Consider the following 72,089-nt stretch of genomic DNA (forward strand, 5'->3'; position numbering starts at 1 on the left):
CAGAGGTCATCATCATCCTTCTGCGAATAGTGTCAATTGGATAGGATATGCGAGACTCGCACCATTGGTAATGAGCCAACCAAGTGCAAAACTAGCAAAAGAAACTATCCTGTAATCATCAAAAACATGGAAATATGTCATGAATCTAAAACTAACAAAAATATTACACCAAGTATGAACCTGATACTTATCATCTGCATAGTCTCCAGGGGTAGAAAGAAATGATAAAAGAAAGTGATTAGCATATTCAAATTTAAATGAGGGCAAATCTACTTGGCTCAATGACCTGAAATAAATGGGTGTATGTTTGATTATCACTTAAAGAACATCTCTAGCTCAATAAAACCAATGCCTTATGTGAAATAATAAGGAGAACAAATTTCACAAAAGTAGTTTTGAACATGAAGTGGTTAATTTAAAATGATTTTATATAGCAAGTAGATCATTGACTTTTGGAAAAAAGGGCATGATTAGAAAGCAATCACTTAAATTGTTATGATACCATCGAAATTAAGTAATGGTTAAAACATTTATATATCATTTAAAAAATGGAAAAGAATAACCATTGATCTACCAACCTGCAAGCTTCCAACCAAAACCATTGGCTTCAGAGAATCGTTCATTCCAAAGTAGAGAAATGTTGAATCCACGGTAAAGACCAACAATATCATCGTTCTTCAATGTCTTCCTGTAAACATCGACCAAACCATTGAATTGTCTTTCTCCTCCTTTCTTTGTAGCCTTAGCATCATTAGCTACATGGGTACGAGCATAGTCCAATGAATAGACAAAGAGAAGGGAAGAAGCAGCAGTAACACCTCCTAATGCCAAGTTACCAACAAACCATTTCTAATAATTATCCCTGTCCGTGGGAAGAAGGAAGAAAGGGGCAGGGATTTAGGATTGTGGTAGGGATTTGGGTTTGTGATGTGGACTTCTCGAATGAAAAAAAAAAGAGACACTCAAATCATTTTTAATTTTTATCATTGATAAAATAGAAATAAAAGGATAGATAAAAAAAGGGGAATTTGGCTGAATACCCTTCTTTGAAAGTCTCTAATGAAATATACCCATCCTTTTTGCATCTTTTTTATTTTACCCTTTTATTTTTCAATATTCCCATATTACCCTTCAAATATAAAAAATAAAAAATCAACATAAATTGCTATTCCGGATCACAAAGGAAAGAGCTACTTTTCTCTTGAATGGAGCACAAAGAAAAGAGAAAGAAAAAGTGAGAGAGAATGGCAAAGCAGCTACCGGAGAGTTCTTCAGGAGGAGGGACTAATGGAGGAAGCATCCTAGGCTTAGCGATAAGCTCCACCATGCCCTTCCCGATCTTGGCCCTCGGAGTCGCCACCTTCGATGTCTACCTGGTCGGCAAGCAAGTCTACAACAAACTCCTTGCTCCTTCCTGCTTCTCTGCTTCTTCTTCTTCTCACCACTTTTCCCATTCCTCTACTTCTCATTCAGACAAATAAATCGACAACCTCATCCAATTTTCATTTTGTTTTCTCGAATTTATTTATTTATTTTGGTTTCTTTCCCATTTGGATCCTAAATGGAATTAGAAGCGGTTATTAAAATTTTCCTTTTCCCACATTTTCTCAGCAAACAAGTGTACCATTTAAAAGATCAAATTCATCGGCACTGTCGCCGATTTATGGTGCACGCTTTGAATTCGAATCTACGAGATTGAAAATGATGCTGAATCTGGTAAAATCTCTCACTGAGCAATGAGTTACAGAAGGTAATCTTTATGTTTGGCAAGATTTGCATTTCAAGCAGTTTTTTTAGTTTATATATTTTCTGTGATCACAGTTGAATAGTCAATTAGTCATCGTCTTTCCATGTTTAATGCTGTATGATGAAAAGAATATCATTCTGTAGTTTACAACTCATTATAGTTCATCTTTTCTAATGTTATGTTTGAAGAAAGAATGTAACAGCTTTTTATATCACTTTTTGATTCTTTTCCTTCTAAAAATATATGTCAATTCTCAATACAATATAATGCATCCATGGTCTTTTTATAGCCAAATGCATTTAACTAAATGATTATGAGTCGATAACCCTTAGCAAGACATTTTAAGCCTATTGGAATCTCATGACATCTATTCCAGTGTTGACTTATTTCATGAATATCGATCCTATAATACTGTGCTTTTAGGCATTCACTTAAATCTGACTCCAAAGAGACATCCAAGCGTATACATTGATATTCAAATAATAGCTGCGTTATAATGTTTCAATAGCATGTTCTTTACATAATGGTCTGAAATGGGTTGTTGATAAATGAATATTTAGGTTGCAAAGTATTTTGATGCTACCATTGTAAAGGGAGCAGATGTGAAATTGGCTGCCAACTAGATTATGGGTGATATTGCTGCCTATATGAAAAATGAAAAGTTGACTATTGATGAGATTAAGGTGACGCCTCAGGTTGGCTGAGTTGATAGCTTCAATGCAAGCTGGTATTATTAGTGGGAAAATTGGAAAAGAGGTAGACATTTGCTTGTTAAATGCTTACAATATATACAATATGCTATCTTCATATTCTCAATTGTTTCACTGAATTGAATATTGTATTTGTAGTGTTTGGAAGTGGTTGGTTCACTAGTCTATACTTTCCCCAAATCTTTTCTATCTTTTTGTTTCTTATTGGACTTAAAAAGCTAGCTCTTGATACGAACCTAAGATGACCTGCTCCTAAACCCGTATTATATTAGTCCGGATCTCAATTAAGTTCAAGTTCTAATGGAATGGACCTCAACCCCTAACCAACTCGTGGTTAGAAACCTTGGTATAATGTAGACGCCACAATAGAGGATGGAAAACCTATTGATAAGTCAAGCTAAAACAACCAATTCTTTAATGGTGTTTTAGGTGTTCTCAAAGAACAAAGAGATAATTAATCTCACAAGTATTTTCTTAATCAAATCAAAGTTGTATTCTTATTGAAAAATAAGCCTTTAAATAGGCTTTGGAAGAAACAAAATAAACCCTAAAAACCCTAGGTACAACTGGCCACACACATAAAGAAACCTAGTTGGTCGAAACTATACTTCCTTTCCTAATCTAAGTTTGATTAATTAATTCTTTTATATTAAATTAGGAATTAATTAATTTAAAATCGAAAGAATAAAATAAAAACCTTCCTAAAGTTATTTGTCCAGAAAATAAATAAATAAAAACCCCAAAAAGAAAGAAAGTCAATCGCAAATTAGGTAACGAGTTGACTTTGACATCTAGGCTGAATTATTTCTTCAACCAAGCTAACTTATGTCTGCCTGATATCCGAGCTAACTTATGTCTATCCGAGCTAACTGATGTCTGTCCGAGCTAACTGATGTCTATCCAAGCTAAGTTACATCCGATGTCCGAAATCCGAGGCAAGGCTCCGATGTCCGAAGTCCGAAGTTTGAGATCAGATGTCCGAGACATGGGTGTCCGATATAAAGTGTCCGATGTATGGGTGTCCGATGTATCAGCCTCCACCGCTTGGATACTTAAAACAGGTCTGTTATCTTCAGGTATGAACAAGCCCTTTTGAGAATGAATTACTTTCTGGATAAAGGCAGCAAGATTGTCCTTAAACCTCTTAGCTTAAGCCCTAGTGATCGGTCCAGTCTTCATCCGTATAGGATCAGTACCCCAGTGAGTTATCGGTGGTGCGAGCTTGGGCGGGTTCGTATCATTCCCCTCCTTTTGAAAAGGATTTGTCCTCAAATCGAAGTCATCACCTGCAGCAAAAGGAGATAAATTAGCAACATTAAAGGTGGCACTAACACTATACTCACCCGGTAAATCAAGTTTGTAGGCATTGTCGTTTATCCTCTCCAAAACTTGAAAAGGTCCATCGGCCCTCGGCATGAGTTTGGATTTCCTTTGTTTAGGAAACCTTTCTTTCCTTAAATGCAGCCACACCCCATCTCCAGGTTCAAACACCATTGATTTTCGACCTTGATTAGCCACCTTTTCATATTGCTCGGTCCTCCTCTCAATATTTGCCCGTGTCTTCTCATGAATCTGCTTTACAAATTCAGCTTTTTATTTTCCATCTAGGTTAGCACGCTCACTTAAAGGTAAAGGTGTTAAATTTAATGGAGTCAAAGGATTTAAACCATAAACAATTTCAAATGGAGTAAATTTAGTTGCTGAATGTAAAAACCTATTATATGCAAATTCAACATGTGGCGAACATTCTTCCCAAGTTCTTAAATTTCTACTAATTAATGCTCTTAACAATGCAGACAAGGTTCTATTTACTACTTCGGTTTGTCCATCAGTTTGTGGATGACAAGTAGTTGAAAATAAAAGCTTAGTACCTAATTTAGCCCACAAAGTTTTCCAAAAATAGCTTAGCCCGGATCTTAATTAAGTTCAAGTTCTAATGGAATGGACCTCAACCCCTAACCAACCTGTGGTTAGAAACCTTGGTATAATGTAGATGCCACAATAGGGGATGGAAAACCTATTGATAAGTCAAGCTAAAAAACAAATTCTCTAATGGTGTTTTAGGTGTTCTCAAAGAACAAAGAGATAATTAATCTCACAATTTCCTTGAAAAATAAATTAGCAATATTGGATGCATCATCAGTTTTGTTACATGCAGTAAAATGTGCCATCTTAGAAAACCTATCTACTACAACAAATATTGAATCCTTACCTGTACTTGACCTAGGAAAACCAAGAATAAAATCCATAGACAAATCTACCCAAGGATAGGTAGGAATCGACAAAGGCTTGTACAATCCATGCGGCTTCAATGTTGATTTTGTTTTTCGGCACTCCAAACATCTTTCACAAACTCTCTCAACATCTCTCCTCATGTTAGGCCAATAAAAATGTTCTTGCAGCAAGGATAAAGTTTTTAAAACACCAAAATGACCCATTAAACCACCCCCATGTCCTTCCCGAGCCAATAATTCCCTAATACTACAATTAGGCACAAAAAGTTTGTTTTCCTTAAACAAATATCCCTCAAATATGTAAAATTTATTAAATCCATATTTCAAACAGGTTCTAAAAATTTCTCCAAAGTCACTATCATGCTCATAAAGTTCCTTCAATTGTTCAAATCCAAGCAATCTAGCATTTAAGGTAGAAAAGAGTACATACCTTCGGGATAATGCATCGGCAACCACATTTTCCTTATCCTTTTTGTAGCGGATCACATATGGAAAGGTTTCAATAAATTCAATCCACTTGTCATGCCTTCGGTTGAGCTTTCCTTGATCCTTGATATGCTTCAAAGACTCATGATCCGTATGAATCACAAACTCTTTTGGCATGAGATAATGCTGCCACGTCTCCAAAGCCCTCACCAAAGCATACATCTCCTTGTCATAAGTCGGGTAGTTTAGGGCAGCTCCATTTAATTTTTCACTAAAGTAAGCTATGTGTCTTCCTTCTTGCATTAGGAAAGCTCCAATACCTACACCTGAAGCATCACACTCAATTTCAAAAGTCTTAGAAAAATTTGGCAAAACTAACAAAGGTGCATTACACAAATTTTCTTTCAACAAATTAAAAGATTTTTCTTGTACTTCCCCCCATTTAAAGCCGACATTCTTCTTGACAACTTCATTCAATGGTGCTGCTATGGTACTAAAATCCTTGACAAATCTTCTATAAAAGCTTACCAAGCCATGAAAGCTCCTCACCTGAGTGATAGAAGTAGGAACCGGCCACTCTTGAATTGCTTTCACCTTAGCTTGGTCAACTTTGATTCCTGCAGTACTTATTACAAATCCTAGAAACACAAGCTCATCTTTGCAAAATTCACACTTTTTAATGTTAGCAAACAATCTTTCTTTTCTAAGAACTTGCAAAACTTGCCTAAGTTGATCCACATGGTCATCCAAATTTCGGCTATATATTAGAATGTCATCAAAATAAACAACCACAAATTTACCAATAAATGGATGCATTACATGATTCATAAGCCTCATGAAAGTACTAGGTGCATTGGATAATCCAAAAGGCATAACTAACCATTCATACAGCCCATATTTAGTTTTGAATGCGGTTTTCCATTCATCACCTTCTTTCATCTTAATTTGATGATAACCACCCCTAAGATCAATTTTTGTAAACATGCAAGCACCATGCAACTCATCAAGCATATCATCTAATCTAGGAATAGGGTGTCTATATTTGATGGTAATGTTATTTATAGCCCTACAATCAACACACATTCTCCATGTACCATCTTTTTTTGGCACTAACAAAATAGGTACAGCACATGGACTTAAACTCTCATGAATATAACCTTTGTCAAGTAAATCACTTACCTATTTTTGCAGCTCCTTTGTTTCTTCGGGATTGCTCCTATAAGCTGGTCTATTTGGTATGGCAGCCCCCGGAACAAAATCAATTTGATGTTCTATCCCTCGAATAGGTGGTAGTCCACTTGGAATTTCATTTGGGAAGACATCTCCTAATTCCTTCAAAAGAGAAATCATTGAACTTGACAATTCAAGTTCTTCAAAGTTAGTTTGATCATTAAAATAATTTTCTTTATACATCATGACCAGCAAAGGTTTCTTACATTTAATAACCTTATTAATATCCCCTAAACTCAAATAAAAGTTGCTACTTAACCATTCTTTTCTTTCTTATTCTTTTTTTCCCTTGGATTGGCACAAACCTTCAGATTTCTCTTCCTTCTCCAAGCTCTCGGGTTTGCCACTTTCTTTCCCCTCTCTTTCAGCTTTTCCTTGATCTTTTCACTCAATATGAGCCTTAGAAACCTTACCTTGATCAGCAACCTCATTCTTACCTTCTTGAAAGGATGGTGAAGCCGTTGGTGCCATATTTGCTTTTTCCTTGAGCCTTTTCGCTTCTCTCCTTTGTTGCATTTGTAATTGGTCTTTGTAAACCTCTTTAGGAGATAACGGTTCCAGCTTGACCTTCTTCCCTTTAAACCTGAAAACAAGACTATTTTCTCGACCAAAATGAGTAGCATCTTCATCAAATTGCCATGGCCTACCTAATAGTATATGTCCAGCAATCATGGGTACAATATCACATAAAACTACATCCTCATATCTACCTATACTAAATTTTACTTTGGCTTGTTTTGTTACTTTCATCTCACCACTATCATTAAGCCATTGTAATCTATATGGTTCAGGATGTTTTATTGTTTTTAAGCCCAATTTATCAACTACAAGGTTACTTATTACATTAGTACAACTCCCGCTATCTATAATCATGCTACAAATTTTACCTTGTATTTCACAACGAGTGTGGAAGATGTTCTCTCGTTGAATTTGTTCTTCATCCTTGTAAACAGCAAGTACCCTCCTTGAGACCAAATTTAGCTCAACAGTTGATGTGTTTAATGGTTCGGCCTCATCATCAAGTCCTTTATCTTCTTGTTCGATTTTAGCCTCACTAGTCTCACTTTCAGACTCCACCTCTCCATTACCCCTAATTACCATTATCCTTCTATTCGGGCATTGGCTGGCTATGTGTCCTCTTCCTTGGCACTTAAAACAAGTTATTTCTCTGGATTTTTGAGGTTTAGGATCAGATTTTATGTCACCTCTAAGTGCTTTGATAGATTCAGTCTTGGTCTCCCTTTTTGACTGGTTGGTACTTTCTTCTCCAGCTTTTGATTTTGGTTTGATTTCATTAGCTGAATTGTTTCTCCAACCACTTGAATTGAATCTCCCACTGCTGGAAACACCTCCAAGCCGTGATCCTACTCGCCTCCTCTTGAATTGGTGTTCGAGCTTAATGGCTACATGCAACATCTCCTCCAACTCCAAGTATTGTTGCAATTCAAGCTGGTTGGCAATATCACCGTTCAAACCACCAAGAAATCTCGCCATTGTTGCCTCCCTATCCTTATTCATATTCAGCCTCATCATGAGCATCTCCATCTCTTTTTAATAATCCTCCACGGTCCTACTTCCTTGAGACAAAAATTGAAGCCTTTGATGCAGAACCTATGGTAATGTGATGGCACAAACTGCTTTCTCATGGCTCCTTTCATTTGTCGCCATGTTGTGATCAAGTCATCACCAACTCTCCTCCAGGTGCCTTGCTCATTTGTCCACTATTGGAGTGCATAATGGCCAAACTCCATTGCTGCCAACTTCACCTTCTTACCCTCCGAATAATTATGGCAGTTGAATATCATCTCCATCTTTTCTTCCCACTCCAAATATGCCTTGGGATCACTTTTTCCCATGAATGGTGGGATGTTGATCTTGATATTGCTAAGATTGTCATCTATTTCTTCCCTCCTATACCTTCCTCGGCCAGCTCTCTCTCGGACAGAAAAGGTTTCGTCCATGCCTTCCTCAAAGTCTCCACCAAAATTCTCCTCCTCAAATTCCTCCCTCGGTCTCTCACGGCCTCCTCGTCCTCGACCTCGACCTTCATGGAATTCTTGCCTATTTCTTGTGTTTGGAATTCCTTGTGAAAATTCTAGCCTTCCCTTCCTTTGATTCATGTGCTCAACTTAAGCACTCACCCGCTGTAGTTGTTCCAAAACAGCTTTCAATTCCGTTTTCTCACCATTCCCAATAGCTCGTGGATCACCATGAAATCCTACGGACTCCTCTTCATTAATTCTCAGTGCTGGGTCTCCTCTTCTTATTCTAGAATCTGCCATGTTAGTAAAATACAGTAAAAATAAAATAAATCCTCACAATATTCACTCCCTCACGTGTTTTACTCAAACTAGGTCTCGACACTCGTGTTTACACACTAGTTTCAGCTTTTACCCTCTTTTAAGCTCACAATCTCTTGCCTTTTTTTCCACTAAAAGAATTAACTCAAAGTTCTAATTAAAACACCCAAAAAACAGCAATTAGATTACAAGTATGTTTTAATTAAACTTATCAATAAAACAGTAGCTAAAGGTAGGCAATACCGAAAGAATTCAACAAAACCTAGTTTCGGCTTTTCTAGGCAAAATAAAGCAAATTAATGGGAAAACTTTGGAATTTTGAAGAACTGGACCAGATGGTAATAGATTATGAGTTCAAGAATAAAATTCTAGAAAAAGAAATTCAAATACGAGCAAGAATCAAAGACAACAAAAATATAGAAAAGTGTTGGTTGTTGTTCTTGTAATTCAAGTTTTGTATCAAATCCTTTAACTAATTTTAATCCAAATAATTTAAGCACCCAAAATTCCAAATACCCAGCAGCATAAATAATTCTCCAGCAACTTAAATATTGAATAAATAATCAGCAAAGCAGCAGTTACAAGAAATATCCAGCAACAAACTTCAACACCAATTTTCAACAAACCGATATATATATATATATTTATTTTATATTCGGCTTTCTTCTTCTTTTTTTTTTTTTCACTCACTGAATATCAAACACAACTGCAGTATCAAGAATAAACAACAAATTTACAATTCCAAATCCAAAAATTCACCAAACCCGTGACCACCGAATAAACACAAATGTGCAATTTTTATTTATTTTTTTTCAAATGTTGCCGCAAACTCTTTTTTTTTTTTTTTAATAGATGAATGCAAATATTTAAGACTAAAAAAGCAAAGAAAAATCAACAAAAACCAAAATTAACAAGAACAATGATGAAAAAAAGCAACCAACAAACTAGGAAACAAAAATACGATAAAACTAGGAAATCCTAATTCAACTAGGAATGAATTTTTTTTTTTTTAAATGCAGAATGTGTATGATGATAGAAGCAACCTTAACCTGATGCTAAAGTTGCAGAATAACACAAAAACAAATAAAGTAAATAAAGAAAGATCAAGCCTGAACAAAATTTGGCTCTGATACCAAATGATACGAACTTAGGACGACCTGCTCCTAAACCCATATTATATTAGCCCGGATCTTAATTAAGTTCAAGTTCTAATGGAATGGACCTCAACCCCTAACCAACCTGTGGTTAGAAACTTTGGTATAGTGTAGACGTCACAATAGGGGATGGAAAACCTATTGATAAGTAAAGCTAAAACAACCAATTCTCTAATGGTGTTTTAGGTGTTCTCAAAGAACAAAGAGATAATTAATCTCACAAGTATTTTCTTAATCAAATCAAAGTTGTATTCTTATTGAAAAATAAGCCTTTAAATAGGCTTTGGAAGAAACAAAATAAACCCTAAAAGCCCTAGGTAAAACCGACCACACATATAAAGAAACCTAGTTGACCGAAACTATACTTCCTTTCCTAATCTAGGTTTGATTAATTAATTCCTTTATATTAAATTAGGAATTAATTAATTTACAATGGAAAGAATAAAATAAAAACCTTCCTAAAGTTATTTGTCCAGAAAATAAATAAATAAAAACCCCAAAAAGAAAGAAAGTCAATCACAAATTAGGTAACGAGTTGACTTTGACATCTAGGCTGAATTATGTCTTCAACCGAGCTAACTTATGTCTGCCTGATATCCGAGCTAACTTATGTCTGTCCGAGCTAACTGATGTCTGGCTGAGCTAACTGATGTCTGTCCGAGCTAAGTTACATCCGATGTCCGAAGTCCGAGATCAGATGTCCGAGGCAAGGCTCCAATGTCCAAAGTCTGAGATCAGATGTCCGAGACATGGGTGTCCGATATAAAGTGTCCGATGTGTGGGTGTCCGATGTATCAGCCTCCACCACTTGGATACTTAAAATAGGTCTGTTATCTCCAGGTATGGACAAGCCCTTTTGAGAATGAATTACTTTCTAGATAAAGGCAGCAATATTGTCCTTAAACCTCTTAGCTTGAGTTCTAGTGATCGGTCCAGTCTTCATCCGTATCGAATCAGTACCCCAGTGAGTTGTCAGTGGTGCGAGCTCGGGCGGGTTTGCATCAGCTCTAGTCTTTAATAATTTATCATTATAAAAAAGTTCTATCTATCCGTTCGTGCAGTATAAGCACTGGGGATTTATCAAAATAATAACACTACCCAAGTCATCTGATGCTAATGCTACGTAAATGGGCCACTCAAACATTTGTTAATGGGTGTTGTGTTTGAAAAATGTCTTTCTGGGGTGTACTACTGTTTTAGTTCATTTACTTATAGGAAGAAATAAAGCCCTTAATTTTTTTATTTTTTTATTTTTTATTTTTTTGCTGTGGTAGATAATTTTGTTCTTTTTGACAGCTTATGATACTGTTTATTTCTAAATTTATCCCTGAATGATTTGTAGATATTGTTTAAGCTATTGGTCAAAGGTGGAACTGTCAAGGGACTCATAGAAGAATAGGATTTGGTTCAGGCAAGTTATTCAAATAAGCTTTTGACATAAATTTAGGTTGTGCAATTGCTCATGTACGTTCAACATTCATATATTCTATTTGTAATATTGCTCCACATTAGTGCAATTGTTAGATCTATGTAAGGTTTAGGTAAAATTGTAGTTTGCTCTTTATCATTGACCATTAACATCTAAAGCATGTGGTGTTTGAGGTTCTTTATTTGCTGCCAGTTGTCTTTTATTTATGGTTTTGTAATTGTAATCTTTAGACTTATTTGTATACTTCTTAAATTATGGTTGCTGGCAATGAGTATATTTTTTAATGTGTTAATTGAAAAGCTAAGTGATTAAGAGTAAGTAACTTATGACCGTATAATGCAGCAGCTAGAGTTTAGATTACAAGCTTGAGAAATGGTAAAAATGATGTCTTCATCTGTAACCTAAGTAATTTATCCAACCATATGATATTCATGTACATGAAGACTGCCTAAATATTTTAAACTTAAAAGAATGTTTTAAGTTAACTTTATGATTATCACCTAGTGGTTCGAATATTTTGATAAGTCTCAAACTATGATCTAAAAGCCAGAAGATAGGATGGGGTTTATGTTTGTTAAATTTGAATTAAAGAAGAAAACATGATTCAACTTTGAAATCAAAATCTTGAGAAAGTGGCACATACTTCCTAATATGGTTCTTTTTTGTCATACACAAATATATAAAGATTGGAAAGACTTGACGTCCTGTGGTGAAAACTGCTAAACATGGTTATTAGGCCATAAAAGTAAATGAAATGCTGCATCAAATAAACAACTGGACTTAATGATGGTTGTCATACTTCTTTACTTTGTTTTCTTTTATGTGATTTACTTTTGTCATCGGCATTATCTTGTTGCTCGCAGAGTTCGTAGTATTCATGAGAATGTTTTGCTTGTTTTTCCCCTAAGAAAATTGAATAAGCTCCCATATACCAAGAAAAGGAAAGAAAACTTCAATAAGCACCCTGTATTTGAGAACTACCCTAGTCAAATAATTTCACCAATTCTTGCTAATATATTAATTTAACTTTAACTCGAACACACCATATATAGTTAATTTAATATTTATGCTTCCTGAAGGAAAAAGGTTTATAATATGAATAGATGCTATGGTAATCTTTATTAACGTCTTTTTAAGTGGCATTTTCATTTAAATTTTATCAAGTTGCCTATAATATATTGGGTTATGACTTGTCCATTGAATTTAGTTTAGAAGACAATTTTATTCTTCATTTCTAAGTTTGCCAGCTGAAAAATGTTCTCATCCTTTGTTGTATTATCATGCTAATATGCTGTGCTTGGGCCATGTGGAGCTTGATCTTGCAAAAAATATTGTAGTAAAATATCGTACTTCATTTAAGCGTTTCAAATATATTCGTGATTCAAGTAAACTTTGTATTTGATTTTGCAGATGGATGCTTAGGAGAAGGAAAGGAGCATGGACTTGTAATTCCATAGTCACCTTGTTGGTTTGTTCTTTTAGCAATAAGCTTTTAATTGCCAAGAGACTCGAAGAACTTAAAGCTTGTGAATTTATAATGTATTTAAATATGCTATTGCTATTTACTATATGTCTTGCAATTTGTGGCTCAATATATTGCATCAATGCAAGTATCTTTTTCTTTTAAGACTTTCATTGTTTTATCTTTCTTGGTTGGTTTGGCTCTGCTACAATTTGATGATTTTTTGGGTTAAATTCTTTTAAAGATATTATGGTAATTGATCTTGGTATCAATGTGAAAATAGGAATGGCAACAAAATGTGTCCGATCGGGGTTGGGATGGCCTCTCTAGCACCCTAGCCCGACCCTAAAAATACCCCCATACCCACTCCATAACTCAACTTTATTTGCACACTTTTTTGCTATCTAATCTTAATAATTATATTAAACTTTTACATAAAGTTGTATTAAGCATTTTTTTCATCCACATTTACATTATCATTGTATTTGTATTAAAGTGTGGCGATTTAAACTGAAAAATTTGAGAATTGACAATTATCAATAGGTCATTGGTATTACCGATGCAAATCATCGGTAACACAATATAGCTCTCCATGTAGTTGCTAGAATAACTACCGATGGAAACCATCAGTAATACCGATGGCATGTTGGTGATTTTTATTTGTCCTACTTTTTCAAAGCAAATCATCACAATTCAAATTGCCGATGTCGATAATATGTGTTTCCACAAAGAACATGCTAAATATAATTTTATTAATGATTGTGAATAAAAGAATCCACAAAAGGTTTGGAAAACTTGTTCATGGTGGATTCTTTAGTTGAGGATCATTAATAAAGTTAAATTTATCTTGTTCATGGTGGAAACACATATTATTGAAGTTGTCGGATTGAATTGTGGTGATTTGCTTTGACAAAATGATCAAATTGGAATTACTGATGAGATATCGGTAATTATAGATGAAACTGTCAGTAATTTTTTCAGCAAACACATGGATTCCTAATATGGATTACCGACGGTTTATGGGTATAGGGGCGTGGTGGAGTAGTAGACGGCATGAGATTTGAAGGTGAGAATATCACAATTGAAAAAGTGAAACACCATGATTTGTGGGTAACCATTTTAAAGCATTAAAATGGCTAGTGTATTGAAGCATTTTGGATCAAGATGGGCTTCCATAAGTTGATATAAGAGAGAAGGGGAAAAGGATGATGATGTTTGAATTATTATTTTGCAGAAACATCTGTCATATGTTTATAAGGAGAGATAAGGAATGCTTTTTCATGGAGGAAAATAAAGCAAAAGTTTTTTTTTTTTTAATGAGATTATGGGCTTTCTTCATAGAAAAAGGAACAAAGAAAGTAAAGGTGTGGAAAGGTTTTTCTCAATGAAATTGTGAGATTTCTCAGAAGAAGAGGAGAGGAAAAACAAAATAATTTTTTTTTTTTTTGGGGCAAAATTTGTACTAGAAGGTAATTTAAAACAAAATAAGGAGGAGTGGGCAGATATCTGTACCCACCTATTTTGGTGGGTATTGGGCCAAAAATGACATTAATAAATAAAAACATTCAATTTTTAATTGCTAGAAAAATTACTGTAGGTTTCATCGGTAATTGTCGAAACCCTTGTGGTAATCACATTTTACCAATTTTTTGGCCCCCATAAGTCCCCTAATATGTGTTAAATGCAACAACATGCAAAATATACATTCTTCAATGATCCTAAGGAGAAAAAACCCCAAAAGTTCTGAAAAGGTTCTCAAATTGGCACAAAAATTTGATTACCATAGGGCCTTCGGTAACTACCGATGAAACCAACGGTAATCAATTTGTAGTTGCTGGAAAAATTATCATAGATTTCATCGGTAATTACCAAAACCCCTATGGTAATCATATTTTACCAATTTTTTGGCCCCCACAAGTCCCCTAATGTGTGTTAAAATGCAACAACATGCAAAATATACATTCTTCAATGATCCTAAAAAGAAAAAACCCCAAAATTTCTGAAAAAATTCTCAAATTGGCATAAAAATTTGATTACCGTAGGACCTTCGATAATTACCGATGAAACCAATGGTAATCAATTTGTAGTTGCTGGAAAAATTACCGTAGATTTCATCGGTAATTACCAAAACCCATATGGTAATCACATTTTACCAATTTTTTGGCGCCCGTAGGTCCCCTAATGTGTGTTAAATGCAACAACATGCAAAATATACATTCTTCAATGATCCTAAAAAGAAAAAATCCCAAAATTTCTGAAAAAGTTCTCAAATCGGCACAAAACTTTCATTACCGTAGGGCCTTCGATGATTACCGATGAAACCTACGATAATCAATTTGTAGTTGCTGGAAAAATTACCGTAGATTTCATAAGTAATTACTGAAACCCCTATGGTTATCACATTTTACTAATTTTTTGGTCCCCACAAGTCCCCTAATGTGTGTTAAATGCAACAACATGGAAAATATACATTCTTCAATGATCCTAAGGAGAAAAAAACCCCAAAAGTTCTGAAAAAATTCTCAAATTGGCATAAAAATTTGATTACCGTAGGGCCTTCGGTAATTATCGATGAAACATACGGTAATCAATTTGTTCTTGCTTGAAAAATTACTATAGGTTTCATCGGTAATTACTAAAACCCCTATGGTAATCACATTTTACCAATTTTTTGGCCCCCACAAGTCCCCTAATGTGTGTTAAATGCAACAATATGCAAAATATATATTCTTCAATGATCCTAAGGAGAAAAAACCCCAAAAATTCTGCCAAAGTTCTCAAATTGGCACAAAAATTTTATTACCGATGAAACCTACGATAATCAATTAAAAAAATTGATAACTAACAATTACCATTGATCCATCGGTAAATTTTCCATCAAGTAGTAAAAGAATTAATTGGATTACCGACTTTTTCCATTAGTAATTCCGATTGCCCATCGGTAATGAAGTTAATTTGTCATTTTTTCACTTCTTCCAATGCCCTTTTTTTTTCTTTTTTTTTTTTTTACACTTTGTTATTTGAATTAATGTATATTAATCCAATCCATGTACAAAAACAATTAATTTCGTTGCTACTACATGTAATTCTGTATAATATCAAATGTTTAGTAAATCTAAAGCCTATAAACAGACACCTGCTGAAGATGTTTTAAAAGTTTTAGTAACTCTATTTTGTCATCTTTAAAGGGCAAACAATGAAATATAATCTAGAGATTCAAGGTACATATAGAGTTGTTAAACATAATTTAAAAATAACATGAAAAGCTATGACACCTGCTGCGACATTACAAAGCCACTAATTTTTTATAGCGAATATAAAAATACAAGTGACAGATATCTCAAAATAGGTAATAGCAATATATCAAATGTTCAAGTTTTAAAACAATACGTTTTTGGTTCATCAACCCAAGGCTAATATTAGTAGTACTTCTCAAAATTAAGAAAAGCTACAACCATGCAAAAAGAAAAATAGATGCGAGGAATTATAGACACATCTATCTAATGACTTCGCCCCAAAACTTACTATGCTAGTTCCTATAATCTTACAGTTAGAAGCATAAATTAAGAAGGACACCATCGGATATGGTGAGCTCAGTAACATGTTAAAAGTGTTCGGTGGTGTTGCAGAGATGGAAATTGAATGCCAAAAGACCAAAGCCAAAGGTCTAACTCCACACTAAGCACTTGAATACAAAAGTCACATGATTTAAACAATTAGATAAATAAATAAATAAATAAATAAAAATAACGAGAAAACACTGTGAAAACAGAGAGAAAGATTATATATACTATTGGGGAAAAAAAAAAGGAAAAGAAAAAAAATAGGACATAGATTGATCTAAAACAAAAAGAGTGAAAATCATTGAAATACCAAAAGGAAATATACAAGTACTAAATTGCTAGAAATGTCAAAGGAATTCAGCAACACCTGCTTCTCTAATTTTTTACTGATCAACTCCTTCATCCTCTCCACAGCATATATGGAGCAAGTCCATAGCTTAACTTCCTCCTTAGTGCCTGAATCTATTTCATTATTAGCCACAATCAATTTGGCAAGCTTTGAACTGTATTTCAGCATGCCAAGTTGCTGAAGAACTGCTGGAACAATATAATCGACCATAATAGTAATGGATCTAATGTCATTAAATTCTCCATATCCCTGGCCCTGGAATGCACCCCACAAATCTGTAGCAAATATTTGTTCTCTTTTGTACAAGAATATTTGGTGTCCTTTGTACACTAACTGATCCTAGAAGCCCAGAACATTTAAAGGAAGTCAATATACAGAACTAGTTTCATTTACATATAGCCCATAGAAACTTTTTACGCAGCCTTCTAAATGTATTTTTCTATGTAACAACTTGGTACATAAGGCATAAAACCTTAAAACAATGAGTTTTCAGAAAAAACCTTACATGAATGCATTACAAAGCAAGTATTGTGTGCTAACTGACAATAGATATATCTTTCTACACTCATGTAACCTTTTATAAAGGGGGCAACCCAATCAAGCCTAAGAATGTGAAATTTTAGACAACATTCTTATAGTATCAGACTTACAAACCTATATTAATCATAATGAGAAACAAGATCATATGCAATTGAATAAGAAATTAACTTATTTCTTAGATAAAATAAATGTTGTTTACCTTAACTTTGTAGTCAGGATAGTTATTGAGAGCCTTAAGCAAGAATGGAGTGTTGAGCTGAGCAATCCAACGAGCAGCAACAACCATCCCACAATATGCAAAAACTAGAACCAAATTGCTTATCCTATCATCATGCAAAATAAAAGAAAGGAAAGGTATCACTACACCACTAGCTGCTGTTAGTGTATCTTTGATGCTATGGGTTCCACGAATCAATAAAAGGAAGTACTTTCAATCTTTATCAAAGGAAGCATTTTGAATCTTTATCACATATAATTGTGAAAGTAGGCTTCAGGAGCTGCAAGCATTATACTACTCAGTAAATGATATTAACCCACATCCGAATCTAGATCAAAAAGCCTGATTCAAGGTGATTTAAGCATTCTGGTTAAGAACGATTTGAAGCTATACATACCCCAGCTTTGGGCTTCTGAAGGAGCAGATCTTCTTGAGAGTAGCCAGAGGATTCTAAAAACACCAGGAACGGCTTCTTTAAGAAAAGAATATACACTTGCAACTTGCAGATACAATGCCTTAAGAAATAATTCAATTCAGCAATTATTTCAGGCTTTTGAGCTCTACACTGTCGATACCAGCATATAAATTTGCAACTTGCAAATTACCCTACAAAGCACCAATTACATATCAAGGCCACCGATACAGCAATATTAGCTAAGAATTCACACAGGAAAAATCAAAAAGACGTAAATTTGATTTTTTACGGAGGGATGCTTTTTCACAGCGGAAAAGAAAAAAGAGGTCGAGTAGAATTTTTAATGGGATTATTTGTGGATTTTCTCAGGCAAGAAGAAAGAAAGGAAAGCAGAGGTGCAGGGACTCGGAATTATTGGCTTTGAGAATGAGAAAAGGAAAGTAAAGTAAATTTTTGTTTTTATTAAGCGGAAAATAGGAAGCAAAGGGTAGATAAAAAAAACTTGACAAAGAAAGGGTAAATATCGTCAGCCCTTTATTTTTGTGGGTATTGGGCCAAATTCCCCATAAAAAAATTTGGGGAATTTGGCCCTTTACCCTCCTTGGCAAGGCGTTAACGAAATATACCCCCCTCTTTCATATTTTTTTTTTTACCCTTTAATATCAATTATAACCTTAAAATAATTTTAAAAGACATCCATATCCTTTTATATTAATTTCCAATCTATTTCCACGAAAAATTTTTACTTCACCCCATCCCACATCATATCCCACACCATGAAAAATCCTTTTAACTTTTCAACTAAAAAACAAAAATCTATTTTTTTTTTCTATTTTTTAATCCACTTATAAGCATTGTTAGTTAAGTTTTTTTTTTGTTTATTGCCGTGTGTGATATATATATATATTGTGGATTTCATATTTACATCAAATACTTGGAATTTTAAGAATATATAACATTTTTTGAGTACAATGTGATATGTTTAGGAATGTGAATTGCTTTATTGATGTTTAAAACCGGTTAAAAATTTGAAATTTATGTTAGATTAAGATTTTTATATGAAAGTTATTAAAATCTAAGTTTTAGGATAGATTGACACTGGGTATCAATAGGAAATGAAGAGACGAAAAAAATGGGACCGGTTTGGCCTGAAACGGTGGTCGGAGGTGGGAGAAAATTCCGGGTCGGAATTTGGGTATGAGACCCGGTTCAGGCGGGTTTGGGTTAACCGGCTGGAGATTGAAGGAGAAGAGAACGACGTGTCGTCTGTTACTAACGACATGTTGTTAGGTCGGCCAGCCCATACGACACGTCATCCTATTAAGACGACATGTCGTTAATTAGAAACAACGTGTCGTTACACACTTGCCGTTTTGCTGACGTAATCGATGACGTCAGCCCTTTTTTTTTTTTTAATAAAGAGTTTTGGGGTTCAAAAGGAGAAAAAAATATGGAGTTGATTAAGGTTTATAGTTTGGCACAAGCTTAAAAATTAAAACTAATATAAATTAATTTTGGAAGTGATAAAAAATGTGGAATTGGTTGGATAAATAAATGTATTTGATCAAATTTTATGTTATTTTAAGTTGTTTATACTTAGTTATATATATATATATACACATATATATACACTTTAAATGTAGATGAAAATGAGTAGCATTGGCAATTTAACTTGAAATGGTTATTTAGTATTGTTTAGAATTATATAAATTATGTATTCGTAATTTAGGATTATGGTTATTTATATATGCATATATAGTTGACTATGTGGCTAAAGGTAGTTAAAAAGTTATAATGTTGTCAAGTTACAATTATAGGTTGTATTTTATAAGGGCGCCAAAAAGGAATTTGCGATCTCAATCGAAGAAGGGAGTTAAGAAGATGCAAACTAAGAGACGCAGTGGCAGCATATCAGCACCCAACTCTAAGCGTCGACGAACTACTAGGCAACAATCCAAAGCTGAGAAAGAAACCACCAAACTTCCAGGGCACGTTCCACTCTCCTCTTCCTCATCTGAGATGGTAAGTTTTATATTTATTTATGTAGTTTGGTGCGGTAAGTGATAATACATCTGTCGGTATTTATTCATGAATGTTGTATTGATGACATTTTATATTGTATCTATTTAATTATTTGGCAGTCATCCATCAAAGGCCATTATCCCATATGGGAGGCATCTCGAAGCACATATTCATGTGATTCGATACTTCGTAGCTATGTGCGTGGGAAGTCACCCAAACTTAGCGTGCCGTGGTGGAGATGTGATTATGTAAGTTTATACATATATTTAAAAAAATTCTGACTAAGTTTCCCAATTTGTGGATAATGACGTTATGTTCTAATTTTCAGGTGTACATCCCTGTCAACAATGGAGGCGCCCATTGGTTGGCAGCATGTGTGAACTTGAAGGCTCGACATATTGATTTATACGATCCAAATATGGGAAATAAATATGTCCAGAATAAAGTGTTGGACAATGCAAAATGCCTTAAGAATATGCTGCCTTACCTATTGAGGTATGGGGGATATTACGAGAAGAATTCGGAAGTGCTTCCCACTTTAGTGCCATTCACGATGACCATGATCAAAGATGCACCCTGCCAAGATAATGGGTATGAATGTGTTGTCGTTTCCGACCACTTCTATTGCTGCTGTTTAATTGTGCTTACATGTGGAAATTCACGTGGTTGGTTTTCATTAATGCTATTCTGTAGGAGTGATTGTGGCGTCTTCGCTTTGAAATTTAATGAATACAAGAGCAGTGAGGAGAACCTTTTATTTGGCCCGGAAGACATTAGCTTGTTTAGAAAAAAAATATGGTGTTGACTTGTACTTTAATAAATTTTTAATGTAGATCGTATGTTTAATATTATGACATCCTATATTAATGGTATCTTAATATGCAGAATCTAGCTTTAGTAATGATAACCGTTGACAAAATACGAGAAAAGAAGATCCTTGGTAGTGATAAAAATTCAAACAAAGATGATTACCGATACACTTTCGGTAACATCAATTCACATATTTTTTGACTCCAAAGAGTCCACTAATGTGTGTTTCTGACAACAACATGCAAAATATACATTCATCACTGACCCTAAACAGAAAAAACCCCAAAAGTTTGGAAAAAGTTCTCAAATTGGCAAAAAAATTTGATTACCATAGGTTTCATCGGTAATTACCGAAACCCTAGTGTTAATCGCATTTTATCAATTTTGTTGGCCCCCAAAAGTCCCCTAATGAGTGTCAAATGCAACAACATGCAAAATATACGTTCTTCAATGATTCTAAGGAGAAAAAATCCCAAACGTTAGGAAAAAGTTCTCAAATTGGCAAAAAATACTTGATTATCATAGGGCCTTTGGTAATTACGGATGAAACCTACGGTAATCCGTTTAAACTGGCTAGAAAATTTACCAAAGATTTCATCGGTAATTACCGAAGGCTCTACGGTACATTTGACAACTTTTTTGGCCCCCACAAGTCTCCTAATGTGTGTTAAATGCAAAAACATGCAAAATATATATTCTTCAATGATTCTAAGGAGAAAAAACCCCAAACGTTAGGAAAAAGTTTTCAAATTGGCAAAAAAACTTGATTACCATAGGGCCTTCAGTAATTACCGATGAAACCTACGGTAATTAGTTTAAACTTGCTGGAAAAATTACTGACGATTTCATCGGAAATTACCGAAGGCCCTACAGTAATCACATTTGACAACTTTTTTGGCCCCCATAAGTCCCTTAATGTGTGTTAAATGCAACAACATGCAAAATATACATTTTTCAATGATACCAAGAAGAAAAAATCCCAAACGTTAGGAAAAAGTTCTCAAATTGGCAAAAAATACTTGATTACCATAGGGCCTTTGATAATTACCAGTGAAACCATCGGTAATATTTCCAGAAAGTATAAATCTATTACCATAGGTATCATTGGTAATTACCGAAGGCCCTACGGTAATCAATTTTTTTGCCAATTTGAGAACTTTTTCATAACGTTTAGGGTTTTTTCTTCTTGGTATCATTGAAAAATGTATATTTTGCATGTTGTTGCATTTAACACACATTAAGGGACTTGTGGGGGCCAAAAAATTTGTCAAATGTGATTACTGTAGAGCCTTCGGTAATTACCGATGAAATCGTTGGTAATTTTTCCAGCCAGTTTAAACTGATTACCGTAGCTTTCATCGGTAATTACCGAAGGCCCTATGGTAATCAAGTTTTTTTGCCAATTTGAAAACTTTTTCCGAACGTTTGGGGTTTTTTCTCCTTAGAATCATTGAAGAATATATATTTTGCATGTTTTTGCATTTAACACACATTAGTAGATTTGTGGGGGCCAAAAAAGTTGTCAAATGTGATTATTGTAGGGCCTTCGGTAATTACTGATGAAATCGTCGGTAATTTTTCTAGCAAGTTTAAACTGATTATCGTAGGTTTCATCGGTAATTACCGAAGGCCCTACGGTAATCAAGTTTTTTTGCCAATTTGCAAACTTTTTCCTAACGTTTGGGGTTTTTTCTCCTTAGAATCATTGAAGAATATATATTTTGCATGTTTTTGCATTTAACACACATTAGGGGACTTGTGGGGGCCAACAAATTAGTAAAATGTGATAATCATAGGGGTTTCAGTAATTACCGATGAAACCTACGGTAATTTTTTCCGCAACTACAAATTGATTACTGTAGTTTTCATCGGTAATTACCGAAGGCCCTACGGTAATCAAATTTTTGTGCCAATTTGAGAACTTTTTTAGAAATTTTGTGGTTTTTTCTCCTTAGGATCATTGAATAATGTACATTTTGTATGTTGTTACATATAACACGCATTAGGGGACTTGTGGGGGCCAAAAAATTGGTAAAATGTGATAACCATAGGGGTTTCGGTAATTACCGATGAAACCTACGGTAATTTTTCCAGCAATTACAAATTGATTACTGTAGGTTTCATCAGTAATTACCAAAGGCCCTACGGTAATCAAATTTTTATGCCAATTTGAGAACTTTTTCAGAACTTTGGGGTTTTTTCTCTTTATGATCATTGAAGAATGTATATTTTGCATGTTTTTGCATTTAACACACATTAGGGGACTTGTGGGGGTCAAAAAATTGGTTAAATGTGATAACCATAGGGTTTTCGGTAGTTACCGATGAAAACTACGGTAATTTTTCCAGCAACTACAAATTGATTACCGTAGGTTTCATCGGTAATTATCGAAGGCCCTACGGTAATCAAATTTTTGAGCCAATTTGAGAACATTTTCAAAACATTTGGGGTTTTTTCTCCTTAGGATCATTGAAGAATGTATATTTTGCATGTTTTTGCATTTAACACACATTAGGAGACTTGTGGGGGCCAAAAAATTTGTAAAATGTGATTACCATAGAGGTTTTGGTAATTACCGATGAAACCTACGGTAATTTTCCAGTAACTACAAATTGAATGTTTTCACTTATCAATGTCATTTTTTCTCTTACTTTGTCAACATTTATCATTAATAAAGCTAGATTTAGCATGTTCTCGGTGGAAACACACACGATTGAAGTTGTCAGATGAAATTGTGGTGATTCTTTTACGACGATGGACTAATGTCAATTACTGACGATGCATCGATAATTACCATTGGGCAGTAATAGCATCCATGAAACAGTAAGAAACCTACAAAAAACTGAACAAATAACTGAACACAGAATGATATTTTAGAAACACAATACAACAGATGACTTTGCCAACAAAACAACACATAAAACCAACGTCTATTATGCCAAAACACATGTTACACGGTTGAGCTACTAATTGCATTCCTTACTACATTGCATAACACACACATACTGCATAACATGCCCCCATTGTCTATTATTCACCATCATATATAAAGTTTTCCAGAAAGGTTAGTAATCTTGTAAGGTTGCAAAAAAAGACGTAGATTATTGATGGTTCGCCCGTTGGTAATCTTGTTCATTTCTAATTTTTGAATATTTTTTTATCATATTGTTGTGTGTTTTCTTTTGTTTACCATGATTCTCATCATAAAATGAAGTTGCATTGAGCATAAATCTTGGTGTAAATAAACGTTATCAAAGTGTATAAGAATTAAACCTTGGCATGTTTACAAGTTAGGTTCTACTCAGCATAAGGTCAAAATGTAGTTATTTTTACCACATCACCATAAATGAAGGCATCTGCAAAGGACCCCTGCAATAAAGCACTGACACTCAAGGATGTTTTAGGATTCAAAGCGTGTTGCGTGGAGATTAATAAACAAAATAACTGAAGGAGATCAGAGTGTATAAGAATAATATAGAAAACATATTAAAGTGAGCTTCCATTATTTGCTTATAATGTACAGAAGTATTATACAATAACATCATTGAAAAGGAACAGATACTAGTTAGACATGAATCATAACTACACTAGTGCTCATTATTTTACTAAGAGTGGTAACAACTCATCGTTAAGGCACAATAAAAAAGATGTAGGGTCATTATCAAAACTTCATCTTTGGAAAATTATAAACATATATACAAGTAGGAAAGCTGGCTTTCCATAAAATTATTGCTCTTCACTAACTTCAAAAGAATGATCTAGCTACTAGATATGAGCTGTTCAGGATGTTAAACATTCCAACATATTGTATTGCTGCTGGCATGCAATCGTGTTAAATAGAAACTTCAAACTTTTCCATGTTTATGTTGCTGCCTTATTCTACACCTCTCACATCATCTCAGATACCTGCATCTGGAGGAAACCGAGGAGAGCTCATTTTAAATTTAAGGAATAAAAACAAGCAACTGCTTTTTTCACCTAAACAATTAACAGCCAGTCCTCTAGTGGTCATATCCTCTTAATGCCTCAAGGATTTTATCCACCCATCTACCACCAAAAAAAATTATATCAGGTAGCATGTTCAAATAATTGATCTTAATCACATAAAAGCAAGCACGTATATTCTTCTGGTCAAGTACAACGTGAAAATTACTAGAAGGAATCCCACTTGTAAAAAAAAAAATTCAACAGCTATCATTTTGTCAAATTCACAGCTGGCACTAGTAAATTCTTATAATTGACACATAATTTCTCCATTTGACCATGCCAAAAGTATAAAATAATAGAAATAGAGTAGTTCTCTGTGGGGTGTGTCCCTAATTTCATCTTCTAAGGGATTTTTGATACCACCATCAGTCTAAAATGGAAATGAAGTTATCCATTAGTACAAGAGATTGAAAACCATTGGATGGTTCTATTGCAAAGATGTAAGAGAAATCAAATAAAAGCATTAAAAAATATGGCCCTCTGACAGATCACGAAACTGGTATGTAACTTAACTATCGTCCAGGTATGTTTAGAGCTAGAACTGCCGAGTAAGGCTTCTCTCTCAAGATGTAACGTATATACTTTCTTGGAATTTTGTCTTCGAAGAAACAAGAGCATGCCTATGACAGGACAGTGAAATGAGAAAAGGTAAATCTAAACATTTCGGAATATTCAATCAGAATGAGGACACAAATGAAGGTGCAACTCATACCTTCCTAGATGCATAGATGCAATAGGTCCTTCATATCCAAACATGCCAAAAAAGGGATGCATAACCAAGATATGCTTAAAAGATAAATTTCAACGAGTAAACACTAAGAAGACAGTGGACACAGGACATAACATACAAACAAATTGTACTTCAAATATGGAGGAAGAAATGCATGCTAATAAATAATCAAGAGAAACAGAAAATAAGATAAAGTACATGTTAGGACCCGTCCAAAATTCCTTACCGGAACCCTAGACAAGCCCTGATCCTAGGGAAATCCTACCGGACCCTCCAATGGAAAATCCGGCAGAACCTCCCCTAAGGGTTGGACTTACCACAAAATTTCCTGCACTAAAAATCACTTCTAGAAACATCCCCTTATTCCTCCCACATTACTACAATTTAATCCACAACTTTCAGCACTCCGATAAAGTAAACAGGAAATTCATGCAGTATTAATACAATAGGTCCAGTAAATGTACAGAGCATCAAAGTTATAGATGAGTGTGAAAGTTATACAACATAAAATAGGAAACAATAAAACAATAGAACACAAGGAAGCATAACTCTTGAAAACTCAACAGCAACAAATGTCAAGTTGATTCTGATGTCGCCTACCAGCCCGCACCTAAGGGAACGGAATTTAAAAACGTGAGATGCTAATCATCTACGTGAGTGACCCTATCTACTGTATAATTATAATAGTAACGAAAATTATAGCATATTTGAATAATTAACAATAAATGAGCAAATGAATAATAATTAATTGAAAATAGTAATTTCTCTTAAAACCCTCATGGTTCACTCGGTTGGAACAGTTTCCCTTTTAAAACATTTCACAAAACCCAGCAATTATATTTCCCAAAAATCAAGGTAGCCAATAAATAATTAATTAAATAATAACTAAATGGAATATCAACATTTAAAAATATAAAATCAAGCAAATAATAATAGAGAGTACCACAATTTATATGAAAATGTTTAATCGATAATTACCAATAAAATGCAACAATTTTCGGAATCCAATCCACTCAGAAAAATAATCCGGAATAAAGTAGATTTTTAATAACAAATAATAAATCATAAAAAAAATGCCATAAAAATTATTTGTTTGAAATAAATGGCAAAAAATTTAAATAAATTAATCATTTTAATTGAATAGTGTTTCCAAATAATAGGCTTAAAATTGAAATCGAAAATAGCCTGACGCACCACACTATATACCAGTGATGCCCTACGGTACTCAGCATCCCGAGCACCCTCAGGCGGGGGTTAAAGAGAGAACCGACATACGGTCGCTTCGGCGTCCCGACAGCGCTGCTGCTAAAACCTGTCATCTCGGCCTAGGAGAAGGGCAATTATGTGTACTATACTAAATCGGCCTACCCTCAAGTCCGTAGGTAACTCACGGGAGACTAAAACCTGCGCGCTAATCACAATCTCATGTATGGTACAGAACACCAGTACTGCATAAGTGCGTCTAAAATAATTAAAATAAAATAAATACTAGTAGCCCATTTTTATTATTACCAAAAATTTTCGAAATTTACCATGGCAGTTATAAAAATCTCCAATCCCACATCCCTTGCATTTCTCACCATAAATCATCAATATAGAAAAGAAATATGGTTTACTCAAAACCATGAAATCAACCACCTTGAATTATAAATGCATAATTACCTTTTTAAAACATACAGTACCATTATACCAATATTTTTCTTCAAATCCTTTAAATCAATTTCTTTTCCTCCAAAATAATATATAAGGCTCACAAAAATATTTAAATATATTTTCTCTTCATAAGCCCTTGATTGTACATGAAAATTCTCGGTAAAAATAATAATAATAGTAATCCATAATTTAAATCATAAATTCTTTGAATTTCTCCAATATTCAATCATGGCGTCAAAATATATATATATGTATGCATATAACCAAACATCCGAAATTTGACATTATAAAATAAATACCCAATTTTATAAAATTCCAACCACATACATATATTTTCCAAATATTCAAATATCACCAAATAAATATAAATCATCACCCGAAAATAGTTTTTAAGGTGGGTCACTCACCTGGAGCATGTAATTAACCTAAGATCCTACATGGGATCAATTCCACGATGCACACGTGCTCTTAGAAAAACAATTCACACATAGTCAAATAAAATAATATTTTATTTGGGTAAATAATACCTGGTACCCAGGGGTTAAACACAAACGTTAACCAAAATTAACAAGTAATATACCGAATCGAAGCTTGAGTGGCGAGGATTACAAATCCGGTCTTACTTCCCAGAGATCGGACCAGTGGTGGCCGGAATCTCGCCGGAAAGCTTTCAGGATTCAACTCTTTGATCCTCTCAAACCGTCACGAATTGGAGGAAAAGGATCCCGGATTTGGATTCAGGGGGTCGGAATCAGTGGGGAGGGACCGGCAGTGCAACTGGGTACTCGCCGGAACAGGATTTTCCGGTGAGCCGCCGCGGTCACTGGCAACCGTCGCCACTGGCGACGCGTCCAGTGGCCGATGGCTGAGATTTTTGGAGGTTTTGTAGATCGAGGGGAGAGGGTTCCAACGGGACTGGCAGTGACGCAAACGGAGGCCAGACGGCGAAGAGATCTGGGTTTGAAGATTTTCGGCCCCTCGCCGGAAAATACTCTGATCCCGGCGCATCGGAGGTCCGGTGGTCGTGAAATTTGGTGGGTAGGCCGGAATTCCCACGGGTGAGAGACCGGTCAGGCGCGTGTGGCTTGGGGTGGCCGAAAACTGGGCAAATCGGCGGTGGCCGATGGTGGCAGGGAAAAATCGCCGTCGTCGGAAATCGCTCCGATCCCGACGCGTTACTGGCTGGTTGGCCGTGAGATTTGGGTGGCTGATCGGAAATGGAGAGGCGCTCCTGCCTGGCCAGCGCGTGTGACCCTCCAGTGGCGGGATGGTGGCCAACTGATGGTGGCCGCTCGCTCTCTCCTCTCTCTCCTTCTCTCTCTTTCTCTCTCCTCCCCCCCGTTTTGCCAAAATAAAAGCCACCGTGGGTGAAACTGTTCACCCACATGGACCTCTCAAATGTCGACACATGGTGTTTCACTGTTCACCGATTCAAAAATATTAAAATATTACGGTAGTCGGAAAACTTCACTCGTCCATAACGTTTTAACCAGATGTCCAATTTAAGCGTGCCGCTAGTCTATGAACTCGTATCGACGAGCAATTTACAACCATACAAAAGTCAAACCAAATTCTACAATCATAAAATTCAACTCCCGGCACCTTTTGGACAATTTGAATCTCGACTTGTTTTGCTCATAACTTTCAAACCGTAGTTCCGTTTTCGACGTGCTACTAGTCTACGACACTCGTGCCAATGTGTACTTCGTAACGGTACCTCAGTCAACTTAAAATTCCATCAGAGTCAAAAAGTCAACTTTTGATCCCTTCGGTCAACTGCCAACGGTTAAAGTCAACGGTCAACGGTCAGCCTCGGTCAAAGTTGGAAAATTTCCGTTGTACTTTGGGACGGGGTGTTACAGTACATGTAGGAAATAAGAGGTAGACTTCTCTTTATATTAGAATGAAACATACATGCACAAGCTACAAAAGTCAGTGTATTGTTTTCACCATATAAATAAGTGTATGCACAATATAAAAGCAAAATAAAAAGATATTGAAAACAGATTTTACCATAAGGTATGGAGGTTTTAACCCTGTTGCTTGTCCTTTCGAAGACCTGTGAAGCGATGCACCCATCTTTACCCTATATAAAATATATGTAAATGACACCATTTGAGGAACACAAAAACCTCACAGAATATGGAAATCAGAATTTGAAAATAACATTTATTATCATAATAAAAATAATGAAAAATGTATTTTCTTGTCAGGTTGCTTAAGGTTTTAGTTCTTTCGCAAATTCTTCTTCTGTTTGACACTAGCATATCCACTTTATAGGGAAAACAATTTCTTTAATTTATTATGCCTCTTTGAAGTACCAATCGCTTGTGCAAGGAATTACATCAAGAATGAGTATTAAAAAGAAAATATAAGAATTGTAAGAAAAAAAGGAGTAGGAATTGGTTCAATTATCACACTAAGTATATTTCATTGTTTAAAAAATAATATATATATATATATATACATATAATATGGTGTGATAAGAAGAAGCTTAAGGAATTTCAAATCATTTCAAGATCTTGATGTGGAAAGACATGAGCTCATAAATGCAACTAAAAAATTTATGTATTGTACAAATATAAAAGCAAATATACAATATTAGAACTTAGTTTCTAAAAAATTGCTTCAGGGGTCAAAAGAAAAAAGAAAAAAAAAGAAAAAAAAAAGTAAGAAAAGATACTTGTTTTCCTTACCACTTTACAATTGAATTCTCATCACTGCCATCCATTCCAGGATGAGGGTCAAATATTGAAATCCTCAATTAACAATATCCACCCTTCAAATATTTAAGGAAAATGTATATTTACCATAAAGTGATACTTTAAAATGTATAAAAAATTTCAAGGTGGGCAATGTAAAAAAAACATGACCACTGAAGTAGGGTATAAAAATCAAAAAACAACTACAAAAGTGTTGGAAGACCAATTTTAGTAAATACATAAATTTAGACTACTAGGCATCAAAATATAATTCAAGGCAACTAGGGATATGTAGCATAATTATTCGAGAAATATGCACAAATCACAGATAATTTCTATCCAATTGAAGGATAAACAGAAAAGTTAATAACAAATAAGAAGGTATCAAAAGACTAGTTTATTTAATACAGAACCCAATAATTTAACTTTTTAACCTCGACAGAAATTCAAGTTGATATATAAATTAGGAACAGAAAAGAGCTTAATTCCAATAATCAATATATTACATGGGGACTGCATAAATAATCATAGCCCAAATTACATTGCCTAATTTGCAGGTTTCATAGGCAAAGTAAACAATAAGTCATTTTAGTTCACGCTCTGCCTTCCTAACATAATATCTTTTAAAATGAAAATCAAGCAAGAAATCAATAAAATGTCATTTAACATAGAGCAAGCATACAAAGGACATAGAGCAAGCATAAACAGATTATCCAGTTAACACTTATCATAATAAGACCCACCTAACAAGTCTTCAATCACCTTCATTGTTTGACCATACTGCTTGCAAGGAATTATCTTGGTATATGATCATATTAGCGTACATACCTAACTGAAAACAAAATTGAAAACACAGTGGGTCATTTTTTAAAGCTATGACAAAAAAAACCTTACAATAAGATTGGCAAGAGCAGTCTCCTTCACTGCGCTCTCTTCCTTGCTCGCCATTACTTCATCGTTTCCTCTCTCTCTCTCTCTCTCTCTCTCTCTCTCTCTGTTTTTATTTTGTTTGGGATCTGACCGCTTCAGTTCAGCGTCTAATGCTCACACATTTGAATACTTAGACACCGTCGTCGATTACGTTTGAATCGAAAATTCAAAACTCAAACCCTAACCCTAAATCTAGTGTTTCTGGGGGAAAGGTGATTAAGGAGAATAGAAGAGCTGACGAAGGTTTTGAAGGAGTATAACTCGAAGGGAAGTGAAAGAGAGAGAAAAACAGAGAAGGGAACAATGGACTTTTCTTTTAATTTGTTTTTAATATCTCAAAAGGGTACTATAGTAATATTAAAAAATAAAAGGGCAAAACAAAAAGATTTAGAATCGAGTGGGTAGATATCGTTAGGAGGACTCCAACAGGGGTAAATGGCCAAATTCCCCAAAACATTTTGAAAGGAAAAGGGTATATTTCGCAAGCCCTTTTTGAAAGGGACATTGGGCTAAATTTCCCCTTACTTTATTCTTTTCATCCCTTACACTTCCTTCTATATTCTTTATCAAATTGAGGCCCAGTAGACGACGTGGGATAGATCCATTGGCCCATACCTATGCCCCCTATCCATGATTCGAATCATGGGCTGGGTGGGACTATGGGTAGAATTGGTGCAGAAAATCAGACAAGAAAAAAAAAAGTATAAAATAAAAGACAGGCTCGATAAGCCTGAGCAAAGCAAGACTCAAACTTTCTTAACTTTCTTCTTCTACTTGTTATGTTTTAAGTTGAAAAATCCTTGCCTCTGACTCTTACTCTTACTCTTAATTTTCAACCTTTGCTCTTCTTTCTTCACAACCAAACATGAACTAATATGGAGCTACCCATTCCCAACAAGCTCGAGAAGCTCTGGGACTTATGGGATATACGGCTCAGCATTCTGTTAAGCCTCTTATTGCAAGTTTTCCTGGTACTATTCACCCCTTTCGGGCAAAGAAGCAGAAACAGTTTCCTCATGTTGATCTGGTCCGCATATTTGATTGCTGACTGGATTGCAACTGTTACAATCGGACTCATCACCAAAAGCCACACTGATTCCCGAGTCAAGCCACAACAAAACGAGGACGTTTTAGCATTTTGGGCTTCTTTTCTTTTGCTTCATCTCAGTGGCCCTGATAGCATTACCTCTTTTGCTCTTGAGGATAATGAATTATGGCTCAGATATTTGTTTGGACGTCTTTTGCAGGTTTTGGGTGCTGGTTATAGCTTTTTTCTAACACTTCCTAAGAACCAGCTATGGCTTCTTACCATTCTAGTCTTCGTTGTTGGAACTATCAAATATGCAGAGAGAATGGTTGCTTTGTATCTTGCAAGCTTGGACTGTTTCGGATCCACTACATTGCCTAAGCCATATCCAGGTCCTGACTACGAAGAGGCCGTCTCAATTTACTCCACAACAAGGTCTGTAGAAGTTCTGGAGCAAACAGAGATTACCATGGCGCCTGAGTTTGATGAACTAAAACTAATGGATCTTGCACATTCCCTCTTCGAGAACTTCAAGGGTCTTATAGTTGGCTTCCTTCTGAGCTCCAAATATCGAGAATCAAGCCAAGAATTCTTTCTCCAAAGAAAGCCTGAGGTCAGTTTTAGATTGATAGAGTACAAGCTCAGCTTCATGTACCAAGCTCTCCACACAAAAATGGAAGCTGTACGAACCAGAGCTGGGATCGTCCTTCGGTTCATAATCTTGTTTTTCTTGGTTGTTGCCTTTATGTTGTTCTAGTTTTTAGTTGATAAGGATGAGTTTAAAAAATTCGAACTCATCCTTACTTATTACTTGCTTACTGGAGCTATAGTTCTTGATATTTTCTCAGGAATTAAGCTCATTTTCTCTGATCATGTCCTTATTGCCCACAACAACTGGAAAAATACATTCCAGATCACTTTTTGCAAAGAAGAAGGTGGTCTAATTCGGTTTCTCAGTATAATATGATAGCAGATTGCCTCGATGATCGTTGGGTATGGAAATGGAACTGCCAGTTTCTTGATTTTGTTAGAAACATGCTAGAAAAAATGAAAATGATGTGGTTTTAGTCGTCGGAGAAAAACATTGATGATCTCAAAAGCTTTATCTTAGAAGAGCTGAAAAATAAATCTTCAAAAGCAAAGACTTTAAGCGAAGCCATGGAAAAGTGTTCACAAAGAGGGGATGGTGCTCTATTTGGTACTCCAAGCTACATCAAGCTGAAATGGAGCATCAGCCAGTTTCAATACACTGAAAGCCTTCTCCTTTGGCATTTAGCTACTGAACTTTGCTATAATGCTGAAAAGAAAACAAACCCAGAAGGAGATGATCGTGATGATCAGCAATAGAAATAAAGCTAGGAGTACACAAAGAATAGAAGAAACAGCAAAATCCTATCAGATTATATGTTTTATCTTCTGATAATGAAGCCAACAATGCTAGTTCCAGTTTTGGGCAATTGGCAGGTAGTATTTCAGGATACTTTTGCAGAGGCCAAAAGATACTTGAACAAAGACTCAATATCAGATTACGTGGATGCCTTCAACCGTTTGATTAATGTAAAAACAAAATTCAGGCCAGCTGTAGTAAAGGAATAAGAAGCAAATCAGTGATGTTTGATGCATGTGTACTTGCTCAGCAGCTTCAACATTTGGAAGAAGAAGAATTGGAGAAAGACCAGTGGATGCTAATGAGCAAGGTTTGGGTGGAACTAATGTGTTATGGTGCAATTTATTGTAGACCAATTGTACATCCACAGCAACCGAGTAAAGGTGGAGAGCTTCTGACTTTCACTTGGTTGCTCATGAATCATTTGGGTTTGGGTTTACAATTTAATGAGCAGGAAATGCAAGCAGGAACTAGAGTTGTAACTGTAAAGTGAAAGGCCAATAAATTCATGGAGAAAAACATAAGGGAGTGAGACATTATCACTAGAACCGATTGGAAAAGGCTAAATTAATATATATTTTGTCTTTGAGTTGATCTCAAATTTACTATCTTTAATTCTCCTTGCATGTTCATATCTTATTTTTCCTGCTATATATGAATGTTCCATACCTTTTTTATCAATTATTATGCAGTAAGATAATTGCATAAAAAGCTCTGTCTTGTTTTTTCATACCATTTGTATAATTAATGTCATAAATACTATTTGCCCCAAAAAAAAAAAAAAAAAAGAAAGAAAAAAAGTGTCACACAATTTGTCAGGACTATCCAAGATCCCTCACCGGAACCCGAGACAAGCTCTGATCCCAAAAAAACCTTACAGGACCTTTCAAGGAAAATCCAACAGCATTTCCCTTAAGGGTTGGACTTACCACAAAATTCCCTGCATGAAAAAAATGCACTTAACAATATCCCCTTATTCCTTTCACCTTACTACAATTCATATCTACGGCACTCCAAAATAAACAGGGAACTAGTACAATATCAATTAAATAAATAAATGTCCATTGTAGTATACAAAGCATTTAGTATTACAAATAATATGAAATTTAATACAATACAGGGAGAAAGAAATAATACAAGATGGAAGGAAAAGAAAGGGAAAACTCTCTCGAATTTAGGCAACGATCAAGAGATGTCGAACTCTTTCTGAACGGTCAACCCCTACTAACATGGGCTTAGGGGAACGGATTTAAAAAAACAAAAAAAGTGAGATGCTAATCATCTCCATGAGTGACCCAATCTATTAATAATAGTAATAACAAAAATAATAATATAATAACTTAATTAATCAATAATAAATAAGTTAATAATTAAATACTAAACATTTTAAAAAGTATTTTCTCTCAAAACTCTCACCATTTCACTCAATTGAAAATGTCCTCCTTTTAAAAACATTTCACAAAACCCAATATTTATATACCACAAAAATAAAGAAAAAATTAATTAAATAAATTACAAATAAAATACAATAAATTAAAGATCCAAAATATATAATGAAAATAAAGTAGAAATACAAATAAAAGTAATTTTTGTAACAATTACTAAATGATAGTTAAATTCAATAACAATCATTAAATTGTAACACATTGTCATAAAGAGAAACAAATCACAATAAAATTTATAATAATCATCATAAGATAAAATACAATCACAATAAATTAACCAAGCCAACATTTAATTCAACATATAACCATGACATTTATTTATCAAGCCAAGTGAATAATCAAGGAATAATAATAAATAAAGTGCAACAAGTCAATTTAGTAATAAAGGGATTAAACATAAAACAAAATTTGATTTCAATAAATAATTTATAAAAATTATACTTAATAATTTAATAAAATAATGAGGGACACAGTAGAAAACCTTTTGATAAATCTTAAATTTATACAAGCCATGGAAACATGATAAAATATATTTTTGGACACAACTTAAATAAACAATAAAATCAATGTAAATAAAATTCATGTTAAAACCTCAATTTAAATAAATAATAAAAACATGAATAAAATACTTTTGATTTCAAATATCACTTTGAAAAACATTTAATTTTTGATAATAGATCGGGAAAATATCTTGACACATAAACTATATACCAATGATGCCTGACGGTACCCAGTGTCTCAAAGCACCGTCTGACGGGGAGGTTATAAAGAGAAAATTAGCATCCAGGCCGTCGTGGCATCCCAACAGCACCGATGGTAAAACTCAATCCCGACCACAGAGGGGGCGGCTATGGCCAATATCAAACTTGTCTGCCCTCAGTCCGATGGCAACTATGAGAGAGTAACCTACGCGCTCATAACAATGGGCTTGCGCGCTAATCACATTCACAACTACAGAACACCAATACTGCGTAGTGCGTCTTAAAAACCATATATATATATATATACCATTTTCAAATACTAAAATTTCATCATTACCACTGGATTTAATACCTCTTTTCCAATCTAAATAATCCATATTTCATTTCACCCATCATCGTAAATCCATCGCGTTAAAATCCATTCTCATAATTCTATTGCTGCAAATATACCAAAATCCCAGTGGCATAAAATCAATCCATAAATCTTAAATCCAATGGTATGTGTATATATATATATATATGTATATCCAAATATTTTCAATACCATAAAATAATTTTTGAAATTTGCCTCAATGCATAATAAATTTATTTTCTTGTTTTTCTTCGAATCCATGAAATCAATCCGTTCAAAAATAATATTTAAGCCTCATAAAATTTATATATTCTTAAAACCATGCAACAAATTTATTATGCATCAAATCCCCAAAATTTTCTCAACAATAGTTTAATAACAAATAAATTTCCAAATTTCCTCAAAAAATCAAATATAAATTCCATAATTCATCAATATATAATAAATTTAAAATAAGTAATTTCATTCAAATCCATACAATCAATCCATAACGTAACCATAAATTCATAAGAATTTAAATCCACAATTCTTTAAATTCCCAAATATATTTTTGGCACTAAAACATATATTAAAAATTATCATAAATTGGCAATATAATTTTAGATGGAAACTTCTCTTAAACATCAAATACATAAAACATATTTTTCAAATATTTAATTATGCAATAGTCCCACAATAAAATTTAATAATTATTCAATTAAATCCCAAATTCATAAAATTCTTAAAATCAAAATATTTCATAATGCGCAAGTAATTTTTATTTACTCAATTTTGGCATCAAAATTCCAAATACAATTTTACTAAATATTTAACATATAAAATATAATTTTCAAATATTCAATTAAACATAATATTTATAATTTGACTCCCGAAAATAATTTGAAGGTGGGTTATTCACCTCGAGCATGCACTTCAATCAAGATCCTTCGCGGGATCGATTTCACAATTCACACGTGCTCCTAAAATATTAACATTACACAACATCAAATAAATTAATATTTTATTCAAAAAAATAATACACGGTACCCAAAAAAGCTAACACAAACGGTAACCAAAATTCGAAAATGAGGTATCTATGGAAAGCCAATGAGACAAGGAATACATTACCAACCTCCATTGAGCTCAAAGCCACCGGGATTGGCCGGAAAATGAACGGAAAGCTCCGACTAAACACTCCCTTCCACGTATCTCACAAATGACTTGGAATTTAGGCAAATGGAGGTCATTTTTGGAACCAAGGGGTTGACAACTAGGGGGTAGGACTAGTCTCACGGTTGGAAACTGCCGAAAAATGGGTCAACCGGAGGACCATCTGTCGCCGGCTTTGGACGACCGATCCTGGCTCGTTTGCCGGCCAAACTGCCTGAAATTTGGCCACCGGCGTCATCTGGCCATGGGCTCTCACGCCCACCAATTCATGTCGCCATCCAGCCACTGTAACACAGCCAAACGACCGGTCAAAGGAGAGAGGAAGGAGGGAGTCAAAGGAGAGAAAGAGGTTTATGTGTCTCTATTTTTCACTCTCTTTGTTGAGCTCTAGGAAGAAGAAGGAGAAGAAAAGAAAAAAGAGAAAAGAAAAAGAAAAAGAAAAAAAAAAGAAAAAGGAAATAAATAAATAAAGTAATAATATAATATAAAATAACAAAATAGTAGTAATAAAATAATATAATATTTAATTGTGGTTGACATGTAGCACATATGGTTCACATGTTTAAAAAATAATATTTAAATAATACGATACTCGGGAAAACTTTGCAGGCCTATAACTTCCAAACCACATGTTCAAATTGGACGTGCCACTAATCTATGAACTCATATCGACGAGTACTTCACAACTATGCATGAGTCAAAGCTCAATTTCATAAGAATAAAAAGTCAACTCGGACACCCTTGGACAGTTAGGATCTTAACTTGTTTTACTCATAACTTTCAAATCGTAGCTTTGTTTTTGACTTGCTACTAGTCTATGAACTAGGATCGATGCGTGCTTCGCAATGGTACCTCGGTCAACCTAGAATTTTTTCCGAGTCAAAAAGTAAAAGTTTGACCCTTCTTGGTCAACGGCGGTCAAACCCTATCAACCTCGATTAACTTAAGAACTTTCCAATGTACTTTAGAACAGGATGTTACACAATTAACGATAAAACATTCAAAAAGATAAAATAAAACAATAGGAGTAAGAAAAAGCCGGCTTAAGCATATGCTAGGCCCCCATAAAAAGAGGTCCAATTTTTATTTTTTTATTTTTCTATGTAAGCCCATATATAATTTCAATATGTATCTATTAAATAGAATCGAATTTTTTATTTTATTATTATTATTATTATTATTTTTTGCTTTTGGAAACATTAAAATTTTGCCTTTCTTAGAATTCTAGATTAATCATTTATTGCTATATTATCTCTAATTATTTTATTTTTGGAAAATATTACTAATCAAGTCCAATTCAATTTTTTGGTTTTTACAATTGATTATTTTTAAATCTACAATTGATTATATTTTAATGGTAAAAAGAAAATAGAAGAATAAGAAACATGTTTAATCCTTCTTCTTTATACCATTTTTTTTTTCTTGATCGTGCTTATTCACTTTTTTCTCATCTCATTCAGTCATTTTTTCATATTCGTTTAATTTTGGTACTTAAATTATATAATTACGATTCGATTCAAAGGCCCCAAAATAAAAAGGTAAGCTTATTGATTATTATTCATTTTTAAAGAATTTATATGATTCATTCTCACAATATTTTTCTTTTGTTTTCCATGGATTCATGATTATAGTTAATTACCAATTCTTTAATTCATAGAAAACTAACATTTTGAGCCTCTCTAGGGTGTGTTATAATTTTTTTCTTTATATATTTATTCAACTAAATTCATTAGAAGTTCACTTTCATATGGTTTCTTTTGTTTTTAAACAAGTTGGACCAATTCTTCTTTTAGATACTCTTTAATCAAAACAAAAGTCATTGTTTAAATTATATAAATATTTGTTTCTTTTTTTATTATCTTCATGTATATAATAGTGTAAAACTTTGAAGTATCACCAAATTGCAATTACGTGGTATAAATCAAGTTTTATTATTCCTTTTATTTTTAAACATTTGTCTACTGGAAAATATGAATTTGAATATGAAAAACATATGAAAAAAATGAAAAGTTAGGTGAATTTATTAAATCCCAAAAAGTGCACAAAAAAAGATTAAATAATTTAATAATTTTATCAATTGAAAAAAAATTGTTATCAAAACTTGATATAGAAGTTTAATTCATAACTTTGCATCTTGAAAAGCAAGGAAATTATATTTTATATATATTTAATAATCTTTTTTTGGTAATATATATATATATATATATTTAATAAAGACCTCAAGTATTATCTTTCGCCTAGCTAAGGTATCAAAAATAGTTGAGACGGCCATAGAAATTAATTTGTCTTATTCAGTAAAATCTATCGATTAAAATCCTTAATGTAACAATTTTACACTTTTGAGCTTGTGAATCGATGTACAAAATTTTATCTTAGTAGCCTAATATTGCTTTAAATATGTAAATGAGAGATAACTGTTAATTAGTACGGTTCATAGGGATTTTTTTTCCTTTTAAATTTTGGTATGTTGTGGATGTAGGCGGTATGACATTGAGCTTCCTCACTCGTCAATAGTATATGAAGGTAATTACAAGAATGATCTATATCATCCGTGTGAACAGAGGGTTCTTTATTCTTGTTTGTCATTCATGTGTAAAGCAAGAGTTGCAAGAACAATAAACTAAACATGCTTGATTAATTCTTGTTTTGTACTCAAGCAAGGGTTGCAAGAGTAGATACTAAACGTGTACACTTAATTTAATTTTTGTTTTGTAGAAGGAATGGAAAATGGAAGGAAAGAATAAATCCTATATATATATATATATAAGATTTTTTTTTTTTTTGAGGGATAGAAAAATGGATGAAAAGAACAAATCCCATATATATATATATATAAAAGATTTTTTTTTTCTTTTTTTTCTAATTGCCCATGGGCTTCATCAGCAAGACGCGGCTTATATCAATTCCCCTTGTGCATATTTATTGATATAACGTGTGTCGGTTTCATAATCAGGAGATGTCCAATAATAATAATACTAATAATAATAAATAAATAAATAAATAATCAGATGACAATCGTGATAAAGTGAAAATTATAAAATTACATCCATGTATACGAACAATTAAGATGCAAAAAATTAGATCTTGGACCAAAGTACCAAATGTATGTTATATACTTAATGATGTTGAAATTTCATTTAATTAAAAGGAAGTGTAAAAAAGAGAACTAAAATATCTGATCTGATTTAATAAAACAACATATCTAACTTCAAGAGTAATTCTTCACCGCCTGACAAAGAAAAGAATGTTCCATGTCTCTTTTCTCAATTAATGTGCGGTGAGCGAATTATATAATTAGCTCCGACAATAAGTAATTAATGTCTTACTATTGCAAAAATGGGGGAAAAGAAAGTGAGATAGAAAATCAGTCATCTTCGGTTAAATGTTCTACATCTGTTTTATCAATTAACTAATGTGCACTGAAGTAATTAGATAGTTAGCTCTGTTATCTCAAGTTACCTTTTCTCTAGATAGTTAGCATTTTTTTTTGTTTTTTTGTCAAGAATAAAATTAGCTCGTTCTAGTATGTATAGGTAAAGTCATGCTATTGCAAAAAGAAAATTATAAAAAAAGAAATTGTCATACAATTAATAATGAAAATATCCCCAAAAAAAAGAAAAAGAAAGACATAGGAATAAGATAGAAAATCGGTTTGTCATCTTCAGTTAAATCCGTTGATCAAAATCCTTAATATATAACAATTTTATAATTTTTCAACATGCCAACCTATGTACAAAATTATTGTTTTCTTAGCTAATGTTTTAAAAAGTAAATGAGAAAAAACCCTTCTAGTTAATACTTTAATCAGGATACTTTTTTACCTTTTGAATTCTTTTTTGGGTAATCATTCCCCAACTTAAACAACTAATTTTGTCCCTTTTTTCAATAATATTTTTCATCCTATTTTGGATAGAAGTCTAAGATGACTAAATGACACTAAACGGACTGGATTTCTCATATAAAAGGGAACATACCCCATGATTTGGTGTGCGTGAGAGGAATAGTACTGAACGAATTTCACTTGTCAATAATAAATGAAAGTCTTGCTCAAAATAATAAATGAAGGCTACAACAATGATTTATGTCATATTCATGTGAAGGGAGGGATGCAAGAATAATTCATGTATCGACACACTCATTTCATGTGTTTTCATCCATGTAAAGTAGGGTTGCAAGAAGAATTGACCAAACATGGTTGATTAATTCTTGTTTGTCGTGCAGGTGAAGTGAGGATTGCTGGAAAAATTTAAGTCATAATCCATGTAAAAGGAGGGTAGCAATTATAAGTAATTTATGCCATAACCATATGAATATGAGGGTTCCTAAAATAATTTACTAAACCTACACTTTATTCTTGTTTGTCATTCATGTGAGATGAGGGTAGCAAAACGTAATTTATGTCATCCATATATATATATATATATATGAATGAGGGTTGCACGAATAATTTACTAAATGTGCACTTTATTCTTGTTTGTCATTCAGGTAAAGTGAGGGTTACAAGAATAATAAATTAAAAATTTAAAAAAAAAACAGAAAAACTCATTAAACATGCTTGATTAATTCTTGTTCGCCTGTCAAGTCAAGAAAGGGTTGCAAGAATAGATTCTAAACATCACGCACACTTGATTTTTGCTTGATAGAAGGGATAAAAAAAAATGGAACCAATGAATAAATCTTATATGTTTGTGCATGAAGATTTTCTTTTTTTTTTTTACATATATATATAAAAAACTTAATTTCATAAGTACTATTGCCAAAAAAAACTAATAATAATAAGGAAAAGTGTCATACAATTAATAATGAAACATCAAAAAAAAGAAAAGAAAAAGTAACAATAAGATAGAAAATCAATTTGTCATGTTCAGTAAAATGTGTTGATCAAAATCCTTAATGTAACAATTTTACACTTTTTCAGCATGCAAAATGCAAATATAAAATGTTATCTTAGCCTATTGTTTTAAAACAGTAATGAGAAACAACGGTTGATTAGTATTGTTCATGAATTTTGGTTTTGGTTGTGGATTTAAGGGGCATAATATTGAGCCTACCTCACACGTCAATGATATGTCGTAGTTAGAGGGACGATTTTTATCCTTACACGTCAATAATATGTCAAAGTTAGAAGAATGATCTTTATTCTTGTGAAAGGAGGGTTCTTTATTCTTGTTTGTTGTCATTTGTGTAAAGTGATGGTTGCAAGAATAATAAACTAAATACGCTCGATTAATTCTTCTTTGTCAATCAAGTCAAGTAAGAGTTGTAAGAATAGATGATAAACATGTGCACTTATGGTCGACAGAAGGGATAAAAAAAAAAAAAAAAAAAAAAAACGAAAGGAAAGAATAACGTTACATATATACTTATAAGTCTTTTTTTTTTTTTTTTTTCAATTAATTCCCCACGGCCTTCATCAGAAAGACATGGCTTATATCAATTCTCTTATGCTTGTTTATTGATATAAAGAGTGTTGGTTTCATAACCAGAAGATGACTTTATAATAATAATAATAATGATAATAAATAAATAAATAAATAAATAATCAGAAGATGATAATTCATGATAACGTAAAAATTATAAAATTACATCTACCTACGAATAATTAAGAAAGAAATTGGATCTGGGGACCAAAGGACCAAGTGTTTATATACGTACGTGATGTTGGAATTTTATTTAATTAAAAGGAAATGTAAAACAGAGAAATTAAATATCTGATCTGATCTTATAAAAAATGATATTGAACTTCCAAAAGTGATTCTTTGGCGCTTGACAAAGAAAAGCTAGCCAGAGAAAGAAAGAAATAATTAAAATATACCGTATATTTGATTTTGTAACTTTTCGGATCAATGACTTATATGTGAAATACAAATCAGGAAGGAATGAATACGTTACTTTTGTGGCAATCAAAGCTTTGTTAGTGCTACTTTCTTGTTTATATGGCACGCAATAGATTCCTAGCTTTTACATTCTTACAGTTACTTACGATTGAAGCAAATTTCTAATTAGCTCCATGTATATATTTGGCAAAGGTAGATCATATCCATCTCTCTCTCTCTCTCTCTCTCTCTCTCTCTCTCTCTCTCCCTTTCTAAAACTTTGAACATTATCATTACATTCAGCTTAATTTCCTTTCTACCCGTTCAACCAACCAATGGCAGATCCAATCGTCTCTACCGTTGTCGGGAATATCATTGGACGGTTGAGCCCTGAAGCCGTGAAAAAATTTGGATCGCTGTGGGGAGTAAAAAAGGAGCTCGAAGAACTCAAAAAAGCCATTTTAAGCATCAAAGTACTGGTGTTTGAAGCAGAGAAGAAGCTGCAGGCTGTCCATGCCAATGACAGAATTCAAGTTACAAGGTGGCTGAAGAGGCTAGAAGATGCTGTTGTTGATGCTGATGACTTGTTGGACGAATTCTCCTCCTATGACGCTCAACGGCAAATGGGGATCATGGCTGACTGTAAGGAGGTGACAAAGAAGGTATGTACTACTTTCTTGTCAGCCTCGAATAAATTACTACTTGCTGGCTTTCGTCGTGAAAAAATCAAAAGTATGCATGATAGACTAGTTTCGATTAGAGATGATAGAAAATTCCATTTGGAGGTGAATAATACAATTAATGTCACTCCTTCTGACAATGAGGGCAGAGAAAAGATGGCAATCATGGAATGTCTATTGGATCCCAAAATTAATGAAGGAAATAATGTATCAGTATTTGCCACGGTTCATTACCGGTCGTCCGACAAAAGTGCACTTGTTAGGGGAGTGTTTGATGATGAGAAGGTCGTAAATCATTTTGACTTGAGAATGAGGTTTGACGTCGAGGATTTAAATTTGAATGAGAGAAGAGTCATTGAAAGAATATTAAAATCTGCAACTAACAAAGATTATGAAAAGAACATAGAGATGGATCAGTTACATAAGGAACTTTGTGAAATAATTGAGGGAAAACGTTATCTCCTTGTACTCTATATAGACAATAGCAACGGTGAAATATGTGGGCAAAGTTTGAAATCTTTATTCTTAGGCGATTGTGCAAATGGGAGTAAAATAATAGTAGCTTCATGGGGAATAAAAGCTGTTGCAGATTTTATGAGTGCAGTGGAACCATATATTTATAAGAGATCATTAGATCCAGAAGAATCTTGGAATCTATTTAAAAATGTGGTTTCTAAGAATAACGGACAGGAGGAAGAGGCGAAGGCAATGATGAATAATCCCAAAATTGTGGAAATTGGAAAAAGCATTGTTGAGAGGTGTAGAGGGAATCCTTTTACCATAAGGACAATTGGGAGGATGTTGTTGTCGGATATGGAATCTGAGAATAATAATAATAATAATCTTGTAGAAGCAAAATATTGGTTCTCCAGCTTCCTGGAAAAATTTTCAAAAATCCCTCAACAACATATTAATACGTTACTAGTGCTAAAACCTGGTTGTTATGATATTCTCCCATTGCCTTTGAAACGTTGCTTTCTCTACTACTGTAGATTATTCCCTAAAGGATTTGAAATTGCGGGTGGAACATTATTAGATCTTTGGGTGGCACAAGGGTTTATTTATTCTGATTCATCACCAGAAAAATCTATGAAGCATGCGGCTTATGAGTACTTTAAAGATCTCGAGGACAAGTACTTCTTCGAGTCAACCATGAGGGATGACTATTACCGGGACAGGTCTTTTGAAACTAAAAAGAGGACATTCTGCGTGCCAGACCCCATGCACGAGCTTGGAATTCTTGTATCGGGAGCGACAAGATCAACTCAATATGTATCTTTTGAATTAGAATCATCATCAAAAGTTCCAACTTCAGTAGCGTTTCAAGCAAAAAGACTTCGAGCATTAATTGTTTTCCGTAAGGATAAGTTGGGCAGGGAAACTGAAAAGGGACTAAGTCAGTCAATCTGTGATAAGATTACCACAGATTATAAATTGTTACGTGTGTTGACTTTGCATAATTCAGGGGTGCCAAATTCTATTGGTAACTTGAAGCATCTAAGATATCTGGATATTTCTGGAAATCCAGATATCAAGGCATTGCCCAATTCTATTACAATGCTCCATTGTTTGACAACGCTAAAGCTGTCCAAATGTTATGGACTCAAAGAGTTGCCAAGAGATATTAAGAAACTAATCAACCTCGAACATCTTTGGATTAATTGGTGCTACAGTTTGACTTATATGCCTCGTGGACTGGGTCAGCTAACTCAGCTTCAGACGTTATCAGCATTTGTGTTATCGAATTATAAGAAGGGCAATATTGGGAATTCATGTTCCCTAAAAGAATTGGCGAAGCTGAACAATTTGAGAGGAGAGCTTAGAATTAAAAATTTGGGAAATTCAGAAGATGATTATTCTTACAAAATATTGGAGGCGAAAGAGCATCTTAGCTCCTTAACACTGTCTTGGGATTCCACTGCTAATGTGGGGGTCGACAATGCCAGTAAAAGTAATGCAACACCTGAAAAGCAATTGGAATGCCTGGAGCCGCACCCAAATATGTCAGAGTTAGCTTTAGTGGGGTATGAGGGTATCAAGTTTTCTGGTTGGCTTTCTTCTCTAAGAAATTTGAGAAATTTTTCATTAAGGAAATGTAATTGTCAGCATCTATCTCCCCTAAGTCAGCTCCCATCTCTTAGGGTATTAATACTAGACCAGATGACTAATTTGGAGTATATCATCTCCAAAGATGTCGTCTTTGACAGTAGTGCCGAAGATAATTTATTAACATCCTTGTATGAAATTAGGCTTACAGAATTGCCTAATCTAGAGGGATGGTGGCAAGAAGAACATCCTACTACTACATCATCATCACCATCATCTCTGCCATCATTTCGCAGACTTAGGAGATTGGTCATTGAAGATTGCCCCAAGTTGCGTTCCATGCCACTCTACCGGAATTTGAGAGATTATCTAGTATTGGATAATACTAGCTTCGACACATTCCAACACACAATCAACGCTTGTCGGAGTGATAGCAGCTTCCCTTTCCTCAGGTGGTTGAAAACTCTGTGTATCATTGGGATTAAGAAGCTTGACATTAGCCAGTGCGATAACATCAAGTGGGAACGCTTTCGAAACCTACGCTTTCTGAGATTGGATTATCTACCAAAACTAGACAAGCTCCCCGACGGCCTTCAACATCTTACCAGACTCGAACAACTCCATATTTGGCGCTGCAATATCAAAACTCTTCCGGAATGGATAGGGAATTTCAAGTCTCTTAAAAACCTTGGAATCTCAGTCTGTCCTTATTTGAATTCACTGCCTCAAGCACTAGAAAGCCTCCACAGATTAGAAACACTGGAGATCGAGGATTGTGCCATCATATTCCAAAGATGCCAAAGAGAAACCGGTAAAGATTGGGATAAGATCCAACACATTCCAAATCTGAAAATGCGCCAACCTCAATCTTCTCTCTCACCTCGATTTTAAATTCTAATTATAAGGTACGTACACATTTTTTTTTTTTAAATTTTGTATTACCGACTCTTTCTCTCTTATAATTTCTTGTTTTATTTATAAGCATTAATTTAATTTTATATATCTCTCTAATTTTTATTATATAACTCTAGTTAATTAATTTGTCTCTTTTTTGTACCAGCTTCAACAACGATCTACCATAACACCATTACCAAAGGGCAGAGATCCACATGAAGATGGACATTAAGAAAAACAGAGGAGGTGAGAAAGCTATTTTTTCATATTGACAAAAACAGAGGAAGTTGTCCCACAGAAAAACCACAAGATCTGAAATAGATTTTTCTAAAATTAACATCCTATACTAGCCTTACATGTGTCAATTTCTTGGTCACTATACACAAAAAATTGACCAACTCTACTTAAGGTTACAAACCCATGGTAATGTTAGTTTAGTCCCCTTATTTTATTTTTAGGTTGCTAATCTTCATGAGTGTATTGATTTGAAGCGGTAACACAATTCTTACATGAATTAAGTATTACTGTTAAAATTTAAATATTATTTGTGATTATATGCTTCTTTGATAAAGAATTTCAGTGACCACGCACTTTTGTTGATGAGGGCCTAATTGTATATATTGTATCAACTCTATCATTACTATAATTGTTCAGGGGTTTGCATATTTGAAAACATGCTAATTTAATCCCCTGTTGCAGAGATTGATGACCTCAAGAATTCAACCATATTTTCAAAATCATTTGGTGCTGCAACAGTGGAAGAAGTTAAATTGTAAGATATAGTTATACATTTACAGCTTTTCTTCCCATTAAAATTTTCCTTGTGCTAGTGATAGTGATTTCTTCACGCATTGAAGCATAAGTTCGTGTATTATTAATTTGTTCATATACTAAGCATTTACAAGTCTGACCTCTAAACAGGTTGATGAATTCTCAGAACACGAACTGTTATTAGCTCGACTGAACATGATTGATTTTTGTGCACCAAAGAATGAATGCTGACACTGATGATGATTGAAGAGAAATAGGAAGGTGGACAACCAACTTGCATTGGTAACCATACTCTTTTAAGGTCATAAATTAGATTTGCTATACTTTTTTCCTGATGTTCCATGCAAATGAGGAGCTCATGTATTCCAAATTCTACTTTTCTTTCAGCTCTCCACGCATAACGAGCCTAAAAAAGATTCGACTTACAACCATTCTCTTATATCACTCCTGAAGAGTGCATATAGCCTAATTTGGTAACATTGGACAGGATTGTGGCATCTTATTACAAATATGTCAAAGTAAAAGGAGCCTAATTTGGTAAAAATTCCTACTTGTTTTGAAAATTTTTATGCCTTTAGTAAAATTTATCTCTTATTAGCTCTATACTTTATATACTTGGCTGAATCTCTTAGCTGCCTGCATTTTCACTGTGTATTTCTTTACACAAGTTGTTTCATTAATCAATTTTTTTGATAAAGAATTTCAATGACCGCACACTTTTGTTAATGAGGGCCTAATTATATTAGTTGTATGAATTCAATCACTACCATAATTGTTCAGGGGATTGCATATTTGAATAAATTCTAATTTAATCCTCTGTTTGCAGAACCTGTTGTATAGAATTAATCAAAGTTGATGACCTAAAGAATTCAACTATATTTTCATAGTTGTTTGGCACTGCAAAAGTGGAACAATCAACCAGTAAGATCTAGTTATACATTTACTTATATTATTCCCACTAACAGTTTCATTCTGCGAATAATTTCTTCATGATTCTTAAGCTTAAGTTTTTCTATTAATTAATTTGTTCTAATACTAAGTACATGCAGGTCTGATCTCTAAACAGGTGTTGAAATCGCTGAAACAGAACTGTTATTAACTCATGTGAAAATTAGGCTAAGTTCCCCACAAAATGAAGATCCAATTTTTTTTTTTTTTTTCTATGCAAGCCCATATATAATTTCGTTATGTATTTATTAAATAAAATAGAATAATCTTTTTTTTTTTTAATTTTTTGCTTTTGGAAACATTAACATTTTGAATTTCTTAAATTCTAGTTTATCTCTAATTCCTCAGTTGTTGCTATATTATCTCTAATTATTTTATTTTTGGAAAAATAAATCTAATCAAGTCCAATCAACTTTTTGGTTTTCACAATTGATTACTTTTTTATAAAACTACAATTGGTTATATTTTAATGGTAAAAAGAAAAAGAAGAATAGAGAAACATGTTTAATACTCCTCTTTTATACCTTTTTTTTCTTTTCCCCTTTATCTAGCTTATTCACTTTCTTCTCTTCTAATTCAGTCATTTTTTCATATTTGTTTAATTTTGATACTTAAATTATATAATTACAATTTCGATTCAAAGGCCCCACAATAAAAAGTAACAATAAAAAGGTAAGCTTATTGATTATTATTCATTTTAATGAATTTATATGGTTCAGTCTTATAATATTTATCTTTTTTGTTTTTCATGAATTCATTATTATAGTTAATTACTAATTCTTTTATTCATAGAAAACTAACATTTTGAGCCTCTCTAGTGTGTGTTTTATTTTTTTTTATTTTTATATATTTATTCAACTAAATTGATTAGAAGTTATCGTATGGTTTCATTTGTTTTTAATTAATTGGGACCAATTCATCTTTTATATACTCTTTAATCAAAATAAAAGTTATTGTTTAAATTATATTAATATTTGTTTCTTTTTTTACTATCTTCATGCATATAATAGTGTAAGACTTTGAAGTATCACCAAATTGCAATTACATGGCATAAATCAGGTTTTCTTATTCGTTATTTTTCTTAAACATTTGTCTAGCAGAAAAATATGAATTTGAATATGAAAAACATACCAAAAAAATGAAAAGTAGATGAATTTATTAAATCCCAAAAAGATGCAAAGAGAAGATTAAACAATTTAGTAATTTTATCAACTGATCGGAAAAAAAAATTGTTTTCAAAACTTGATACAGACGTTTGATTAGTAACTTTTCATATTGAGAAGCAAGGAAATCATATATATATTTTTTTATAAATTTAATAATCTTTTTTTGGGCAAAAGCTATTTAATAAAGGCCTCAAGTATCATCTTTTGCCTAGGGTATCAAAAATGGTTGAAACGGCCATAGAATATCAGTTTTTCATATTCGGTAAAATCTGTTGATTAAAATCCTTAATACAACAATTTTACACTTTTCAGCTTGCAAATCTATGTACGAAATGTTTTTTTAGCCTAATATTGGTTCTAAAATGTAAATGAGAAATAACTGTTAATTAGTGCAGTTCATAGAGATATTTTGCTCCTTTTAAATTTTGGTATTAGATATGGATGTAAGGGGCATAACATTGAGCCTACCTCACTCATTAATAGTATGTGAAGGTAATTACAGCAGAGAACAATTAAACAAAACACGCTTGATTAATTCTTGTTTTGTTGTCCAACTCAAGTAAGGTTGCAAGAGTAGATACTAAACATGTACATTTAATTTTTGTTTTGTAGAAGGGATGGAAAATGGAAGGAAAGAATAAATTCTATATATACATATATATATGTTTTTTTTTTCTTTTTTTAAGGGATAGAAATATGAAAGGAAAGAATAAATCCTATATATATATATATATATGTAAGGTTTTATTTTTATTATTTATTTATTTTTATTAATTGCCCGCGGGCTTCATCAGCAATACGTGGCTTATGTCAATTCCCCTTGTGCTTATCTATTGATATAACGTGTGTGTATTTCACAATCATAACATGAATTTATCCAAAAATAATAATAATTATAAATAATCAGATGACAATTCACAATAAAGTGAAAATTATAAAATTACATCTATATACGAACAATTAAGAATGCAAAGAAATTGGATCTTGGATCAAAGGACCAAAAGTCTGTTATATACTTAATGATGTTGGAATTTTATTTAATTAAAAGGAAATGTAAAAACAGAGAAATTAAATATCTGATCTGATTTTATAAAACAAGATATCCAACTTCAAGAGTAATTCTTCGGCGCTTGACAAAGAAAGAATATTCCATATCTCTTTTCTAAAATTAATGTTCTATGAGCTAATCATATAATTAGCTCCTACCAGTATGCAATTAATGTCATACTATTGTAAAAAAAAAAAAAAAAAAGTGTCACACAATTAATAATATAACATCCAAAACAAAGAGTGGGGTGGGGGGGTTGGGATGAGATAGAAAATCCGTCATCTTCGGTTAGATGTTCTACATCTGTTTTATCAATTAACTAATGTGTGCTGAAGTCATTAGATAGTTAGCTCTATTATCTTAAGTTACCTTTTCTCTAGATAGTTAGCTTTCTTTTTCTTTTTCTTTTTTTTTTTTTTTGGGGGTCAATAATGTAATTAGCTCGTGCTAGTATGTATAGTTAAAGTCATGCTATTGCAAAAAGAAAATTATAAAAAAAAAAAAGTCATTTAATTAATAATAAAATATCCCCCAAAAAAAAGACATAGGAATAAGATAGAAATTCATTTTGTCATCCTCAGTTAAATCTGTTGATCAAAATCCTCAATATGTAACAATTTTATACTTATTCAACATGCCAATCTATGTACAAAATTATTGTTTTCTTAGCTAATGCTTTTTTAAATGAGAACCCTCCTAATTAATACTGTTAATCAGGATACTTTTTTGCCTTTTGAATTTTGGTTTTGGTTTTTTTGGTAATCATTTCCCAACCCATTTGAACAGCTAATTTTGTCCCTTTTTTTAATAATATTTTTCATCATATTTTAGATAGAAATTTAAGATGACTAAATGACCCTAATGGGACTGGATTTCTCATATAAACGGGAACGTACTCTATGATTTGGTGTGCGTGAGAGGCATAGTGCTGAACTAATTTCACTTGTCAATAATAAATAAAAGTTTTGGTCAAAATAATAAATGAAGGCTACATGTCAGGACCCGTCTAGAATTCCTCCCGCAACCCTAGACAAGCCCTGATCCCAGGGAAATACCACCGAACCTTCCAACGGAAAATCCGGCAGCACCTCCCCTAAGGGTAGGACTTACCAAAAATCACCTGCACTGAAAACACACTTCTATACTCATCCCTTTATTCCTCCCGTAAAACTACAAATTGATTCCACAAATTTACAGCACTTCACAACAATAACGGTAAACCAGTGCATAGATAAAACATAAGTGTCCAAATAGTATACAGAGCTTTATGAAGTGTTATTCAACAGAAATACAACAAAGATTAAAGAAATAATACAACTGAAAGGAATGAGTACAAAAGTACTTCTCGAAACACGATAGCGGCGGAGAACTGGTTCGCCCCGGAAGAACGTCTATCACCCCTTGCACCTAAGGGAATGAAACTTAAAAACGTGAGATGCTAATCGTCTCAATGAGTGACCCTAGCTATTGAACACTTTTAATAATAATAATAATATAACCAATAAGGGAATTTAATTAATACCAACAATTAATAAATAAATAATAATAATAGTTGGAAATAATAATTTTCCCTCAAAACTCTCACCAATCACTCCGTTAGAAATGTTCCCTTTTTAAAACGATTTCACAAAACCCGATATTCGTACTTCCCGAAAACCAAGGGATCAAACATTTGATAAACAATAAATAATTAAATGCCCCAATATATAATTAAAATGTAATAAATTATAATAAATAATTTTTGAACACCTTTGGGGTTTGAAACTTTATCTGATAATTACACTTGACGCACCACACCATATACCAGTGGTGCCCTCCGATACCCAGCGTCCCGAGCACCGACTGGCGGGGAGATTAAAGAGAGAAACTTGCAAACGGCACTTCGGCATCCTGACAGTACCGCTGCTGAAACCATCATCCCGGCCAAGGAGGGGGGCGGCTGTGGCCAATAACAAACTTGCCTGCCCACGATCCAATGGCAACTCACGGGAGACATAATAATACTTGCGCGCTGAACCACATATACATATACCGAAACACCAATACTGTATGAATGCGTCTAAAATAATTATTAAACCAACTGTACCGTTTTCCAAAATTACCGTGGGAAATATATCAAAATTTCACACTTACCATCCCACATATTTTTGTTTAACAACCCGGTACGAAAACATCGATAACAAATAAAACCATAATTTTCTCGTAGTACGAGGTTCACAATTAAAGTACCGCGGGCATAATTTATAAAATTAAACCACCAATTTAAACAAATATTTTCATAAAATATTTAACCCAATTATGCCCAAAAAATAATACTTAAACCACGTACGATTATTACTGAAATATACTTTGCTCATGCATAATAAATAATTTAAATCACAATAAAATCATAATTAAATTGTACCACATGAGCATAATTTAAATACCAATTAAACGCCAATTAAACATAATTAATTGCCCAAAATATTTTTAAAGGTGGGTCACTCATCTTAAGCACGTAAATCAGCTAAGATCCTCCGCAGGATCAACTCCACTACTCGTATGCGCACCTAAAACATCCACAGTATACCAACCAAATATATTAATATTTTAATCGGATAATTCCCAAATGGGTACCCGGGGAGCGAACACAAACGACATCTAAAAGTTACGAGTTATATACCGAATCGAAGCTTGAGTGATGAGGATCACGGATTCAGTCTTACTTTCCGGTGATTGGACCCGAGGTGGCCGGAATCTCGCCGGAAAGCTTTCAGGATTCGACTCCTCAATTCTCCCAAACCATCACGAATTGGTGGAAAAGGATGCCGGATTTGGATTCAGGCGGTCGGAAACAGTGGACAAGGACCGGCGGTGTGACTGGGTACTTGCCGGAACAGTAACTTCCAGCGAGCCGCCGCGGTCACCGGCAATCATCGCCGGCGGCGGCGCGTGCAGTGGCCGTCGGCTGAGATTTTTGGTGGTTTTGTAGATCGAGGGGAGAGGATTCCAACGCGATCGGCGGTGAGGCAAACGGAGGCCGGACGGAGGAGAAATCGGGGTTTGAAGATTTTCGGCCCCTAGCCGGAAAACGCTTCGATCCTGGCGCGTCGGAGGTCCGGTGGCCGTGAAATTTGGTGGGTAGGCCAGACTTGAGGAGGTGGTGAGGGGTGACTGGCGCTTGTGGCCTGAAAATGGCCGGAAACTAGGCAAACGGCAGTGGCAGGCGGTGGAGGGAAAAATCGCCGCCGAGCTTCGCCGCCTCGATCTGGGCGCGTCCGGCGACCAACGGCCGTGAGATTTTGGGGTTTGGCCAGAAATGGGGAGAGGCTTCTGTCTGGCCAGCGCGTTTAACATGAATCGGCCTGAAAATTTGTCGGAATCCGACGGCCGGTCGGTTTCTCTCTCTCTCTCTCTCTCTCTCTTTCTCTCTCCTCCCTGAGATTTTTGTCAAATAAAAGCCACCGTGGTGACACTGTTCATCCATGTGGACCAATCAGGTGATGACACATGGCATTACTGTGCATTTAAGCCAGATATAATAAAATATTACGGTATCTAGCGAATTTCAAACGTCCATAACCTTTTAACCAAATGTCCGATTTAAGCGTGCTGCTAGTCTATGAACTCATATCGACGAGTACTTTACAACCATACAAGAGTCAAAACAAAATTACACAACAAGAAAAAGTCAACTCCCAGCACCTTTTGGACTATTTGCACCTCAACTTGTTTTGCCCATAACTTTCAAACCGTAACTCCGTTTTTGACATGCTACTAGTCTACGAACTCGGGGCATCATGCACTTTGCCATAGTACCCTGGTCAACTAGAAATTCCAACTGGGACATAAAGTCAACTTTTGACCCGCTCGGTCAACGGTCAACCTCTGTCAACGTGCACGGATTCCGATGTGATTTGGGATGGGGTGTTACACTACAAGAATGATTTATGTCATATTCCTATAAAGGGAGGGATGCAAGAATAATTCATCTATCTACACACTCACTTCATGTGTTTTCATCCATGTAAAGTAGGGTTGCAAGAAGAATTGACAGAAGGTTGATTAAGTCTTGTTTGTCGTGCATGTGAAGTGAGGATTGCTAGAAAAATTTATGTCATAATCCATGTGAAAGGAGGGTAGCAATTATAAGTAATTTATGCCATATCCATATGAATATGAGTGTTACAAAAAGAATTTACTAATCCTACACTTTATTCTTGTTTGTGATCATTCATGTAAAATGAGGGTGGCAAAAGGCAATTTATGTTACATAAATATATATATATATGAATGAGGGTTGCAAGAATAATTTACTAAACGTACACTTTTCATTCATGTAAAGTGAGGTTTACAATAATAATAAACTAAACATGCAAAAAAAAAAAAAAAAATCAAACATGCTTGCGTAATTCTTGTTTGCACGCCAAGTCAAGAAAGGGTTGCAAGAATATATAGATTCTAAATCTGCACGTACAGTTGATTTTTGTTTGAGAGAAGAGATTAAAAAAAATGGAACGAATGAATAAATCTTATATGTATGTACACGAATATTTAAAAAAAAAAAAAAACTTAATTTCATAAATACTATTGCCCAAAAAAATAATATGAAAAAGTACTGTCAAACAATTAATAATGAAACATTCAAAAAAAAAGAAAAAAAAGGGAATAAGGTAGAAAATCAGTTTGTCATCTTCAGTAAAATCTGTTGATCAAAATCTTTAATGTAGCAATTTTACACTTTTAAACGCATGCAAAGTTCACGTACAAAATGTTATCTTAGCCTTTGTTTTAAAACAGTAAAGGAGAACCAACGGTTAATTAGTATTGTTCATGAATTTTGGTTCTAGTTGTGGATGTAAGAGGCATAATATTTACCCCACCTCAAACTTCAATAATACATCAAAGTTAAAAAAATGATCTTTATTTTTGTTAAGGGAGGGTTCTTTATTCTTGTTTGTTGTCATTCATGTAAAGTGATGGCTGCTAGAATAATAAACTAAACACCCTTGATTAATTCTTGTTAATTTGTCAATCAAGTCAAGTAAGGGTTGTAAGCTTGATTAAGAATTGATACTAAACATGTGCGCTTATGTTTGGTTGAAGGGATGGAAAAATAGAAGGAAAGAATAGACTTTATATATATATATATACATATAAGTCTTTTTTTTTTCTTTAAAATTAATTGCCCACGGCCTTCATCAGCAAGACGTGGTTTATATCAATTCCCCTTGCGCTTATTTATTGATTTAATGAGTGTTGGTTTCATAATCAGAAGATGACTTTATCAAAATAACAATAACAATAATAATAATAATAATAAAATAAATAAATAATCAGAAGATGGCAATTCACGGTAAAGTGAAAATTATAAAATTATACCCACCTACGAATAATTAGAAACACAAAGAAATCGGATCTAGGGACCAAAGGACCAAGTGTTATATGATGTTGGAATTTTATTTAATCAGAAGGAAATGTAAAATAGAGAAATTAAATATTTGATCTGATTTTAGTAAAAACATAAAAATCAAACTTCAAGAGTAATTCTTTGGCGCTTGACAAAGAAAAGCTAACTAGAGAAAGAAAGAAATAATTAACATATACCTTATATTTGATTTTGTTACTTTTTGAATCAATGAGTTATATCTGAAATGCAAAGCAGGAAGGAATGAATACGTTACTTTTGTGGCAATCAAAGCTTTGTTAGTGTTACTTTCTTGTTTATATGGCACGCAATATATTCCTAGCTTTTACTCTATTATAGTTACTTAAGATTGAAGCAACTTTCTAATTAGCTCCATGCATATATTTGGCAAAGGGAGATCATGTCCATCTCTCTCTCTCTTTGAACATTATCATTACATTCAGCTTAATTTCCTTTCTACCTGTTCAACCAACCAATGGCAGAACCGATCGTCTCTACCGTTGTCAAGAATATCATTAGGCGGTTGAGCTCTGAAGCTGTGAATAATATTGGATGGCTGTGGGCAATAGATAAGGAGCTCGAAGAACTCACAAAAGCCCTTCCAAGCATCAAAGCATTGGTTGTTGATGCAGAGAAGAAGCTGCAGTCTGTCCATGACAATGAGCTGAAGAGGCTAGAAGATGCTGTTGTTAATGCTGATGACTTGTTGGATGAATTCTCCTCCGACAAGGCTCAACGGCAAATGGGATCATGGCCGACAGTAAGGAGGTGACAAAGAAGGTATGTACTACTTTCTCTTCAACCTCGAATAAATTACTACTTGCTGGCTTTCGTCATGAAAAAATCAAAAGTATGCATGATAGACTGGTTTCGATTAGAGATGACAGAAAATTCCATTTGAAGGAGAATAATACAATTAATGTCACTCCTTTTGACGATGAGGACAGAGAAAAGATGGCAATCATAGAATGTTTATTGGATCCCAAAATTAATGAAGAAAATAATGTATCAATATTTGCCATGTTTCTTAGCCTGTGGCTCAACAGAACTGCACTTGTTAGGGAAGTGTTTGATGATGAGAAGGTCATAAATCATTTTGATTTGAGAATTTGGTTTAACGTCTATTTCGGCTCGAATGAGAGAAGAGTCATTGGAGGAATATTAAAATCTGCAACTAACAAATATTATTATGGGAACATAGAGATGGATCGGTTGCATAAGGAACTTTGTGAAGTACTTAAGGGAAAACGTAATCTCCTTGTACTCAGTAATATACGTAATAGCAACGGTGAAATATTGCAAATTTTGAAATCTTAATTATTAGACGATTGTGCAAATGGGAGTAAAATAATAGTAACTTCTAGGACAATAGAAGCTGTTGCAGATTTTGTGAGTGCAGTGGAGCCCTATATTTATAAGAGATCATCATTAGATCCAGAAGAATCATGGAATCTATTTAAAAATGTGGTTTCTATGAATAATGGATAGGAGGAAGGGGACGAGGCAATAATAAATAATTCCAAAATTGTGGAAATTGGAAAAAGCATTGTTGAGGGGTGTTGAGGGAATCCTTTTGCCATAAGGACAATTGGGAGAATGTTGGTGTTGGATATGGAATCTGAGAATAATAATAATAATCCTGCAGAAGCAGAATATTGGTTCTCCCGCTTCCTGGAAAATTTTTCAAAAATCCCTCGACAACATATTAATACGTTAGTAGTGCTAAAACTTGGTTGTTATGAAATTCTTCCATTGCCTTTGAAATGTTGCTTTCTCTACTACTGTAGATTATTCCCTAAAGGATTTGAAATTGAGCTTGAAACCTTAATAAATCTTTGGGTGGCACAAGGTTTTATTTATTCTTATTCATCACCATCAAAATCTGTGGAAAACGTGGGCTATATTAGTGATTCTCATGTATAGCTATGTAGTTAACCAAACATTTTTTATGTTGTTTGTCGTGTATATCCTTATCACATGTATTTAGGCTTTATCATGTATTTTAAATATTGTTTTGTTTCTATCTGCAGTACCTCCCTTCCTATCTGTAATAGGATATTTATACCCAGCCTTTATTGAATAATAATTAAGCAATGCTTTTCAATTTTCTTAAGTTGTTTTATGGTATCAGAGCACCAAACTCTCACGAGTCATGGCCTCATCTTTCTCATCCTCCTCAACCTCTATTTCGTCTTCTTCCTCAACAACTATTCCAATCATGACCGAACCATCTTTTTCAACAAGAACACTAGTTGTAATCAATGTAGCAATGCAAGTGCCTCTCAAACTCACAGAAAACACGTATTTTCCCTGGAAGGCTCAATTTGATGCTGTTCTTATTGGCTATGATCTTTATGGCTTCATTGATGGTACGAACCCTTGTCCTCAAACAACACATCCTGATAACTCACCAAATCTTGAATATCAATACTGGGTATGGCAAGACAAGCTCATACTTGGAGCAATTTTGGCCTCTCTTTCCAGTGATGTTTCTCATCTAGTTGCAACCTACAAAACTTCAAGGGACGCATGGTCAACACTAGCTGTCTCATTTGCTAGACCTTCACGTTCTCGTATTCTTAGGCTTCGTGAATGTTTGATTCGCCCACAAGGGACACAATCTGTCACTGAATATCTACAGGATATTAAAGGAGCAGCTGATGAATATGCACTTCTTGGGAGTCCAATTGATAATGATGAAGTAATTTTATATATTATCAATGGTTTATCCTCTGATCTAAAGGATATCTCTGCAGCGTTTCGCACCCGAGACACTTCGATCACTTTTGCCGAATTATATGAACAACTAGTAGAGCATGCCACATATTTGTGTCGATCTGAGTCTTCAACTGATGACACCTCTATCACAACACACATGGCCAATCGCATAGGGAAACAACAAAGAAAATTTTTTCTCTCCAACACAAGACCAACCACACAGTTGTCTGGCTCCACTGTCAATCCAAGACAAACCTTCTTTGGTTCTCCCGCTAATTCGAGACACCACTTCTTTGGTCAACCCACACACTTCAGAAGACCTGGTAATTATAAGGGAAAATGTCAACTATGTGACCAACAGGGACATTCGGCCAAATATTGTCCTTCCTTCCGTCACCAGTTATTAAACACCTCTCAGCAACAGCGGTATAGTTCTAGGACGTCCCCTCCACAAGCGTTCTGTTCAGGAGCTTCCTCAAATGATGGTCTTCTACCCACTCCACCTTCTTCGCCAAACTGGTTGCTTGATTCGGGTGCCTCCCATCACGTGGCAAATGATTTGCAAAGCTTAGCCATTCACTCTGAATATGATGGCACTGATGAAATTGTTGTTGGGAATGGTAATAAGCTTCCCATTACACATACAGGCACATCTCTTCTACTCACTCCAAATAAAAAGCTCTTGCTGTCTGATGTTTTTTGTGTTCCCACCATGACTAGGAACTTACTTTCCGTTTCAAAATTGTGCAAAACTAATAATGTTTCTGTGGAATTCTTATCAAATTGCTTTCTTGTAAAGGATTTGCAAATGGGAATAGTACTCCTAAAAGGACCGCATAAAGGTGGCACCTATCAGTGGCCATCTTCCTCCAACTATCTGTCTCCATCTCCAACCGCATTTCTCAGCCAGTCTGCTTCTCTTCAAGAGTGGCATCATCGTCTAGGACATCCATCTCATAGGATTCTTCATCATCTAGTGTCTGCACAAACATTGCCTGTTTCTTCTTTTAATAAATTCCATTGCACTTCTTGTTTATGTAATAAATCTCATAAAATTCCCTTTGGAATTTCTTCTATGTCAAGTTCAAAGCCTCTCCAATTATTATATAGTGATGTTTGGGGACCGACCTCTGTTTGTTCTTCTGATGGTTTTAAATATTATGTCTTATTTGTTGATCATTTTACCCGATATTCTTGGTTATTTCCACTTAAGTCCAAATCTGATGTCTCCTCTGTCTTCATAAAATTTAAAAATATTGTTGAAAAATTTTTTCAAACCCCTATTACATCAATATATTCAGATAATGGTGGAGAGTTCCTGAAATTAAAACCATTTTTTACTACACATGGCATCACTCATTTTCTTACCACTCCATATACACCAGAATAAAATGGTTTTGCTGAACGTAGACATCGACATATTAGGGAAACTGGTCTGTCTCTTCTCACTCACGCCGGTCTACCAAGTAAATTCTGGACCTATGCTTTCACCACTGCAGTCTATCTCATTAATAGATTACCCACACCTACTCTTCATAATATTTCTCCTTTTCAAAAACTTTTTCAAAAACCACCCAACTACACTCGTCTTAAAGCTTTTGGGTGTCTCTGTTTCCCTTGGTTAAAGCCATATATGCATCACAAATTAAAGTCTTCCTCTAGACCTTGCATTTTTCTTGGCTACTTACCCACTCAAAGTGGGTACCGTTGCTTTGACCCTTTTCAGAACAAAATATTTCTCTCCAGACATGTTAGGTTCCTAGAATCAATTTTTCCTTATTCTTCTTTGTCTACCAAACTCGTCAGCCTCATTAATTCTGCAAATACTGCAGCACCTATCATGCCTACTCCTCCTTACAATTTAATTCCTTTTCTACCTAACTCCTTTTCTACCTCAAATACTATTCATCCAAATCAATTACACCTACCTACCCCTTCTTCACTCTCCTCATCTCCTACGTCAATTCCCCCCTCCACTTTTCAACATGCCCATACTATTCATCCACATCATTCACACCTACCTACTCCCACACTCTCCTCCTCTCATGTGTCTCACTTACCCTCCACTTTTCAGCATGTCCATACTATTCATCCACATCATTCACACCTACCCACCACTCCCACACTCTCCTCCCCTCATACGTCTCACTCATCCTCCAATTTTCAAAATGCCATGATGGGCCCCACCTCCCATGCCTCCTCCAAAAATCCTACTATTCCTGGATGCAACAACTCTTCACGTGAAGCACCTCCACATAATGCTGTTTCATCCCATGATCTTCCTTCCCGTGCACCTCCTGCATCTCCACCAGTTCGGTCCCCATCACCAATTGTACAACAGTTGACTCGCCAGCATCCTATGAGAACCAGGTCATTAAACTTAATTTTCAAACCCAAGAAGCTCCATGATTTTTTTGTTGCCACTCAAACTTCCGATGGATGTGTTTCTGAACCTCGGACAGCAATTCAAGCTCTTCAGATTGATGAATGGTGTGCTGCTATGTTTCTGGAATTTAATGCCCTCTTACGCAATGGCACATGGGACCTTGTTCCACCTTCTGCTGCCAAGAATGTTGTTGGGTGTTGATGGGTTTTTCGCATCAAAAGAAATCCGGATGGTTCAATCCATAAATACAAAGCTCGGCTTGTCGCAAAGGGTTTTCATCAACGACCTGGCCTTGATTATTCCGACACCTTTAGTCCAGTAATCAAGCCAACAACAGTTCGTCTTGTTCTTAGTATTGCCCTGTCTCAAAATTGGCCTCTCAAGCAATTGGATATTAATAATGCCTTCCTAAATGGTATTTTACATGAAGAAGTTTACATGTCCCAACCTCCTGGATTTGTTGATGCTTCTAAACCGTCTCATGTTTGTCGCCTCAAGAAAGCCATATACGGCTTAAAACAAGCACCCCGAGCATGGTACAATGAACTTAAGGCTTTCCTTATTTCCTTTGGCTTTACACAGTCTCATTCTGATGCTTCTCTGTTCATTTATAACAAGGATACTCATCTTCTTTATCTTTTGGTTTATGTTGATGACATCATTCTTACGGGCAACAACTCCTCCACACTACAAAGGTTTGTTCGATCTCTCTCCAACAAATTCTCTTTAAAAGATTTGGGAGACTTAAACTATTTTTTAAGGGGTTGAAGTTCTGCCTAGCACACACGGTTTATTTCTCAGTCAACACAAATATATCCTTGATCTCTTGGAGAAAACTAACATGACTGCAGCAAAACCAATGGCTTCTCCGATGTCGACGGCTCAAGCTTTAACTCTCTCTGATGGGTCCCAACCCACTAATGCTACCCAGTATCGTCAAGTGGTTGGGAGTTTACAATACCTATCTTTTACACGTCCGGATATTGGCTATGCAGTAAATAAGCTATCTCAATTTATGCATTGCCCAACTGAAACCCATTGGCGAGCTGTAAAGCGTCTGCTCCGCTACTTAAAAGGAACCAGCTCATATGGGTTATTCTTGCGCCGTAATACTTCTTCTTGCCTTCATGCTTATTCCGACACTGACTGGGCTGGCAATAGGGATGACCGCACTTCTACTACTGGTTATATCGTCTTTCTAGGTGGCAATCCTATATCTTGGTCCTCCAAAAAACAGCGGTCTGTCTCCCGTTCATCCACCGAAGCAGAGTATAGGGCCGTGGCAAATACGACTTCTGAGTTGTGGTGGTTACTTTCACTTCTTCGTGAACTTAAGGTTCGTCTTCCAACCTCTCCAACTGTCTACTATGATAACATTGGCACTACATATGTGGCTGCTAATCCTGTTTTTCACTCTAAGATGAAACACGTGGGAGTTGATTTTCACTTTGTTAGAGATAAAGTTGCAGAAGGCTTACTTCGGGTGTCTCATGTTAGCAGCAAGGACCAGCTTGCTGATGGTGTTACAAAATCATTACCCCGACAGAGACTTGAGTTTTTACGTTCCAAACTTGGTGTTCTTCCTCGACCACCAAGTTTGAGGGGGCATATTAGTGATTCTCATGTATAGCTATGTAGTTAACCAAACATTTTTCATGTTGTTTGTCGTGTATATCCTTATCACATGTATTTAGGCTTTATCATGTATTTTAAATATTATTTTGTTTCTATCTGCTGTACCTCCCTTCCTATCTGTAATAGGATATTTATACCCAGCCTTTATTGAATAATAATTAAGCATTACTTTTCAATTTTCTTAAGTTGTTTTAGGCTATGAGTACTTTGAATATTTAGAGTACAGGTCCTTCTTTAAAGCTACTGGGAGGAACTATATCGTGCCAAGCCTTATGCACAAGCTTGGAATTCTTGCATCAGGAGCGGCAAGATCAATTCAATATGTATCTTTTGAATTAGAATCATCAAAAATTCCAACTTCAGTAGCATTTCAAGCAAAAAGACTTTGAGCATTAACTGTTTTTCCTAACGATCAGTTGCGCAGGGAAATTGAAGGGGGACTAAGTCAGCCAATCTACCACAAGACTACCTCAAATTGTAAATTGTTACGTGCATTGTATTTGCATAATTCAGTCATGGAAATTGTGCCAGATTCTATTGGTAAGTTGAAGCATCTAAGATATCTGGATATTTTTGGAAATCCGGATATCAAGGCATTGCCCAATTCAATTACAACGCTTCATGGTTTGATAACGCTGAAGCTGTCCTCATGTTATGGACTCAAAGAGTTGCCCAGAGATATGAAGAAACTAATCAACCTCAAACATCTTGAGATTGATTGGTGCTACAATTTGACTCATATGCCGAGTGGACTTGGTCAGCTAACTCAGCTTGAGAAGTTATCAGAATTTGTGTTGTTGAATAATAAGGAGGGCAATATTTGGAATTCATGTTCCCTAAAAGAACTGGCGAAGCTAAACAATTTGAGAGGAGAGCTTAAAATTAAAAATTTGGGAAATTCAGAAGATGATTATTCTTGCAAAATATTGAAGGAGAAAAGGGAACTTAGATCCTTGACACTGTCTTGGGATTTCATTGCTAATGTTAGGGGTGGATAATGCCAGTAAAAGGAATGCAGCAGCTGAAAAGCAATTGGAATGCCACGAGCCGCACCTAAATATTTCAGAATTAGCTTTAGTGGGGTATGAGGTTATCAAGTTTTCTGATTGGCTTTCTTCTCCAATAAAGTTGAAAAAGTTTTCATTAAGGAAATGTAATTGCCAGCATCTATCTCCCCCTAAGTCAGCTCCCATTTCTTGAGATATTAATACTAGACCAGATGACTAATTTGAAGTATATCATCTCCAAAGACGTCGTCTATGACACTAGTATTGCCGGAAAATATTCCCTGAAAGAAATTAGGCTTACAGAATTGCCTAATTTAGAGGGATGGTACCAAGAAGAACATCCTACATCATCATCACCATCATTAGTGCCAACAAGAAGCTTGACTAGGAGATTGGTCGTTGAAGATTCATCACCATCATCATGGCCATCATTTGGCTGACTTAGGAGATTGGTCATTGAAGATTGCCCCAGGTTGTATTACATGCCGCTCTACTTGAATTTGGATGATTATCTAGTGTTGGATAATACTAGCTTTGACACATTCCAACACACAATCAATGCTCCTCAGAGTGATAGTAGCTTGTCTCCCCTCTACCGTTTGAATACTCTGTGTATCATTGGGATTAAGAAGCTTGACATTACCCAGTATGATAACACCAAGTGGGAACACCTTCAAAGCCTATGCTTTCCGAGATTGGATTATCTACCAAAACTAGACAAGCTCCCCGACGGTCTTCAACATCTTACCACACTCCGACAACTCCATATTTGGCGCTGCAATATCAAAACTCTTCCCGGAATGGATAGGGAATTTCCATGGTCTTGAAAAGCTCGGAATTTTAGTCTGTCCTAATTTGAATTTAGTCCCTCAAGCACTAGAAAGCCTCCATAGATTAGAAACACTGGAGATTGAGGATTGTCCCATCTTATTCCAAAGATGCCAAAGAGAAACCGGTAAAGATTGGGATAAGATCCAAAACATTCCAAATCTGAAAATCCACCAACCTCAATCTTCTCTCTCACCTCGATTTTAAATTCTAATTATAAGGTACGTACACATTATTATTGTTATTATTTTTAAAATAATTTTGTATTACCTACTCTTTGTCTCTTATGATATCTTGTTTTATTTATACGCATTAATTTAATTTTATATATATCGCTCTAATCTTTATTATATAACTTTAGTTAATTAATTAACTCCCTTTTTTTTTGTGAAATAATTAATTAACTCCCTTGTACCAGCTTCAACAACGATCTACCATAACACCATTATCAGAGGGCAGAGAACCACATGAATATGGACATTATGAAAAACAGAGGAGGTCAGAAGGCTATTTTTTCATATTAACAAAAACAGAGGAAGTTCTCCCACAGAAAAAACCTAAAGATCTTCAATAGATTTTTCTAAAATTAACATCCTATCCTAGCCTTACATGCGTCAATGTTTTAGTCACTATACAAAATAATTTGATCAACTCTAGTTAAGGTTACAAACCCATGGTAATTTTAGTTTAGTCCCTTTATTTTATTTTTAGGTAGCTAATCTTTATGTGTGTATTGATTTGAAGTGGTAACACAATTCTTCCATGAATTAAGTATTACTGTTCAAATTTAAATATTATTTGTGATTATATACTTCTTTGATAAAGAATTTCAGTGACCACACACTATTGTTGATGGGGCCTAATTGTATATGTTGTATCAATTCAATCATTACCATAATTGTTCAGGGTTGCATATTTGAAAACATGCTAATTTAATCCTCTGTTGCAGAGCTTGATGACCTCAAGAATTCAACCATATTTTCAAAATCGTTTGGTGCTGCGACACTGGAAGAAGTTAACTAGTAAGAGATAGTTGATACATTTACAGCTTTTCTTCCCATTAAAATTTTTACTTGTGCTATTCATAGTGATTTCTCCATGTATTGAAGCATAGGTTCATGTATTATTAATTTGTTCATATACTAAACATTTACAAGTCTGATCTCTAAACAGGTTGATGGTTCTCAGAAAAAGAACTGGTATTAGCTTGACTGAAATTGATTGATTTATGTGCTCCAAAGAGTGAATGTTGACACCGATGATGATTGAAGAGAAATATGAAGGTGGACAACCAACTTACATTGGTAACCATACTCTTTTTAAGGTCCTAAATTAGATTTGCTATAATTTTTTCCTGATATTCCATGCAAATGAGGAGCTTATGTATTCCAAATTCTACTTTTCTTTCAGCTCTCCGTGCATGATGAGCCTAAAAAAGATTCAACTTACAACCATTCTCTTTTATCACTTCTGAAGAATGCATATAGCCTAATTTGGAAATATTGGACAGGGTTGTGCCATCTTATTATAAATATGTCAAAGGAAAAGGGGCCTGATTTGGTAACAATTCCTACTTGTTCTGAAAATTTATATGCCTTTAGTACAATTTATCTCTTATTAGCTCTATACTCTATATACCTGGATGAATCTATTAGCTACCTGCATTTTCACGTTGTTTGATAAAGAATTTCAATGACTACACACTTTTGTGGATGAGGACCTAATTGTATTTGTTGTATCAATTCAATCATTACCATAATTGTTCAGGGGATTTCATCTTGAATAAATTCTGATTTACTCCTCTATTTGCAGAGCTGTTGTATAGAATTAATCAAAGTTGACAACCTAAAGAATTTAACTATATTTTCATAGTCATTTTCCGCTGCAAAAGTGGAAGAAGTCAACCAGTAAGATTTAGTTATACATTTACTTCTTTTATTCCCATTAAATGTTTCATTCTGCAAATAAGTTCTTCATGAATCTTAAGCTTAAGTTTGTGTAGCAATTAATTTGTTCAAATGCTAAGTACTTGGAAGTCTGATCTCTAAACAGGTGTTGAAATCACTGAAACAGAACTGTTATTAACTCATGTGAAAATTATTGATTTAAGCACCAAAAAGTGATGTTGACACTGATAAATGGAGAGAAATATGAAGGTGAAGGACCAACTTACATTGCTAAACATAAATATGAAGGTGAAGGACCAACTTACATTGTTAAACATACTCTTAAAGTAGATTTTCTATCATTTTTATTGATTTGCATGCAAAGAAGGAGCTTATGTATTCCAAATTCGTACTTTTTTTTTCAAAAAAGGTTCAACTTCCAACTACTCTGTTTTATCACCTCTGGAGAATGCTTTGCTTATATTGGTAACATTTGGACAGGATTGTACCATCTAATTACAAATATGTCAGCCTACTAATTCAAGAGGTTCTATATAAGCATCGTTTGAGCTGCTCATTTATCTTGTAACATTCCTCCTTATCCACAAAATTTGTATGCATTTAGCAAAATTTATTTCTTATTATCTCTGCTCCATAGACTAAGCTAAATCTGTTAGATGCCAGCGCTTAAATTGCCAATTTCATCAGTCAAGTTGTTTCTATAATCTATAAGTACTCTAACCTGCTAGTAAAACTTTTGTTTTGAAGCTTAGTGTGCTTTTAATTGTGGTTTTTCATGTTTTCTTCAATAATATTTTTTGATTGACATAAACTGGTTTAGCTTACTTTCAACATTTGGCATGTATTTTGCTTCAAAGTCAGCCAAATCAAGCTGCAATGTGCATGGCTTTTAGTTTTGCAAGGTATAGATCCGAGAAATATTGAAGAATTGATTTGTGGTTTTTCTGCAAGGTTAGAAGCACAAGTTTCCTTTATTAAATTTACATATGTATTGTGCATGTATGGCAACATGAATATTTCTCATAATTAAGCACTTAAGAAAATTTTTTAACCATTTGAATTTGCAGCTCAGTTGTGCCATAAGTGGTGTGTACATATGGATCCAGCTTTTTCTAGTATTACAGTGCCTGCACCTAGTGACATGGTTTGCATTCTTATGTCGAGAATATTGTATGCTTCACCTTAATTTACTCTGAAACTTAGAAGGATACCTAGTTAACTGATTTTTCAGTTGAACTTTGTGGAATCAAGACTACTGGGGATGAATTTGCAGCAGCTAGATGAGCCATTTTGCTTTTGTTATTGAGTCTGGCTGTTTTCATTGGTAGACAAGTTGATTTTGCAAGCTTTCCAAGCAACCAACTCACTTTGGTAACAAGTTCTTTTGGTTTTTTTATTTGTCCTGATCTACTAGCTTTAAGCATGTTCGTTATGCTTATATAAGTTATAACCTCAAAAATCACTTTGAAAGCTTCATAGTATGTTACTGTACATTTTTACCTACGTATTATTATATACATATAATAATTTTGGTATATTACTGTACGTTTTGTTTTAATTTTATTTTTAGGTTGCTAATCTTTACGAGTGTGTTGAATTGAAGTGCAAACAGAAGTTTGAGATGACACATATACGTTCACGGTAATGCAATTCTTGTATGAAATAAATAAACTGTTCAAATTTAAATATTATTTGTTATTATATACTTCTTTGATAAAGAATTCCAATGACCATACATTTTTGTTGATGAGTAACTTATTCTATTTATAGTATTAATTCAATCTTTACCATAATTGTTCACGGGTGGCATGCATAGTTGAACTCATTCTAAGTTAATCCTCTGTTGCAGAACCTGTTGAAAAACAGGAAAAAAATAATAAAATAAAAGTTGATGACCTCAGGAATTCAACTATATTTTCAAAATCATTTGGCGCTGCAACAGTGCAAGAAGGCAACTGGTATGACGTAGTCATACATTTATTGGTTTTCTTCCCATTGAAATTTTCCTTATGCTAATGATAGTAATTTCTTCATGTATTGAAGCATAAGTTTGTGTTTTATTAATTTTGTTCATATACTAAACATTTAATAGGCTGATATCTAAACAGCTATGTCAAACTAAAAGAAGCATATTGAAATACTTTTTCTGGATAGGCATACATAATCCTCTAGAGGTTATGAACTCATTCAAGAGGTTATACTTAAACATCGTATGAACTACTCATTTATCTCTAGAAAAATTCCTAGTTGTTTTGAAAATTAGTATGCCCTTAGTAAAATTTATTTCTTATTGGCTGCATACTCTACATACTTAGCTGTATCACTGCGAAAATTTAATTTCACACTGAATTTCATTAATCAAGTTGTTTCAATAAGTATTAAAATATGTGAATTTCAAGTTTCATTTAATAATATTGTTTGATTGACATAAACTAGTTTCGCTTACTTTCTACATTTTTGATGTATTTTCTCTTCAATGTCAGCCAAATCAAGATGCAATGTGCATGGCTTGTACGTAAGTATAGATCAAGGAATATTGAAGAATGGTCTTGAGGTCTTCAGACAGGATAGATGCACAAGTTGGCTTTATTAAACTTACATATATCATACATATGTGGCTACATAAATATTTTCATAATTAAGCACTAAAGATATTTTGTGGCCATTTGAACTTGCAGCTCACTCGTGCCATAAATGGGGTGTACATTTGGATCCAATTAACTTGCTCTTGTTTTGCACTCCCTGCACCAAATGATGTAGTCTGCATTCTTATGTTGAGGATATTGTAAGCTTCACCTTATTTTATTCTAAAAGTTAGAAGCATATCTAATTAACTAATTTGTCAGCTGAACAATGTTGAATCAAAACTACTGGGTAGGATTCTGTAGCAGCATGAAGGGCAATTTTGCTTGCGTTAACTGAGTCTGGACATCTTCAACAATAAAGAAGTTGGCTGTATGCTTTCAAACTGAACCAGCTCACTTTGGTAAAAAGCTCTTCTGGTCAGTCATTTGTTCCTGATATGTAAGCTTTCAGAATGTTCCTTGTATAGGATAACTCAAAAATCACATTGAAAACTTCATATTTCTGTGATGCCACAAATTGTTTTATGTCATTTTATTTGTGTAAAATAAAGTGAGGCAAACCATACCTAAAAGTTAGAAGCATATCTAATTAACTATTGTAAGCTTCATCTTATTTTATTCTAGAAGTTAGAAGAATATCTAATTAACTATTTTGTCAGTAGAGCTTTGCTATATTAAGACTACAGGGGATGATTCCGTAGCAGCATGAAGGGCCATTTTGCTTTTGTTAACTTAGTTTGGAAGTTTTCAACAATGAAGAAGTTGATTCTATGCTTTCCAACTGAACCAGCTCACTTTGGTAACAAGCTTTTCTGGTCATTCTTTTGTTCCTGATGTATAAGCTCCGAGCATAGCATATTCCTTATATAAGTTAGTCTTGAAAATCACTTTGAAAACTTCAAAGCTCTGTGATGCCACAAATTGTTTGTGTCACTTTATTTGTGTAAAATTGTTTTCTCATTAGCTTCAGTTCTGATTATATTTCTCTATAAATTATTCTGTAAAAAAGTTGTTTCTACAAGACGTTGTTCAAAAAGCTTAACACTTTTATGTGGAATATATAGTTCGTGTTGTCTAGTTTTTTGGCTCAGCATGTTAAGTTATGAGTGTTTCGGAATACGCTTCCATGATTTATTGATGGGTGGCTTCTTCATCTCCCTGATGATTGATAAATCAATGATGAACCGGTGATAAATCATTTTTATGGGGTTTGCTTTTTAAAAAATGTGACCTTTGGCATCAATGCATCTCCAGCTTATATGTTCAGAGTCTCAATGAGATGATTATAATGAGATTATCAGGATAGGAACAAATTGACTTTTAACTCAGATAATCAATCAGTCATTAGCTTCTCAAGTTTATTCGAATAATTGTAGTGTAACCTTGAAACATCTGTAGTGTTGAACTGATCTCTCAAATTCAGGAATCTCATAAACATGGCTGTGAAGTAATTTTAACAGACTCAAGAAGTAAAACTACTCTGAAGAAACTTATTTGAACAGAAAACTCCTAGAATATACTATTGAATACATCGTATAATCTGTTACTTTCAAAGCAGTGCGACAATAAATGATATCTTCAGTTTGACGTTAACTCTGCACTTAAAATGAATGTGAATAGAGAGACTTTTTGAATGCATTCTCACACTCTTCACCATATCCATACATTTACAGAACAAGAACAGAGCCCTACCACCAAAGGCTCTGCTTCCCCTGCCTCTCCATGAATGCATGACTCTCTATTAAAGAAGTTACAAAAGTTAATTCTCTATTATGATAATTCTCAATTTTTTTAGTTTGTGCTCATGTTTTTTTCTTTTTTTAATTATAATAATTTAAATCTTAAACCTTCAAAGACTTGTATGCATCTTATATCTAAATAGACCTTAATAATAATAATAATTATTATTATTATTATTATTTTGAAGATAGACATTAACAATGAATTTTATCAAATAGATATAACTACCTTTAAATATTTACAACTGAGACCAGGATCCGAAATCACCAGAATGTGGCCATATAATCATATTAACAAAATGTCTTCAAAAGTTAAGATAAAACAAACACAAACAGATACTAAGAGTGGTGTTCCTATCCTCTTTGCACGGCTAGAAAATCACTTTGAAATCCTCTCCTCTCAACCCGGGCCCACACTAAAGCCACTATCAGGTATCATTTTCAAACCCTCTCTCCAACCAACAATAAAACTATCAGATACCAACTCCGAAGCTGTGCCATAGGAGTCTGTCTCACATATATCACTCGTGGATCTCTTGATCTTGTACCAACCATCTTTTGCAATCCCATAGAATATGTCATTGGAATCACCATGTTTTGTAGTGATATGCAGTAGAGTATCCTGACAAACCTAAATGCAAGTTCATGATAGAAAATATCAACAGACATCCAGGCAAAAGAAAAAAGAAAGTAAGTAACAAATCCAAAATAGAATTTATTAAAATTATGTTCATTCCCGTTGCATGACAAATGAAAGGGAACAAGAACAATGTTTAGCTGCAACATACCTGAAAGGCACCTCAATGCCAGTACTAATACAATGGTCAGCAACTTTCTGCAGCTGATTAGTTGCTCCATTCTTCGATGACACATCAGAACTGACAAAGCAAAACGAACCAATCTATCAACAAGACAACGAGAGACATGCCAAGTGTCTTAAGTGATGCTCTCAGCAAAATGCAAATTATATTTTCCATACAGCAAGTGCATTATCAGTATAGACACACACATGACAAAAGGGCAAATATCGAAATATCAATAATGGATAATAAATCATAATTAAAGCATGCGACAATTACAAATCTGGAAACAACTGATTGTAGACAATAATCTATTAATGAGCAAAAGAGCAATGATCACAGCCTTCCCGATTATTTATCATAAACAAAAAATGCTTCATCACAGGGACCCAAAACCTCCTTATTTAACCGAAGCTTGCTAGCTGTACCTCTGGGAACTCTTTTAACACAAGAATCTCTTGAATTCCCTGCAAAAATTACCAAAATATTCAGGTATAGACACTACTAGTAAGATAAATCAACATCTATGAGTTCTATATATATATATATATATATTTATATATATTTTTTTTCTTTTTCCCACTCTCAAAAGAAATGATCACACTATTTATTCACAAACTATGAGAGAGATTGTTCAAAAACTATGACAGATACAACTCAGCGATGCACTTAATCACATGCCGGCATGTCCAGGGAGATACCATAAAATATATTTAATTATAACATGTTCAAAACCCAATGTGCGAAATGTAATAGTATCTACCCAAGAATGATCAACAACATTAACCGCATAGCAGTCTCAGCGGTCAGAGTATAAGTATCATTATTCAACCTGCAGTTTGAATGACCAGTGGCAAATGTTATATTACTTGTTAACAAAGAATATTAGCAGGAAGAACCAGATTTAAAAGAACTATTCAGTAGGTTGGACCTTTTAAGAAAACAATCCAGTGATGCAGACTTTCTAGAGTTCTTTGGGCCAAAGACAAAGCATTGGAAAACATTTCTCACTGGTTGTTGCAATTGGAGATTAATAA

At 34.3% G+C, this 72,089-nt stretch overlaps 2 protein-coding genes and 1 pseudogene across 2 annotated transcripts; 2 read left to right on the forward strand and 1 right to left on the reverse strand.

Moving 5' to 3' along the window:
• The window catches only part of LOC132800534 (ADP,ATP carrier protein 1, mitochondrial-like), a 1,260-nt pseudogene extending 175 nt beyond the window's left edge, over positions 1 to 1,085 (reverse strand).
• Positions 1,086 to 31,485: 30,400 nt separating this feature from the next.
• On the forward strand, positions 31,486 to 32,984 carry LOC132800535 (uncharacterized). The gene is made up of 3 exons (XM_060814465.1): positions 31,486 to 32,250; positions 32,395 to 32,511; positions 32,706 to 32,984. The coding sequence occupies exons 1-3, from the start codon at positions 31,486 to 31,488 to the stop codon at positions 32,982 to 32,984; spliced, it is 1,161 nt and encodes a 386-aa protein (XP_060670448.1).
• A 9,838-nt stretch (positions 32,985 to 42,822) lies between these two features.
• LOC125422357 (putative disease resistance protein RGA1) lies at positions 42,823 to 46,104 on the forward strand. The gene has a single exon (XM_048473739.2). The coding sequence runs from the start codon at positions 42,823 to 42,825 to the stop codon at positions 46,102 to 46,104; it is 3,282 nt and encodes a 1,093-aa protein (XP_048329696.2).
• Positions 46,105 to 72,089: the final 25,985 nt, after the last annotated feature.

Source organism: Ziziphus jujuba, chromosome 2 (genome assembly GCF_031755915.1).
Source record: "Ziziphus jujuba cultivar Dongzao chromosome 2, ASM3175591v1".
Taxonomy (NCBI): Eukaryota; Viridiplantae; Streptophyta; class Magnoliopsida; order Rosales; family Rhamnaceae; genus Ziziphus; species Ziziphus jujuba.

Bases quoted from the DNA above. Each gene is read 5' to 3' on its own strand.
- LOC132800535 (XM_060814465.1), top strand. From the start codon at position 31,486: ATGGAGCTACCCATTCCCAACAAGCTCGAGAAGCTCTGGGACTTATGG. The intron at 32,251-32,394 runs GTCAGTTTTAGA...ATGTTGTTCTAG, and splicing joins TTCTCCAAAGAAAGCCTGAG to TTTTTAGTTGATAAGGATGA. The intron at 32,512-32,705 runs GTCCTTATTGCC...ATGTGGTTTTAG, and splicing joins AGCTCATTTTCTCTGATCAT to TCGTCGGAGAAAAACATTGA.
- LOC125422357 (XM_048473739.2), top strand. From the start codon at position 42,823: ATGGCAGATCCAATCGTCTCTACCGTTGTCGGGAATATCATTGGACGG.